This window comes from Silene latifolia, chromosome 5, assembly GCF_048544455.1.
Source record: "Silene latifolia isolate original U9 population chromosome 5, ASM4854445v1, whole genome shotgun sequence".
In the NCBI taxonomy this organism is placed as follows: domain Eukaryota; kingdom Viridiplantae; phylum Streptophyta; class Magnoliopsida; order Caryophyllales; family Caryophyllaceae; genus Silene; species Silene latifolia.
The window spans coordinates 17,532,028-17,604,116 of NC_133530.1; the positions used below are offsets into that span (position 1 = coordinate 17,532,028).

The 72,089-nt window shown below is 38.4% G+C and overlaps 1 protein-coding gene and 2 long non-coding RNA genes across 6 annotated transcripts; all 3 read left to right on the forward strand.

The window, feature by feature from the left end:
* The first annotated feature begins 2,105 nt into the window (after positions 1-2,105).
* Positions 2,106-38,970, forward strand: LOC141656919 (uncharacterized). Its single transcript, XR_012548618.1, has 8 exons — positions 2,106-2,520; positions 7,676-8,303; positions 20,108-20,454; positions 20,939-24,128; positions 24,244-24,323; positions 33,383-33,516; positions 35,579-35,661; positions 38,369-38,970. It is a non-coding gene; the product is annotated as an uncharacterized LOC141656919 (long non-coding RNA).
* Positions 38,971-44,349: 5,379 nt separating this feature from the next.
* Positions 44,350-46,469, forward strand: LOC141655949 (uncharacterized). Its single transcript, XM_074462932.1, has 2 exons — positions 44,350-45,177; positions 46,157-46,469. Exons 1-2 carry the CDS (start codon positions 44,356-44,358, stop codon positions 46,238-46,240), a joined length of 906 nt encoding a protein of 301 aa, XP_074319033.1. The 5' UTR covers positions 44,350-44,355; the 3' UTR covers positions 46,241-46,469.
* A 15,897-nt stretch (positions 46,470-62,366) lies between these two features.
* On the forward strand, positions 62,367-65,008 carry LOC141655950 (uncharacterized). 4 transcript variants are annotated; one of them, XR_012548264.1, is made up of 5 exons: positions 62,367-62,722; positions 62,966-63,150; positions 63,234-63,358; positions 64,448-64,500; positions 64,653-65,008. It is a non-coding gene; the product is annotated as an uncharacterized LOC141655950 (long non-coding RNA). The 4 variants fall into 4 exon arrangements; XR_012548263.1 differs by having other exon boundaries at positions 62,369-62,722; positions 62,972-63,150; XR_012548261.1 differs by having other exon boundaries at positions 62,376-62,722; positions 62,983-63,150.
* The last annotated feature ends 7,081 nt before the right edge of the window (positions 65,009-72,089 follow it).

Sequence of the window (72,089 nt, forward strand, 5' to 3'; positions counted from 1 at the left end):
ATTTAATCTATTCTAGTCATCTTTTCGATAACACGTCAATATTTTCCGGCGAGAAATTCACTCGGATATCTCTAATTGGGCTAAATTGCACATCGGGTATAACTAACAGGGTTAATTTGCACGTGTAAAATGTTATGGGGCTTATTTGCCACTTCCCCGCAGAGCTATCAGGAGGTGTTTGTGCGATGGATAGCCCCACCGGAAGGATGGATCGTTCTTAACATTGATGGTGCTTCAAAAGACAACCCGGGAATGTCTGGGGCAGGAGGAGTGTTTAGGGACTCGGCCGGAAATATGTTGCTTGCTTTTTCTGAACGATTGGGAATGGCGACTGTCACTAGAGCGGAATTAATGGCTTTGAAGCGAGGCTTAATGCTAGCCAAGGAGAGGATGCTCCCTAGAATGATTATTCAAACAGATTCCAAAGTGGTGGTTGCGTTGCTTGATGCGAGAGAGGAGTTATCGTCTGCTCATGCACACTTGGTTCAGATTTGCAAATGCTTCCTAAATGATCATCCTTGGAGGAGTGAAATCCATCATCCATCATATTTATAGAGAAGCAAATGGGTGTGCGGATTGGCTAGCTAATGTTGGTGTTACCCAATCTCAACACGTTGTGGTATGGGAGCCAAACGATAAACCCGAACATCTATTTAGACTTATGCAGCAAGACATTGGTGGAGTGTCGTGGCCTAGAATGGTCCCTTTTTATGCTTTCTAGTTTTGTTTTTCGTTTCTGTTTTTCTTTATTTGGGTAAATCCCGCTTCTTGTAACCAAAAAAAAAAAAAAATATTTAGCGAAATAGTCTATGTAAGCCGAAAAAAGCTCGGAAAACACAAGATATCATAGTGGTAATCTCGTTTTGTTGGCAACAAAAAAGTACTAATTCGGTATTCTTGTTCCTTTTATTAACTCAATCCACTGGATTGTTCCTTTTATTAACTCAATCCGCTGGATTTGGCAAATTTTTTGGGAGATTTTTAGTATTATCGAGGATGTGAAATTAGACATTTAATTTTTCGATGAACTGATAATTAAACATTGATTTCGTGAAACCAGCAAGGTTGCTGACTTTGTGATTTCTATTGGACATTCATGTCCCTTTCGAGGTGGTTTGAAAGTCTGTGGCTTCAACTTACGTCACTCATTCGAAAGGATGAGATAAGTTGGTCAAGACGGTAAGTCGAGCTTAGGCTAAGCCAAATGACATAAGAATGCGCCTCATTTTGACCTGACCTGAACATGCCATGGTCCAAGTTATATTTAAACTTAAATTTTTACTTATGATGGTCACAAGTTATGACGGTATTTATAACCGATTATCCATTTAATTAATGATATTAAACTAGGTTGTGACTTGTGAGACGTCTTAACTTGTGACAGTTACAAATAAGAATTGTTGATTCTATAAGGATCACGTTATTATCGGGAGGACTAGAGGAAGTCGTGTTACGTTCAGGAAAGTTCCATTTCCAAACCTATTGACAATGGACAGGGTCTATGTGAGATAACATTGTATGTGGGTTATTGGTTAACCTCAGAGGCGTTTCTGGTAGGGGTGCAGGGGTTCATCTACATCCCTTTTCCCGAAAAATAATTACAATAGAAGTACTTTAGTAAAGGAGCACATTATTTATGTCACAAATTCTCATTGAAGACATGACATATCCGTCACAAGCTGAAGACGGGTACCATTTTACCTCACAATGTACCCACTTTTTCTCTCTCTGCAACACTATTCATGTGGTCCCCTTTCTCCACTAACCCATTTTGTTACCATTTTATCTCACAAAATATTCGTCACAAATGGTAACTCGTCACAAGGGAGACCAATTGTATTTATGTGGGTCTAATGGTTATTAAGACTTTTATGTGGGTCTAATGGTTATTAAGACTATCTCTTAGTTAGAGGTTATGGGTTCTATCCTTGCATTGAACAATTTTTATTTAATGTTATATTACCGTACATTTTGTCCAATTAAACAATTTTTTTTTCCTCATATAACTCCAAATTTTCATAGTTAGAAATTTTTACGCACCCCCGTCCATCAAATCATAGAACCGCCTCTGACCTAACTTTAATATTCTAACCTTACCTGTGACTATTTTTTGCATTGTAAAATACGGAGTAGTTACTCAAAATTTTATTCACTGTAATATGATAATGATTTTACTGCAACACCATATCTTGGAGGCAAAACCGCGTAAATGCATGTAAAAGATAAAATGTGGAGATGAATTGACAAAATTTGACTCATTCAACAAACAATTTGTGATTATCACATTCATAAGATTTTGAGGCTGTGGTGCATTCATCCATAGACCAACATTTATTTGCTAGATTTAAAGATGACAAATAATTCCCTCATTCTCACGGTTCCTCCTTCAATCATTCATCATCTTATCATCTTCACAAGAGTTGAAACACCTCATCGTCCACAATCGACAACCGCCCGTTCGCTGCCAACCGTTGCTCTGCCTTTCTTCAGAAGGCCCAGACTCATTGTCTACTCTACAAGGTATACCTTAGTCTCATTTTCCTGATGTTGTTCAGGTTTTTTTTGTGTAAAGAGAGTCACAAGGGCGATTTTAATGCTAAAGGGATCTAAAAGCATGTCATAAGCACTACATTTCATGACTTATCAACTAAATTAGTTGACATCTGCTTTGATCTTGTACAACTAACAGTAGCTAGTTTGTTGACGAAAAATTCTTAGGTTACCCTAATTAGTGAGAAAACATTCATTTTTATTCTAACTTAACTTTTTGACTTTCTACGTGGTACCTCTATACTTTTTAAAACAAATACTAGTTTTGTAACCCGTGCAATGCACGGGTTTTATCAAGACGCTTCCTTAAAACTTTGTTATGATACGAAAATTTAATGAAGGGGAAGGAGAACGAAGACCAATTTTTTTTTCAATTATAAATAAAAGATTTTAAGATAAAATGTAAAATGGTTGACACATGTTGTAAAATAATCCATGTTGTGGTAAGATTTAAAATAGGGAAGAATTTAGTTTGAGAAGTGGGTTAGTTAATAGAGATTATAATCCTTCTTAAAACTTATTCATGCATATGTTTGTTCAAAATGGGTTGGAAAGTCGAAATGTACTTTTTTGTTTGTAAGTCGACGTGTACTTAATGTGATGACATTATAAACAAAGAAGGAACACATAGTTTTATTTACGTGGAAATTATTATGTTAATGACAAAGTATGCAAACTTAAATTCATTTTGGTGGATTATCTTGTGAATTTGAGTTGTATTGCAGTTATAATCTACGTAACATTCTAAACATGATCGATGATGTAACTTGTTGCCTCAAGTCATATACATAATCATTTTTCATTGTATTTAATTACTTTGTAGGGTAACAACCGAATATTCTACATCACGTTTCAAACCAAACAATTGTTGTGACTAATCACATACTTCAAATCTGTCGGAATCTTGAAATTGGACGAATTTGTCTTAGCAATGTAAATCAGACTACTTAATGAATGCACAACATCTTCCATATTGGCTAGGTCAATTACATAATTTATATGTACTACCTGCATGTCAAAAAAAAAAAAATACATGTAAGCAAGTTAATCACCTTATAAGCAAATTACAAATACTAATCACGTGATTTAGAGATTAGCAAGGAAGGAACCAGAGTTGGTTATTTGACTTCATAACAATGAAATTGAACTTTTTTATTTTACGCAAAATTTAAATATTAATTTTTTAAATTTGTAGCTTTATACTATGAAAACTATGAACAATCAGAAGAAATCAACATACAAACAAACTAAAAAGTTTAAACTTAAGTAGCAATGTAGCGCCTTTGAGATCCAAAATTTATATGAAATTGAACCATTGATTTTCAAAGCACAATAAAACGGGAGCGGATGGAATGTTTGTCTTCAATGTACATTTTACATGACCCATGGAGAATTAAGGATGAGTGATATAAAAATGTGTTTGACTTTAGAGAGTTACAATATTGTCTTATTTCTCTATGAGGAGGTATTTTTACAAACTCAGTGAGCAACTGAAAAGTGACCACTAATACACTTAATTATGCAAATTCATTGTATCATAACTTCACTAATAAACTTAATTATGATAATTCATTGTGTCATAATTTATACATATCTACTCATAGTCTCTTACTATTCCTGATAAAATGCAAAGAAAAATAACATAAAAAGTGGCACTTAAAATTGCTTAACATGACACACGTCAAATAATAAACTACTCATCTTGCCTTTTATTATATTGTATAGATACTGATAGTTAACTCATTTATCATACTAAATTTCAAAAAAACAATTAATTTGGAATAAATTTTAAAGAATAATTAAACAATAAAAGTGGAATGGAGAAGGTCTCATTTAAATTCACCATGAACACAAAATTATAAATATAATTATTTTAGTTTTACTTACTAAATATTGCTAAACAATACAATTTTTTTTTTACAAAACCTTATCCTTTACGTGAAATAATTTCATGAACTAAATACATGGTATTACTACCCTTTTAAAATTCTATTATCAGTGTTTAATTTCACTTAAGTATTTACAGAATTTGTTTGTAAATTACTTAAATTAAATAAATATTTTCTTTTTCATATATTTTATATTTTCCTAAGAAAATATTTTATATGATCTTTAATACTCATTTGTCGATTAATTAGTTTTATAAAACATCTTCTACATACAACAAAGTTATAGTATATTATTTTTTTTTATAGTAACAACAATAGTGAATTAGTGCCTTTCAAAAAAAAAAAATAGTGAATTAGTGACAATACAATTTTTTTGTTTTGTTTTTAACTTCATTTATTCTTCTTCGTTCTTAATTTCTTATGTATTCAGTTTTTTTTTTATTTTGAATACATATAATACTACTCCATATGAAATATCTTGAAATTATTAACTTATAGTTAATCCGTATTTTTTTATTATAGTTTTTTTGAGTTAATTAAGTTTAAAGCTAATGGAATATGGATGGCTTTTTAAAGGAAATAAGTGAATTAAATTAATGCAATATAATACTCCCTCCATTCAACTCCAAATGATAGTTATCTTTTTTGTACACTATTCACAAGTAAGAAGAATCTTCTCATTTCCTCCCAATATATAAGATAAAATATATCCATGCGTAACTAAAGAAGTACATTTAAAATATATAAGATAAAATAAGAAGAATCCTCTCATTTCCTCTCATTTATTCGTCTTTAGAAGTACATTTAAAATATCAAACTTTTATAATTTTTACAAATGTGTAACTAAAGATATTTCTGATAAAACTCGCGTTGCAAACGTGAAAAAGTGATAAGTACCATTTGGAGTTGAATGGAGGGAGTAATAACTTGGTAATCCATGTTATATTAGTTTGCCAAGTCACATTGTTATTCTGTACGTGACTTTTTTTTTTCATCCCATGTGCCATTGTCTACGTGATATTTTTAGGCTAACCTTTTAATAATATTTTATAGATAATGTGTTCAATTATGTTCTAAATTCTACTTTAAGATAATCTATTACTGAGAGCGTCATTATCACAATATTTTCTCAATTTTTAAGTTCACAAGTACTTAAACTATTTTTTTTAGTTGATCTCAACAAATTGTAAAATTATTTTGTAGGGTAACTTAATAAAACTTCTAAAATTGGTCTCATAAAAAACGGTATTATCATAGAGATAGTCTAAGTTTTTTCGTGTTCATGTAATCTTTATTTTTTTTTAAAGAAAATGATTAATAATTGACAAACGTCTCTCCAAATAGAATTTTACTCTTTTTTTTATGGGTCACTAATTACATTATCATCATAAAATGTATATTTTTTGTAGTAAGAATTATCCATCATTGTTGTATTGTCACTCATTAAATAATTTATAATGAAATACTAAATACAAATTATTTGAGAAAATGTGACATGGAATAAAATTTAATGCATTAGTGTCATGGAATAAAATTTAATGTATTAGCTAGCCTTTTAACTATATTGTATAGATGGTACCCCTAATTGTTGTCATTATCACTAGGTGCACCCCTAAACTTTATTTTCCGTCAATTAAACTCAGTTTTAGGCATTAACTGATGACTTGGACGCGTAACCAAGCTTGTCATTTATTATCCCATGACATATGGACTCTATTAGGCTCAATATTCATCTCGATCCTAATATTTATTGATATATATGGGCTAAAAAAATTTTGAAGGGAAATTTATTGATCTCGTGCCAAATTATCACGTCCAAAGATGGATATTGAGCCTAATAGAGTCCTTATGTCATGGATGATAAATGACAAGCTTGGTTACGCGTCCAAGTAATCACTTAACGCCTAAAACTGAGTTTAATTGACGAAAAATAAAATTTAGGGGTACACTTAGTGATAATGACAATTATGGGTACCATGTATGTTTTAAAAAGTGTAGGGGTACCATGTAGAAAGTCAAAAAATTGAGGGGTACCATGTAGAATATCCCTTATAGCTATTTAATGATATAATTAATAATCTTCCCTAATTGTTATTGGCACAAAATTTAAGGTTTTGATTAAAATAAGCATAAAGTTAGGGTGGGATAATTGGAGAGAGGGAAGGTATTAGACCATCCCCAAGCAAAGGTCGCGTTAATTAGGTCGTGACCCGGTTTACTCTTAATCTCACTTTATTTATTTTGACCTACTTTCACCCTCCCAAGTAGAAGGTCACGACCTAGGTCGTTAACCCAATCATTTTTCACTTTCCAACCAATTACATCTCTCCATATTACATCACCTTTTCATATATATATTTTTTTATTAATTATTAATATTGTCATCCAATCACATATCGCCACCTATAGGTCATGAGTTGGGTCAATTTACTCCACCAAAGGTCACAAATTGACCTCCTCTCTCCAAATGTCACCATAATTTTTTGGTTAATTGGTGATTAGTGTGACCAAGCAAGGTCATGACCTAGCAATTGACCTTGCTTGAGGATGATCTTATGAGTCACAAATTCTCACTTTAGACTGACACTATTCATCTAAAGTTGTAAACGGGTCAAATATACACCACTTTCATAATAAGACAAACAACAAGTGAGATGTCATAACTTTGTCTTATTATGTAAGTGGTGTGACATATTTGACCCATCTACACTTTAGACGGATATACCCGTGTCTAGAGTAAGACTAATTTATTGTGGATAGTGTTGTGGGTGAGGTGATTAAAATAAGTATAAAGTAGGAGTATTGTGGGGTATTGTTGTGGGGTGAGGTGATTAAAATAAGCATAAAATTTTACCAAAAAAGGAGATAGATAAGGTATTATGAATAGACGAAAAAAGAAATAGAGAAAGTTATTTAGAATAGGAGGGAGTATAAAGTTTAGCTGATTTGCTGAGTTAATTTATTGACGTGCATGTCTAACTGTCTTAGGGCTAGCTACTCCCTTTGTCCTCCGTCCTAATTATTTGTTTACCTTTTAATACTTCGTACAATGAATATAAAAGTTAAATAGATAACTGAGACGGAAAAAGTATTTTTTTTTTCTTTGTTTTTTTGGGAATTTGTTGGCTACTTAGTTTGCTACTTGTCGAGTTGTTATTGAATTATTAGAATGGACAGAAGACAATCTTATTTTCTTATGGTTTTGATGTTGCTACTGACTTCCTCTATGCTTGCAGGGAAAGGAATCCAGATCTGGATCTACGAGATTTGCACCTACCCATTCCGGTCCAGTGCGGTTAACGCGGAACTGGATTTGGGACCGGCAGGCCCCGGTTCAGAGTCGACCGGTTACCATCCCTAATCTAAACTTTGACGCAGAATTACTTGTTACTGGATTAAGAGGAATGAGTGATATACAAAGCGCTATTCAGCTTGTTCTTCAGCTGGTTAGCGCCGAAGTAGCCTTGTACTCTGATCTCAAAGACGATGCAAATTCCATAAAGAGGGAATTGCAGTACATCTCGAGTAGGCTAATGAATGCCGAAGAGAGAGCTGAGGGAGATGATGCAGCCAAAGCTTGGTTGATACAAGTACGAGACTTTGCTTTCGACATTGAGGATGCCATAGAACGGTATTAGCTGTTCCTGAAGAAAAGTACAGCTTCTAAGTTGAAACACTATATATTACAAGATATGCGCAATATGGCGTATAAAATGAAATCCTTACTCGAAGATGCAACTCGTATTACAGCAGGAGGAGACCGACTAATGTTTATTAGTGACAATGGTACTCAGCGTGGTGAATGCAGCAACAATCAAGCCAGACTAAGTAGATCCTTGAATCAGTGTACTACGATGACAGCTGGTGTTAGAGAATAATTGTAGTCAATTATTCTTCTATATCTTTGTTAATATTGTGTCAATATTTAGTCAAATATTGTTAGTTAGTTTCCTTATTCTTAGCATTGTTTTAGGTAACTAATCTTCTCTAATTAGGTTAACCTAGCTATTGTAATTGCTATATAAACATTGTACCCTTCTCATTGTAACTAATTCAATTTAATATAACGATTTCCAATCTCTACATGGTATCAGGAGAAAGGTCTCTCCGATCCTCAAAATTTTCCTAACTTTTTTTCCACGCCTAATGTCAGGCTCCACCATTCCCAATGAAGCCGAGCCAACCAAACCGCTCGTGCTTCTCAATGTGCATTCCGTCGCTAAATTCGATGGAACCAACTATCGTCAATGGAGTTTCCAACTTGAAACTCTCCTTCAAGGCTATGGTCTATCATCCTTCATTGATGGATCTGCCCCACCTCCCAAACTTCTCACAGAAAAAGACAAACCCTCGGTTCCTAACCCTGCGTACAGTACTTGGTATCGGCAAGATAGGCTCCTACTCGGTGCCGTGGCTAGCACCCTAACTGCCTCTGTCAGTCCCTTACTCAACCGTGAACACACCACCCAACAAGCCTGGGATGCTCTTGCCTCCACCTATGCACGAGCATCTCGCGGCCACATCAAACAACTCCGTCACAAACTCAAACATACCACCAAAGGTACCCTTTCCATTACCGATTACATGAACTCTGTCAAAACCATTGCTAATGACCTTGCTCAACTTGGTGAAATTCTTTCTCAGGAGGACATCACTGATCATATCATTGATGGACTTCCCTCTACCTATCAATCGGTCATTGATGCGGTCAATGCCCGAGACAACCCAATCTCCTTCACTGAGTTTCACGAAAAACTCATTCGTCAGGAACTCGTGCTTCAACAAACCGAGGCCACTCAATCTGCCTCCTTCACACCCATGGCTCACCCAACCTACACTCGACATTCCGCTGCTCGAACTCAAACCCCATCTACCCCACGCACCCCTGCCACCACCCAACCATCCACCACACCCAACCAAAATCCAACCAATCCCTTTCGTGGAAAGTGTCAATGGTGCCATGTTCAAGGTCACACCTTGTCTTACTGCCCAATTTTTAAGGCCCTCTACCCTGATATTCGAGTCCCGCCATATGTCCGCACTCCCACTACAACCACTCCACCACCAGCTCAACCCCAAGCTCACCCCACGGCCCTCAACCCGCAGCCTGTCCCCTCCCCGTGGCTCCTTGACAGCGGTGCATCTCATCATGTCACCGCTGATTTGGCTAATCTCGCTCTTCACTATCCTTATGATGGTACCGATGAGATAGTCATTGGTGACGGTTCCGGGTTGCCCATCTCCAATTCTGGTTCTACTTCTCTACCCTATTCCTCTAATTTATCTTTTAAATTAAGCAACGTACTTCATGTTCCAACTATGCACAAAAACATAATCTCCGTTTCCCAATTTTGCGCCGATAATAATGTCTGTATTAATTTCAATTCTTCATCTTTTGTTGTGAAGGACTCTAAATCAGGTGCTACTCTCTTCACTGGACCAGCCAAGGATGGTGTCTACTACTGGCCGTCTCCGTCATCTCCGCAAGCCCACTCCACATCCGTCCAACAAGCCGACCTTCATCACCGTTTTGGTCATCCACACTTGGCTGTATTTAATCAAATTGTTTCTAGCTTAAACATAAAATCATCTACTTTGAATAATACCGATAATTGTCCTGCTTGCTCAATTTATAAAAGCCACAAGCTTTCATTTACTGCTTCCTCGCTCAAAACGCATTTCCCACTTGAAGTTGTATTTAGCGATTTGTGGACTTCACCTCTATACTCGTTTGATAACTATAAATACTACGTAATTTTCGTTGATCATTACACGAAATTTACGTGGTTATTTCCACTAAAGAAAAAATCCGACACACATAAAATATTTCTTAATTTCAAAGCATTTGTCGAAAAACAATTTTCCCGTCCTCTTCTCACTCTTTACTCCGACAATGGCGGTGAATTCGAAAAATTAAAACCCGACCTTGCCACTGCCGGAGTCCAACACCTTACATCACCCCCACATACCCCAGAACATAACGGCTTCGCGGAACGACGGCATCGCCATGTAGTTGACACCGGTCTTGCGCTGCTCTCCCACTCCTCCATGCCCATCACGTTTTGGACCCTTGCCTTCCAAACCGCAGTCTACCTCATCAATCGCATGCCTACATCCACCCTTGGCCATCAATCCCCATATTCTCGCCTCTTTCAAACTCCACCCAAATATCACAACCTACATAATTTCGGCAGCCTATGCTATCCTTGGCTCCGACCCTACACTCATCATAAACTCGATCCACGTTCCATTGCTTGTGTCTTCGTAGGCTACTCACCCACTCAACATGCTTACATGTGCCTTGACCCAACCACCAATCGCATCTATGTGTCTCGCCATGTTCGCTTTGTTGAAAATTCCTACCCCTTTGCCTCACAACCGTCCACTACTCCTCTCCCTACCTCCTCATCCTGGTGTGAGGTCACGATACCCCTCATCCAGCCAAACACACCACAACCCGACCCTACCCCAACACAACCAAACCCCACCACACCTCCTGATTCCCCACGCACGGACATCCCCACTGATCCTACTACTCCTCGCACTCATAACAACATCACCCATGTCTACACTCGTCGACCCCCATCCACCTCTCAGCCTACCATCGAACCCACTGCCTCCGCTGCTACACCAACGCAACCACCCCCCACCCACACGCACGCTACTCGTGCTTCCCATAACATCTTCAAACCCATTGACAAACTCAACCTCACCGCTCAATTGCAGTCCACCGAGCCACGCACCACAAAACAGGCACTCTCTGATCCGAAATGGCGTTCAGCCATGGACGAACAATTCCACGCCCTTCAAACTAACCAAACCTGGGAACTAGTTGTAACACCCCCATACTCCAAGTGCCTTACCAGGACCACTTAAGGCATGGAAATGCTACCATCTCGGTTACCCGAGGCAATGATTATCATAAGACAACAAAGAAACATATTTAAATAATAATTAACGTTTAAAGTGATTACATGCCAAAAATCAAAACTAATAAAGAGATACAAGTTCTCCAAAACTATCTACTATCAAAAGACTATAAAAACTATCAAACACAGCGGAAGACTTCTAAACTGCATCGTGGTGACTCCTCCCAGTTACCCCATACGCATCACTCATACCGCTCAATAAGCGCTCACCACCCCGAATGGATCACCACAAGTTTTAAAACATTTAAACGGGTCGAAGACTAATCACACAATCAATATAGATAACAACAATAAGATAAACAGACAAATTAACCGAATCACACACACACACACACACACACACCACCAACTCCCAACATCTCAATATCGTGTCCACTTTGGACCCATTACGCGATGGGGACCGCGGCCGTTCCCACCTAAGCCCCGCTCATCATACCGAGCGATAACCCTGTCCCATTAATGTGCACATCCCCTTCCGTGGCGGGTTCCACGAAGGGCGAAACTAGGGCGTGAGATCACTCTCGCAAGTGACCCCACTCAGCCGAGAACGCATCTCGAGAGCCATAGAAACCAATCACAATCACAATCACAATCACAATCACAATCACAATCATCACATCAAACAACTAACTACAGACATCACCAATATCCCATTATGGGACTAATGCGAGTAGAAATACCCGGAAAGCACAACACGCAGACGGTATCTACGGTTGTATCAAAACGGCTCCTCTACGAATTCTCCTCCTACCATACAACACATAGATGCTACCATTCAAATACTACTCATAAAAACCCCCAATTCCTAAATTAGGGTTTCATCAATCTTAACAAAACATTATAGAAATTATATTAAAAGCTTACCCTCGACGCAAGGAATCCAACGACACGAACTACGATACGAACCGACCGTCGAACTCGGAATTGTCAAGAACGCGATTAGGAAGAAGAACTAGTTGCTTTCTCTCTTAAACATGTTTTAGGTTTTGTAAAAAGTGATTTAAAACAATTACGAATATGTTTAAATACCTTAATCGCGTAATTAACAAAACCCGAGAAAACTCCCCGTCAAAAATAGGACACTCGATCGAGTACCCAAGGTACTCGATCGAGTACCCCCTTACTCGATCGAGTACCCTGACTACTCGATCGAGTACCCAACAGGTCAGAAACTATTTTATTTCGCAACTTACCCTTACTCGACAGAGTAAGGCCTACTCGATAGAGTACCCCGAGACTTATAAATACGGAGTATTACAGTCTTCCCTCCTTAAAAAGAACTTCGTCCCCGAAGTTCAACCCATACATAAAAACAAACATGCTAACTCGATCAAGACACAACAACGTAACTAAGAACTCAAAACAAAACTCCAACCCAAACATGAACTCGTAACACCAACTCCACTAACTATTCCTACCTCCACAACATGGCTCACGATATCGTATCAACTCCACATATATATATATCTCACGACACCAACTCCATACATAACCAACTACCATCCTCTAACGCTGCTAGCTCCATAATATCATCCACTATCAAATCCAAAATCAAGACACTCATAGACATCAAACGGAATGTTACATTCTACCACCCTTAAAAGGAACTTCGTCCTCGAAGTTTACTCACACTCATACTCTCATCATCCAACTGTCAACACTATCAAAGTATTCTCGCATTCCTAACATCAAACTACTACAAGCACGGCATGGCCTTTTAACACCATCAACCACAACATATACAAATCCATATCTTATTGCTACACCAACACTCTACTTCCAAATATACTACCATGTGAACAACCATCAAAATCTCTTTTATCGCATCCTACTCCTCTTAAGATAAATGTTACGTCCTCGTAACTCACTAATACTAAATCCTAGATATATCTTTTCATTACCCTCTTTACCACCACATGTCAAAGATAACCGTCTATAAACCAAACACTCACCATGCATATATCCAAGGCTCGCTCTCTTACTTAAACATTTCTCATAACTCAACTCATTTGGCATACCACCTAACCTATACCATAAAACTCGTAGCAAAATCACCATACTAACTCTCCATTATTTCTGCAAAACAACATACCTCTCTATGTAAGGCACTTATCTCCCAGAAGCATAACTCATGATCCACACTCGTTACGTACACGCACACTAGATCCTCAAGTTCTTTCTTCCATTACCGCAAAACTCATACACAACTTAACATGACACTAATTCCCAATACCCTACACTCACTGTCTCAACAAAAGATTATGAACCATCTGCATCTTTCGGGTCATTACCACACATGTTCTACGACTCACTTGCCATTACCATGTCTACTGAAACCTTAACTAGAACAAGATCATAATTATTGTAACAACCTCTCACAACCGTGTCCCATTAACAGAATGTCACTATACTATGACAACAACGAAAACATATACAACTCTATGTATATCATACTCTACCCTCATTCCCAACTTAACCAGGTAAAGAAAACATCAATAAACAAGACAACTGTCTATCTACACAAACTGAAACTCGCAGGGAACAATATCAAACAAAACAACAATCTATGTATAACTGCTATGTACTTTCGAAACTCGAATCATAATCATCCTGCCTACTCCACCACAACCGGTGACGGCATCACAACACCGCCACCAACAGCCACACCGCAGTGCGAAAATACCCGCATCACAACACTAAATATCGTGCTCGGATCACCACCCGAGGCACCACAACCACATCGATAGTCATCACGACTGCATACAACTCCCATAAATACTGACTCAGAATAATTTCTCAGACAAGAAAAACTTACTCAAATCCACTTTACTAAATCATAACACCACATATTTTATGAATTAAACAGATAATAACCTCGTGAAGATCATCTCCTTACCATATCATGATTGATATGTACCATGAATACGACAGGCATAACTAGTCATGCCAAAACAGTCAAATTATTACCCTTTTTTTTTTTTTTTTTTTTAAACATCCTTCCATTACGTTCTCGTATCCAACATGTATTACTGAGAAAATTGGATAACAACTTATAATTATCACACCATACCATTTCTTGTGAGGTCACAACCTCACACAAACATTTATATATATGACATAGACCCATAATCACATCCAACCAGTCAATCCTGATCACGTAAGTTACCACTCAACATAGGTTACCTGCCGCCCGAGCTTAACTCATATGCCCCTCATAACCTTTTCCCCTATTCGCACAACCATCACTTCCTGCCAAGTATAACCAGACCATTACTATTCAACCATTAGCATCCGCCTCATCTAACCACATCTTATACCCTCTCACAACCATACATATCCATCTGGTCTCTACAAAATCAACCTCTTTAGAATTGCTACCTTTCTAATATACCATCACCCTTAACCATTAGTCACAAACGATAACACTACCACTGTCCGAACATCAAACCTCTTACACCCATCTCTAAACATCACGATTTCTTTCCTATCTTTGGTTGACATCCCAAATAACAAACATCGAATCCATCAACAAAATTACCTCAACATTCTTCCCAATACTATCCTTTATTGTATCTTCACCTAACTCTCCGCCAAAAACCTCGTATCGTGCAATTATTCTACCAACTTCTTACTTTCCTTAATTCCTCGAATCTCATTACTAATCATGTTGTCCCAAAACTCCTCTATGACCATTAACTAACATCCTCATGATTGGTAGCACACATCTCGACGACTCCTTACCTCTATATCACATAACTCCGGTCAACATTTTCTTAGATTTTATTCCCCTCATTCTTTTCCTTTACATCTACAAAATCAATTAACCATTCAACTCCTTATCACTTCTACCTAACTCTTTAGTATTTAGGCACGTTCTCACCGCTCCAAAACTCACATCTAATTATTTCATATCGATATCATCTCACTCTTTCTTACCACAAATATTCTCTTATTATGTCATCAATCACCCTTGCCACTAATCCATCCATTGAATCAACGTTCTTTGTTCAACAATTGCATCTCCTTATTACATCTCTAGAAATCAAAATTCCTTTCATACCGCTAATTGCCCAAGGAAAACCCACAATAGTTTCATCTCTTAAAAGCCAAATCTCGACCCCGCGACATGTCTCCACAAAATTCACTATATACCACTCTTCTCAACCCCTTTAAAACGAACTTTCATTATGTATATTCTTAACCCACACGGCTCTTAACTACCTCCCTCCATAATTCTTTACACATCTCAAGTTGTCACTATCCATATCCTTACTCTCAATCCTTTCATTCTCACGTTCCTTAGACTCACATCATCCATTGCCCACATTCACTTACTTTTACGTTACTCAACACACACTCATATCACTCATCCCATTTCATCTCAGAAAACATGCTCGATGTCTCAATTAAGCCATAACAATCTTCCTTTTCTTTTTCCACTATCTATTACAACCACGTATAACTCATGTCCTCCCACCGAACTCATACTCACCACAGGTGCCACTCACTACACCACAAGATTGGGTAACTTACGCGTCAAGACCAACATACATGTAAAACAATGCATAAAGAAGCAAAATAATAACTTTGAATTAAACATAATATGCAATGAATTCAAAAGATAAGCATATGACCCAAAACAGGTGTCACTAGATCGAGTACAGGACACTCGATCGAGTAAGGGACTTACTCGATCGAGTAGGTGAAGATCAGAAGCACGTAAAACAAATTGGGGGACACTCGATCGAGTAAGCGACGTACTCGATCGAGTACCCCTACTCGATCGAGTACCAAGGCTACTCGATCGAGTACCTACGCATTTCTCAAAGATTATCCGATTTTTAGAAAACAGTCATACCTCACTCATTTCTTGGTCAATTTGGGCGTGTGACCTATCGTTAGAATCGTAAAAGAGCAAGCTATCACCTCCAATTGGAATCACATTAAAATCATTTACGCATCTCAAGTTATAACAGTTTAAAGACAACTTTGTCAGAATCGACGACATAACTATTTGATTTTTACTTCCAAACAACTTAAACAACAACCAAGTTAAACGAAAACAACCCAATACTCATGAAACCAGTAGCCCCAATCACATATTATTATTTTCGAAAACAAAGCAACAACATTCATCATGCACTACCCACATGCTTTTATTCTATAGCCTTTCGTAAGACAAATCATACTCATACATTACAAATCCTATTCCATGTTACTAATACATCAATATTACAAATACACTTCGTCACCTAAACATATTCATAATCACAAAATTCGTATTCTTATGCAATTGCTACTCCATCTTTTCCAATCAATTCATCTATTTCCAACACATTACTCATCATTCTCATACACTTTTCTAACAATTCCAACCAACATTATAAATCAACTATCATGCAACATGCTTTCAATCAACAACATACGAAATCACATTATCACCATCTTTTCTACACATTCCCTATTCTCCACATACATACATCCACTGATTCATGCCACACATCACTCCATAGGTACACAAAGCACAAGGTAAACACATAGCGATCCCGACTCATATCCCATGTGACCGGTTCAAAATTATAGGGCGAGTTCGCGACTTTAGGACGTCTCCCAAGTCTTTGCATTAGCTCCTACAACCTTTACCCCGGATTCATTTTAATTGACTCCCTATATTCATTGGATTCATTGGTTACAGGTTTCAGGATCGTCGCTCTGATACCATTTGTAACACCCCCATACTCCAAGTGCCTTACCAGGACCACTTAAGGCATGGAAATGCTACCATCTCGGTTACCCGAGGCAATGATTATCATAAGACAACAAAGAAACATATTTAAATAATAATTAACGTTTAAAGTGATTACATGCCAAAAATCAAAACTAATAAAGAGATACAAGTTCTCCAAAACTATCTACTATCAAAAGACTATAAAAACTATCAAACACAGCGGAAGACTTCTAAACTGCATCGTGGTGACTCCTCCCAGTTACCCCATACGCATCACCATACCGCTCAATAACCGCTCACCACCCCGAATGGATCACCACGTTTTTAAAACATTTAAACGGGGTCAAGACTAATCACACAATCAATATAGATAACAATAATAAGATAAACAGACGGTGAATCACACACACACACACACACACACCACCAACTCCCAACATCTCAATCTCGATCGTCCACCGGACTACGCCAGCTGGGGGACCGTGCCGTTCCCACCTAAGCCCCGCTCATCATACCGAGCGATAACCCCGTCCCATTAATGTGCACATCCCCTTCCGTGGCGGGTTCCACGAAGGGCGAAACTAGGGCGTGAGATCACTCCCGCAAAGTGACCCCACTCACCGAGAACGCATCTCGAGAGCCATAGAAACCAATCACAATCACAATCACAATCACAATCACAATCACAATCATCACATCAAACAACTAACTACAGCACATCACCAATATCCCATTATGGGACTAATACTGAGTAGGAAATCCTACCTGGAAAGCACAACACGCAGACGGTATCTACGGCTGTATCAAAACGGCTCCTCTACGAATTCTCCTCCTACCATACAACACATAGATGCTACCATTCAAATACTACTCATAAAAACCCCCAATTCCTAAATTAGGGTTTCATCAATCTTAACAAAACATTATAGAAATTATATTAAAAGCTTACCCTCGACGCAAGGAATCCAACGACACGAACTACGATACGAACCGACCGTCTGAACTCCGGGAATTGTCAAGAACGCGATTAGGAAGAAGAACTAGTTGCTTTCTCTCTTAAACAGATTTTAGGTTTTGTAAAAAGTGATTTAAAACAATTACGAATATGTTTAAATACCTTAATCGCGTAATTAACAAAACCCGAGAAAACTCCCCGTAAAAAATAGGACACTCGATCGAGTACCCAAGGTACTCGATCGAGTACCCCCTTACTCGATCGAGTACCCCAGCTACTCGATCGAGTACCCAACAGGTCAGAAACTATTTTATTTCGCAACTTACCCTTACTCGACAGAGTAAGGCCTACTCGATAGAGTACCCCGAGACTTATAAATACGGAGTATTACACTAGTGCCCTCCTCTCCTGGTCAAAACGTCGTGGGTTGTAAATGGGTATTCCGTACCAAATACAATCCCGACGGGTCCATCCATAAACACAAAGCCCGCCTCGTCGCCAAAGGCTTCCATCAACGACCCGGTTTAGACTATAATGAAACCTTCAGCCCTGTCATCAAACCTACCACGGTCCGATTATTGCTTAGCCTTGCCGTTACCAAGAACTGGCCACTGCGCCAATTAGACATCAATGATGCATTTCTCCAAGGTACTCTTACCGATACTGTCTATATGGCACAACCTCCGGGGTTCATTGACTCTAAGAACCCGACACATGTTTGTCGACTTAAGAAAGCCATTTATGGTCTTAAACAAGCCCCTCGGGCTTGGTACACCGAACTACGGTCCTACCTTCTAGAGACGGGGTTTCACAACTCTATTGCTGACACCTCGCTCTTTATTCTAAATAACTCCCATGATTTGTTTGTTCTTGTCTATGTAGACGATATTATTGTTACAGGTGCCTGTCCAAATCGCGTGAACTCGTTCATTCAAGCTCTTGCTCAAAGATTCATGCTCAAGGATCTTGGTACCTTAGCTTATTTTCTTGGAGTTGAGGTTCAACCGTGTGCCAAAGGCCTATTTCTAACTCAACACAAGTACACGATGGATCTTCTTGCTCGTGCAAATATGGCTGATGCGAAACCGAGCAACACACCAATGGATCACTCGGCTAAATTGCGTCTTCAGGACAGTCCGCTCATTGATAATCCCACTGAATTTCGTGCTCTTGTGGGTAGCCTCCAATACTTATCCCTTACTCGTCCTGATATTAGCTTTGCGGTTGGCAAACTCTCGCAGTTTATGCATCAACCCACCACCTGTCACTGGGCTGCCTTGAAGAGGTTACTCCGTTATCTTGCTGGGACACCTGCTCACGGCATTCTCATACGACGTGACACTCCCCTGACCTTACATGCTTACTCTGACTCTGCCTGGGGAGACCATCCCAATGATCTTACTTCCACGGGTGCTTATATTGTCTATCTTGGTCAAACTCCTATTTCGTGGAGCTCCAAGAAGCATCGTACCGTGTCTCGCTCCTCCACTGAAGCTGAGTATCGCTCCGTCGCCAACGCTATGGCCGAACTTATATGGTTGGGTAATCTTCTCACGGAGCTTCATATAACTCTCCCTTCTACTCCTGCCATTTATTGCGATAATTTGGGTGCAATCAACCTTAGTGCCAATCCTGTGTTTCATTCACGAATGAAACATGTTGCCCTGGATTATCATTTTATTCGGGAGAGAGTTCAATCAGGCGTTATGCGTGTTGTGCCCGTTGCCAATGATGATCACTAGCCGACGACTCACCATGGCATTTGCCGGGCCTCGTTTTACTATGCTCATGTCCAAGATCGGCCTTTCGACCCGACCGTCCGTCTTGCGGGGGGATGTTAGAGAATAATTGTAGTCAATTATTCTTCTATATCTTTGTTAATATTGTGTCAATATTTAGTCAAATATTGTTAGTTAGTTTCCTTATTCTTAGCATTGTTTTAGGTAACTAATCTTCTCTAATTAGGTTAACCTAGCTATTGTAATTGCTATATAAACATTGTACCCTTCTCATTGTAACTAATTCAATTTAATATAACGATTTCCAATCTCTACAGCTGGTTATGAAGTTGTTGAGGACGAGATTGCTAAGAAAGAAATTATCGGTTTACTTGGCTTTCAGAATGTCGATGGGAGACCCTCGACAGTAGCAGTGGTTGGAATGAGAGGACTAGGAAAGACGACTGTCATCCAAAGTGTATTCTATGACAATACAACAAGGTCTCGCTACACACTTCGTGCTTGGATTCCTGTATCTGAGTGCAGACAAGAAGATGCAATCCTAAAGAGCATGATTGTGCGAGTTTTGACAAAGAACCAATAAGCTTCATAGTAAGACCACCGTTAACAACATGGATGAAGGGTCCTTACAACATCTACTTCAAAAATACATACAAGGGAAAAGGTAAACAATTACTCCCTCCATTTTCCTATTTTCACCTCATTTGCTTTATTGCGGTCTCCAAGACGCCACTTTGACCGTATTTTTTCGACGTCATATGTTGATTTTTTTCTTGAATTTTTATTCGTGAAAGATGTGTTCATATTTAATAGGAAATAAATATAATAGTTGGACTTCAACCATCACCTTAAGGTTTTGGTTGAGATGGTTCATCTATCAATTTAATTGTAAATGTTTTAGTTTTATAAATAAATAGTTTTTATTCTCCAACTTATTAACGGTCAAAGTTCGGAAACTTTGACCTAGAAAAGCAAATGGGGTGAAAATAGGAAAAGGGAGGAGTATCCGTTAGACTCGTTTTATGAAGAAGCTCAATAAACGGTCACCGATATTTTGACTCCGTTCTATATCTTCTAATATCATCAGTTAGATAATTTTGTCATTTTGAAGCTTATAAAGTTCTTTATTGTTGAAAAACTACTCACAGGTACATGGTTGTGTTCGACCATGTTCAAGAAGGAGACATAGAGCTGACGAAAAATATCAAGGCCTTGTTGGATACTAACAAAAAGAAAAAGAAAATATTAATAACGACACGTTATGAGAATGTAGCTCATGAATGGTTAAACGGATTAAGGAAAGGTTTGTACAAACTCAAACATTTACCTGAAAACAAGGCTTGGGAGCTTTTCTGCAAAACGGCATTTCATGGACCTGCCATAAATTGTCCTTCAAGATTGCGTGATTTGGCTCGTGGGATTGTAGAAAAATGTGGAGGATTACCACCTGTTATAACTTCAGTCGGTCACCTTTTGGGTTTTACTTAGACTCGAATCACCAACTATCGGGAATTTACAGAGCCTTTATGCAGAGTTATTATGATTTGCCTTTTAAGCTCAGACCATGTTTTTTGTACTTGGGGTTGTTTCCAGAAGGGTATCCCATTGCGCGAATGAGACTTCTTCGGCTATGGATAGCAGAGGGTTTCATACGAGAATGTAGAGGGAGTTTAACGCTGGAAGAAGTTGCAGGAGAATATTTGAACGATCTTATCAATATGAGCATGATTGAAGTTAAATCTAGAGATCCGTCAGGACGAGTTAAAACCTTGGGTGTCGTAACCAAATTCTTACATGAGATGATTTTATCCAAGTTGCATGAACTCAGCTTTTGCAAAATTCTTTCCGAGAAAGGTTCTTTTGGCAAACCAACATCTAGACGGTTGTCCATTTACAAGAAGCACGAGTGTCATGCACTTGAATTGGACAACATTGCCAAAAATCCTTCCAAAGATTCGAAGTCTTTTCTTACAAGATGTAGAAGAACCAATCATGGTAAAGGTCTTCGACAACACATTCTTGGAAAACATAAATTTCTTTGAAAGTTCTTGATCCGCTTAACGCTCCCGTAGATTCTATCCCAAAAGAAGTCGGTGACGCTACTCAATTTATGCTATTTAAGTTTGAGAGGCACCCGTGTTTCAAAAATTCCAAAAACCATTGGTAAGCTTGAGAAACTTCAGACATTAGATTTGAAACAAACTTCCATTTCCGAGCTTCCCAAAGAACTTAATCAACTTCATAATCTACGACATCTTCTTGGATACTATTTTAAGTACGATATCTCTTTTGACGCCCATTGCATGAAAACCAACGGAGTGAAGATACCTGAAGGGTTATTAGGAAGGTGCTTACAGCTACAAAAACTCGCTTTCTTGGATTTGAATGCATCACATAGAAATTGGGCGATGGAGTTAAGATACCTGACGCAGCTAAGAAAGTTGGGAATCACAGGGCTGAAGTCGAACGATGGTCAGGCTATGTGTTCTGTAATTGACGGTCTGAATAATCTTCAAGCGTTCAGCGTATTCACAAAAGATAAAACTGAGTGTATTGATCTGAGCAATGTCAGGTCTCCTCCGCAAATGCTTAAACGACTCTACTTAAGTGGACCTTTACCCTTATTTCCTACTTGGATAAGTCGGCTCCAAAACCTTGTCAAAATCCGTCTAAGGTGGTCAAAACTATCAGTCGATCCTCTCGAGTCCTTACAGTTATTACCTAATCTGGTGGAGCTTCAACTGTTGGAGGCATTTATTGGGGAGGACTTAATAATTCCAAATCATGGATTTCAGAAGCTTAAGGTACTACATCTCTTAGATTTGCATCCTCTCAAGTTCTTGTACATATATGAAGGCGGTTTACCTCTTCTGGATGAGTTGTCAATCGGGGAAAGCGAGAATTTGGAGGTTCCCTCTACCATCAAGTACCTTTCCACACTAACAACACTAAACTTTTATAATATGTCTTCACGTTTCACTGATCGCATTCTACCAGGTCAATTCCATCATATACCCACTGTCCTTTTCCATAATAAGGACTCGGAGGGCAGTTGGCAGACATACACTCTCCGATGATCGTGCCATTTACAGAAAAAAGAGAGGAAATCGCATCCAATTTGAAGACTGGTATCATAGATTGTGTTGTTCAGTTGGTCTTAGTTAAGACCGTCTTGATCTCACATCACTCCTTTTATTTTTGCTTTACTTAGATCGGTTGTAAGTACCTTCTTAACTTAAAGACGGTCTTAAACAAGAATTTGTGTTGTTATATTAGTGTGATAATCATGTACTTGTAGCGCTTGTGGCAGCCCGGAGTTCATCAACATTTCTTAATGTTAACTAATCTTCATCAAATCAGTAATCAATTATGAAGAATTACGTGATCAATTAATCATATAAATTAATGAGAAAAACAGGAAAACAGCAATAAAAACAAGAAAATGCAATAATTAATCAATCACTGGAGTAAATTAGGGTTTTGAGGAATTGGGAATTTAAGTAAAACAAACAACAAAATCAATCAATTAGCACTTATAAATCGACAAATTGACAAATAATCTAATAGCAATTAGTCTAAAAATTGAGAATTTGAGATTGGGGAAAAAATTAAAACCTTATGATTGAGATTGAGATTGAGATTGAGATTGAGCATTGATGATCGTCCGGCGTCGATGGCTGAGCATGAACATATCGTCATAGCTTTGTTTTCGAAAATAATCATTTGGCTAAGTATTTAGCAAAAGAGAGTCTACTTGAGCTCGTAAGAGCTCGGAAAAGACCGTCATATTATGAGTCGGGCTTGGGTGAAAGTTGATCCCATCCAAATAACTTGATTCGATAAGGCTGATCGAGACCTTGACCCAAAATGTGAATTGACCAATTTGAATCTTGAATGACCCAACACAGACTGATCATGCCCATAAATGATCATATCCAAAATGACCCACATTTATCTACCCACCTTACACTAAAAGTCCCTAAGGAAGCGCACTGTTCATTTGAACAGTTTTAAACGCACCTTCTTGCGTCGTTTTGACCTCCTTTTGTTATTCATTCAGAGCCACACATTTTGCTCCCTCCTTTCTCCTTTCTCCTTTCTCCTTTCTCCCTTCTTCTGCTCTTTCCTTTCTTTCTTCTTCTGCAGTTTCACCTTTCCTTCCTTTTGTTATTCATTTAAACGCATCTTATTCTTTCTTCTGCTCTCTCCTTTCTCCTTTCTCCTTTCTTCTTTCTTCTGCTATTATCTAACTATCTCAATCACCGTCATCGTTTATTCACTCAATTACTTGGCCCTTTTTTCTGATTCGATTCAAGTTTAATGTCAATCTAAAATTAGGTTTTCCTTTTAACCGATTTATTTCCTAAATTTTATTACTGTAGTTTGTTCTTTGTCTGAGTTTGATGGTGATGACCAGTTAATTTAGGGTTTATGTTTGATATCATCGTTTCAGGTTAGTGTTAAGAGCAGGGAAGTAATGAAACAACAACAAGAGGATTTTCACAAAGGTGGCATACACAACAACAAGATGAGGTGCTTTATCGTTTGATTTGTTTAATTCCATGAATTATAACGAAACCGAGTAATTTTGCTGGATTTGATTGCTTTAAATGTTCACAGTCATATAACTAAATGTTATTTGATTGATTGCTTTAGATATTCGTCGGTGCTTGCGACCGTCACAAGGTTATTATGTTTCAAAACCCCCGTTTCTTTTAGCATTACTTATATCGGTTATTGTTCCGGGTGTAATTCCAGAGCAGATATTCGTTACCACTCGTAGCTTGTAGAATGATGTCCTTGCTTCAATCCTCCTTTGATCTTTCCTGAAACGATGAACAAACTGAGGGCTCGGCTTTGGCCGAGCGTACTCACTCCGACGCTCAAGTCAGTAAACTTAGAGAGAAGTTGTTGTAACTTGGCTAAGAGTATATTGTAGAGAGATAAGGAAGATATTACCAGATGAATAGTGATTTTTAGGTTAATTTGTGGATCCTTTCCTCAATGAAGGTTGAGGAGTATTTATAGACTTCCACCTTTTGTCACGTAGTGGCCAAGTGGCCAAGTGGCTAGCAGGTGGAAAGACCGTTCTACCCTCCTCACCGATGGACCTATGGCGGGCGGCCGAGGGGTCTTGGATATGAGTACGCGGATATGTGCCCCGGCCAAGCTAGTTACCTGGCCGAGACCCAGGTGACAGCCGATGGGCTTCATCGGCTAAGTTTGTCTAAGTCGTTGACTTTCTTTGTGGATATCTTTGACCTTGCTCAAAATGTTGACTTAATCAGCGGTGCAGAATATGCCCCATCAATTTGCCCCCAGCGTAGTCTATGCCGTGGTATGGGCTCCGATGTATGTTGAGCGTATATTCTGCATAAGTAAAAGCTGAAAATTTTTCCTGCATCGGCTTCTTCTATTTCGGCCTGGTTCTTGTTAGGCCGTACCATATCCCCCCTCCACATGGATGTGTAAAGGGCATCCGATGTGGAAAAGAAAGTGACGCCGGCCGAGACCAGGGTTGAGAGTGCCGGTTGTTTTTGATTGCCCCCAGGCCGGTGCTTCGTAGCTTGGTTGATCATGTGGCCGGCGGAGAGCAGATATCTAGGAATTCGTTGAGGAAGATGAATGGGCAAAGAGATATGAAGGGGCGTGTTGAAGACGCTTGGTCACTGTTGCATTGATTGACGTTCAACTGTTGCAACGATTGACATTCCGTGGTTGCATGTCTGACACGTGTCTGTTCGTTGATTGGCCGACGCTTCATGGGTGTGCCCCGATTGGTCCTTCTTCATGGGCTTTTCCCTATAAATAGGCGATTATTAGTGATTTTGGCCACCAATTTCATTTTCTCAAATTTTCTCCAAAATCTTCATCTTTCTAAACTTTCAAGGGCTTCCTTTTCTTCTAATCTTCAGAGTCTTTGATCCGGCGAGTGTTTTTCTTCAAGGTAAACAAACAAATTTTCTTTTATTTTGTTAGTAATTGTTGCGAACATGTCTTCTGCTGACGCCGGGACTAGTACTTCTGCGCCGGGGGGTTCCCCGTCGCGTCTTGACGAGGAGGGGATACTAGATGCCATCCCGCTAAGGTTTGGGGGCCCTAGGTCTCCTTCTCCTGAAATTGATCCTCAAATTCTGGAGGAATGGGAGGATGAGGACAACGATTCTGGTGACGATTTTGGTGATGATGTTGGAGAGGTTCACCCTAATGAGGGGAGGTAGTACGTCATGGATCACGGTGACGCCTGTAAGGTTCGTCTTGACCGTGCCTGGACCCATAAGTTCGCCAGTTGTTCCGGCGAGTCATTTTTCGAGGGCCATTTCTTCTTTGGCAGGGGATACAAAATTATTATCCCGGAGGAAGGTCAGGCCGTTTGTTGCCCTCCACCGGGCTGCGTCGGCGTGTACATGCGGCACTTGGAGTACGGGCTCCGGTTTCCGCTGAATGAGTATGTTATGGCCATCATTAGGGCCATGAACGTCGCCGTGGCCCAACTGCACCCGTTGGCCGTTAGGACCATAGTCGGCTTTGTCTGGCTCTGTCAGTTCAAGGGAGAGGCTCCAACGGTAAATTTATTCCGTCGGCTTCACCACCTCAAGCCGTCGTTCTCTGGTCGCGTGGGATGGTATAGTGTGCAAATGGAGCCGGGTTACGTCTCCGTTGATAAACTTTCTTCCTGCAAAGGCTGGAAGGATCGGTGGGTGTATGTTGAGGTCTTAGGATGACTATCCATTGCCCGGTCTTTCCAAAGACAAGTTAATTTGCGGTGCGAGACTAAGACGGAGCATGACAGATGGGTTTCTCGGAAAAAGCTTAAGATGGACGCCGGCAAAGTCCCTCTTACGGCGGATGAGAGGTTGGCGATGAGGCTTTTTTAGGCGGACAAGGGGGTGCCTAGAAGATGGATTCCGCCAACGCAGATCATTCTTCAGGATGAGCCGCTCTGCCATGTCGGCCTCATACCGGCCCTAGCGCAGGGTGAGTGGGGTCGGTGTGAGGCCCATCTCTGCTCTCGACGTTTCTGTTGAACTTCTATTAATTTCTTCTACTTAACCCTTGCCTTGTTTCCTTTGCAGACCATTTCGGACCGGACCTGTCTGAGGATATCCTTCGGAGAATGGGGCTGAACAAGGATAAGACCGTTGCTAATTTGCACCCTAAGGCTTTAGCCCATGACCGCAGAACGCCGCCGAGTGATCTCATGGAGCAACAGCTAAAGGGCTTGAAAATGGAGGAGGCCCAGGCGAAGGTTGTTGGCAGCATGGCGCGTCGGACGCGGAAAACAAAGTCTTTGGCGGCGACAGCGTCGACACCGGTTGCACCTCCCATCCCCCCCCCCTAAGAAGGAGACGGTGGAGATCGTTGATATTACTGGTGGGGGGGACTCTGATGCAGAAGAATCTCCCCTTGTCCGTAAGAGGAAGGAGACAGCCTCTACCGCTGGCAAGGAAACGCGTCCTCCGGCCAAGAAGGCCAAGCATGGTACGAATCTATCATGTGGCTCAAATTTAGCCGGTTCATTAGGTGCTCCTGATGACAGGCTCTCTGGTATGTCAATGCGTGTTGGCACTGATGCTTTCATTACTTTTTGTAGATCAGCCGCTGTCGGCCGTCGCTCTTATTGGGCAGCAAGTGGAGGGGATCCCCATGCAGGCTGGTGATCAAGACGTCACCGCTGACTCTTCATCCCAGAAGGCTTCCCTCTCCCAGTTGCAGGCTGGTGATCAAAGCGTCACCATTTTCTCTTCATCCCAGAAGGCTTCCCTCTCCCAGCTGCAGGCTGGTGATCAAAATATCACCACTGTCTCTTCATCCCAGAAGGCTTCCGTCTCCCAGCTGCAGGCTGGTGATAAAAATGTCCCCACGGTCTCTTCATCCCAGAAGGCTTCCGTCTCCCAGCTTATAGTGGAGGGCATGAAGCTGATCCAGGAGCTGGCGAGGTGGAACGAGCTGACCGGTGCTCGCATCACAGAGCAGGAGAAAGCCGTGGCTCAATCTGTCCTTGAGCGTAATGCCATTAAGCAGGTAGCCGTGTCGGCGAAGCTGGATCTCCTCGATGAGCAGAGGCTTAGGGGAGATGCTGAGAAGGCGCTCTTGGCTGAGAGAAAACTTAGGGAGGACGCTGAAAAGGAGGTCCTTGCTGAGAGAGCCAAGGCCGAGGCTGCGGCGGCCGAAGCTGCTAAGCTGCTGGAGAAGTGTAAACTTGTTCAGAGGCACGCCGACCTTTATCTCCAGCAGAGGAACGAATCCAGGGACCTGTTTCAGGCCCAGGGGGAGGTGATTCGGAGCAAAGAGGCCATCATTAGACAAAAGGAGGAGGACATTGAGATGCTCCAAACCGTCATGCTCCCTAACATGTGCGCCCAATTCCGGATCTCGCCAAGAAGTCGCCGGGGAAGTGATTGGGGAGCTCTTCCCTCTTGATGGTTCCTTTCCGTGGGGCAAATTTGACGAGCAGCTTGACGATAAGCTCGAAGCTAAGGAGAAGGTCGTGGCGGAGAAGGCCAAGGAGGCGGTGAGGGCGAAGATAGAGAAGGAGGCAGCCGCGGAGAAAGCAGCTTTTGCTGAGAAGGCCAAGGCGGCCAAGGAGGAAGCCGAGAGAATGAGGGCAGCTGATGCTGTCGAGGCTAAGGCTGAGGCTGCTGAAGATGAGGCTGCTAGGAAAACTGCTGGGTTGCCCATCGAAGAGGATGCGGCTACCGCTGCTGATGGCAAGCAAAGCAACAGGCATAGGGAGACGGGCGGTTGTCACCGAGGCTCACCCGGCGTCTCGGATAAAATTGTTCGGGAGCCAATTATTAAGCCCTTCCTTCCTGCCATCTTTTTGGCGCTCCAAATGACATATTTGTAACTTTTTGCTTTTCTTTCCTTGTATTTTGTACAACTTTGGTAGGTTGTGTTTTGGCTTATCCCTATGGGGACGGCCGTCGTCTGTATTCTCTTCACCTGTAACCTGTTATCATTTTTAATAAGAGTTCGTGTCTTTTGCCTTCGGCATGGCCGAGGTCTTTACCTTGTTTCTTTTCCTTGCGCTAATAGTTGAGTGTCTCAACTGTACTTAGTGTTTTCACTTTGCCTCTGGCTTGGCCGAGGTCTTTTCTCGTTTTTGTCTGAATTGTCCTCTTACGTTATTAATTGAGCGTCTCTTTTTGTTTCCGCCTCGGCTTGGCCGAGGCAGTTTAGAGTGCGTATCTCAACTGTGTTTAACGCTTCTAAGGCATTTTGATTGTTTTTGCGAGTATCAACTGCGCTGGCCGCGATTGTCGCGGTGTCTGCTTTCTGAGGGTGATTGTCGCTCTTGTCGGTATGACAGTGTGAGCCGGCGTCTGTTTCTTGATAATGAATGCCGCTCTTGTCGGTATGACAGTGTGAGCCGACGTCTACCTCTTTATAGCGTCTAACGTGGCGTCTACCACTTGGAGTGACTGCGACGGCGTCACACCTCTGGGGGTGACTGCCGTTACGTCTACTACTTGGGGTGACTGCGACGGCGCTATATTTCTTGATGGAGACTGCCGCTCTTGTCGGTATGACAGTGTGAGCCGGCGTCTGTTTCTTGATAATGAATGCCGCTCTTTGTCGGTATGACAGTGTGAGCCGGCGTCTACCTCTTGATAGCGTCTAACGTGGCGTCTACCACTTGGAGTGACTGCGACGGCGTCACACCTCTGGGGGTGACTGCCGTTACGTCTACTACTTGGGGTGACTGCGACGGCGCTATATTTCTTGATGGAGACTGTCGCTCTTGTCGGTATGACAGTGTGAGCCGGCGTCTGCTTCTTCATAGAGACTGCCGCTCTTGTCGGTATGACAGTGTGAGCCGGCGTCTTCTTCTTCATAGAGCGCCGCTCTTGTCGGTATGACAGTGTGAGCCGGCGTCTTCTTCTTCATAGTGACTGCCGCTCTTGTCGGTATGACAGTGTGAGCCGGCGTCTTCTTCTTCATAGTGACTGCCGCTCTTGTCGGTATGACAGTGTGAGCCGACGTCTTCTTCTTCATAGTGACTGCCGCTCTTGTCGGTATGACAGTGTGAGCCGGCGTCTGCTTCTTCATAGAGACTGCCGCTCTTGTCGGTATGACAGTGTGAGCCGGCGTCTGCTTCTTCATAGAGACTGCCGCTCTTGTCGGTATGACAGTGTGAGCCGGCGTCTTCTTCCTGTTAGTGACTATGGGGAAAATGAACATAGTTGGTTGATTTTTCATTAGATATAAACATGCGTTGGGGTGCCCACAACTGTTTTGGACACCTCCGCCGCTATACAAGGCCCTACCGAGATTACCAGTGTCCTAATGCCTCATTTAAGGCGTACCTTCCCCGTCAGCCGTCAGTTGCATCCATGAGGTCGCTCTCCTGTTGTAAGGATGGGCTTTTCCCCTTCTCTGACTGCTTTGCCACTTTGAGGGATTGCATTTTGCATCCTCTGGCAGATATCTGGACGTTGACCACCTCGTCCCTCTCGTCCTTGGAGACGAGCTTATGTGCTTCCCCCCGGTCTGAGACATACATAAGTGTCAGGGCCCGGATGGACATCACCGCGTCGGCCTCGCTCAGAGTGACTCGGCCTATGAGAACGTTGTAGGCGGACGAGCCGTCGATGACCACGAACTCAGCTAGGACATTCTTAGCCGCATTTCCCTCGCCGAGCATCACCGGCAGTCTGATTGAACCCAGGGGTACCAGGCCAGCCCCGGAGAAGTTGTACAGTGGATTGGTGCAGGGGCTCAAGTCCTTGATTTTCAGGCCGAGGCTGAGGAAGCACTCCCTGAACATGATGTTCGTGTAGGCGCCTGTGTCAATCAGGCACCTCTTCACCAGGTGGTTGGATATGTCCAAGTTGACTACAAGTGGGTCATTTGTGAGGGGCGATGACTCCTCGTAGTCCTTCCTTCCAATAGTCATATCGGGAATGTTGGAAGCGGGGATCGTTGTGTTGGGCACAAAGTTGATGGCCCGACGATGGCTCGTTCGGGTGTCGTTTGTGCCCATGAGCTGACCCACCGTTCTCGTTACCCCCGATGACTACATGGATCACTCCTATCCGTTGAAAAACGGATTTCTTATCAGAACCGCTGGCGTCAGTTTTTTGGCCTTTGGCAACATACTAGCCGAGGCTCCCCTTCCGGATCAGCTCTTCAATGACATTCTTCAGATGCCGGCAGTTGTCAGTGAGGTGACCGTTGTGGCCGTGGTACTCACAGTACTGGCTCGTGTCACCGTCCCCCTTTGGCTTGGGGGGCCTTTCCCATGTCTCGCCCTCCTTTTTGCTCAGGGCGAAGACCTCGGCGGCAGATACGACCAGAGGGGTTTTATCATGGTAATGCCTTTGGTAAAATGTTCCCGAACTCCCCCCGGCGCCCGTCGAGTCCTGCTTCCTGGCAGATCTGTCAGACCGTGACCTATTATTGTCGCGGCGTCTCTCATCGGACCGTGACCCGTTATTGTCACGGTGTCTTTCATCCGGGTTGTTATCCCGGCGGTTCTTCTTTTCTGAGGGCTCGGCCTCGCTGGGGCCTACCCAGGTCTTGTGATAGTCTTCTACCTTGATGGCTTGGTCGGCCATCTTCCTAGCGGCATCTAGGCCCAAACCTCCGTATTTGATGAGCTCGTCTTTTAAGTCTCCATTTGGGAGGCCTTTCATCGATCTGAAGCCGCCGATTCGGGATTAATCTCCCGAATCTGCTGAACCTTGCCGTCGAACCTCTTCACATAGCTTCGTAGAGACTCGCCTTCTTCCTGTTTGATAGTTAGGAGGTCCGACGTCTCCACGGCCCTCCTCTTGTTGCAAGAGTACTGGGCTACGAAGGCGTCCTTTAGGTCGGCGAAACAGTATACCGAACCGTCGGGAAGCCCCTTGTACCAATTTTGAGCCATCCCATGCAAAGTTGTTGGGAAGACTCGGCACCAGACCTCATCGGGCTGCTCCCACACCGACATGTAAGACTCGAAAGCCTCGGCGTGGTCGGTTGGATCACTATCTCCTTTGTATGTGAACGCCGGCAACTTCAGCTTGGTTGGCACGGCGGCGGTTTCAAGGACATAGGCACCGAGGGGGGCTGTCGACCACGTGTCGAATGACACGCGGCGATCGGCTCCTCGCATTCCGGTCCGACTCCTCTCCTCGTAGCGGGAAGGACTCCTTCTCCGACTCGGGCTTCTTTCTCCGACTCTGCCGAGTCGGACTTCTCTGGCTTCTCCGAGGCAGGCCTCGTCGGTCTGCGGCGACGCTGTCCTCTCGTGAGTACGGGGAGGGCTCGGGTCTACCACTAGCACTCCGGGCTCCCGGCGTCTTGGCGGGGTCGGCTTCTCCTAGTGCTCCGTTCAAATTTCTCGGAGTCACGCTTTGGGCCTGGTCTCTGGATGGTTTCCGCCGCTCTTGTCGGCGTGACAGGTGGTGGCGTACTCCCACCAGGTCCGGGAGCATCTTCGGGTTTGCTACGTCGACCACATGTCCCATGATGGTGACTGGTTGGCGGCGTGGCGTGTCGGTATTATTGGCATCCCGAATTCCGGTTGGATTACTCCGCCGGTGGAGGGCTGTACAACTCCAGAATGGTGGAAGGTATCATCTTGGTAGAGTGCGGTTTCGTCGGTCACGACTACCTCTTGTTGTTTCGACATCTTCTTAGCTTTTGGGGTGGGTTTTTGTGTTGTTTTTTTTTTGTTTTTGGGAATGAATGTGACTAGCTTTTAGTGTCTTTTCCCCACAGACGGCGCCAATTGTTCCGGGTGTAATTCCAGAGCAGATATTCGTTACCACTCGTAGCTTGTAGAATGATGTCCTTGCTTCAATCCTTCTTTGATCTTTCCTGAAACGATGAACAAACTGAGGGCTCAGCTTTGGCCGAGCGTACTCACTCCGACGCTCAAGTCAGTAAACTTAGAGAGAAGTTGTTGTAACTTGGCTAAGAGTATATTGTAGAGAGATAAGGAAGATATTACCAGATGAATAGTGATTTTTAGGTTAATTTGTGGATCCTTTCCTCAATGAAGGTTGAGGAGTATTTATAGACTTCCACCTTTTGTCACGTAGTGGCCAAGTGGCCAAGTGGCTAGCAGGTGGAAAGACCGTTCTACCCTCAGCCGATGGACCTATGGCAGGCCGGCCGAGGGGTCTTGGATATGAGTACGCGGATATGTGCCCCGGCTGGCTAGTTACCTGGCCGAGACCCAGGTGACAGGCCGATGGGCTTCATCGGCTAGGCTGTCTAAGTCGTTGACTTTGCTGTGGATATCTTTGACCTTGCTCAAAATGTTGACTTGGTCAGCGGTGCAGAATATGCCCCATCAGTTATGAATGTCGTTTTCGAGCATGCTGGTGCGGAAAGGAAAAACCTATTGTTTAAATGGGTTCATCAAATAAATTGATTAAATGCATTCATATGTGAATGCTTAATGCACAGTTGATTAGGCAGGCAGCTTGGTTCATTAAGAACTTTGTGGTTTCATTAATTATGCACTCAATGTTGAATGACTGTTGCTAAACACTATTCGATTGTTTTTTGGGACCGCTTTTATTTTGTTCGTGGTTCCTTGCACAGTGAGATAGACTCAAATAAGATCTCAGTTGAATTTGGTGATTTGTTGTATGCAGGGGCCATACTATACTATTGTAGTGTAGGAGCTGGCAAAAAAATTGGGAATGAGATAGTGAATGCTCACTATAAGTCATGTTGTTTTGCTGGTATTGATTTCAGCGCCATCAATTGCAAAATTGTGCCTGGTCAGGTATCATCTTATTAACCCGCCCTTTCTTTACTACTTATACTCGGTATACTTTTATCTTGTGTCTCGACCTATGGTGTCCGACCTTTTGCTTACATAACAATCTCGGTCTCTAATGCTTTACGTTGATTGCACGTTGACATAACGGAATTAAAGTAAATAAATGCTGATAATTATAGTAATTGATTGCTTGGGAAGTTAGTAAATTGATTAATTGGTTTAGTTTGTTGACTTAAATCAGAATTATTACTTCTCAATCGGTTGGGATGTTAAAAGATTGCTTAATTGCTTTAATTAGTTGTTTATAGTGGGAATTTTAGTGCTTGATCACTTGGGAACTTAGGAAATTGATCTGTCGGTTTAATTAGTTGATTGACATGGCAAGTGTAGAGCTTGATCACTTGGGAAGTTAGAAGGTCAATTAGTGATTAGTTGTTTTCAGGGGTAATATTACAGAGGTTGATCACTTGGAAAGTTATAAGATGCTTTATGTATTCATGCAAGATAATTCGAAGGTAATTGAATCGTTGGAAGTTGTTAATACATGCAGTTTGATTCATTTCCAGGTCGATTTGTTGTTTGCTGGCGCTTGTGTGGTTTTGTTTATGTGATCTTCAGTTTTATGTGTTGCAGTTATCTACATCATGTTTAATTTGGTTTATTCAATTAAAGGTTAATGCTTGTGAAATCATTTTGAAGCCTGACCAGGTATAATGGAAGACATGTGAGAAATGGAATGAAATCGTTAGGGCCGGAAGACGGATTATTTCTTATTTTGAGGTGGATTTGTAGGGTCGCAAATGAAATGGCTTATCCGAAAAAGACCTTATTCTTTAAGATGAGAATCAATGATCACCAATTAAAGTGGATTATAGTGCTTAGTGGGTTTTATAGTGTTCCCAAATTTTAGATAGAACTATTTTCTGTTCAATTTCAATGGGAGTCACTGTGCTTTCGATCAAATGCTAACATGCTTAAACTCTAACTTTGCTGTCATATATACAATTGGACTATTCTTGCTAAAGTTTTCCATGGGTATGACATAATTTGCAACTTTGATGAACGTGATTTTGGTTTTAAAGGCGATTTTTTTTGGTTTTCTTCTTACACAAACAAAAATACCCCATCGACCCAGTTGGTCGAGTCAAGAAGGATGAATATATATGAGCCTCTACACCAGATCAGCTCATGAGTTGACAGTTTTAGAGACGATGGCTGTATGAATCTATCTCCTGGAAGTGGAAGATAAAATGGGCAGCCTGGTATTCTTTTTACTCTTTTTTTTTTTTTTGTGTGTGTGTGTGTGTGTGTGTGTCTCTCTCTCATAAATGATTCATATTTTGACATATAATGCTTTTTTTAGACTTTTGTTTAATGTTTCTGCTTTCTAAACTTGAAAACTGTAGTCAGAGGATACATCACATGGAGTTGTAGCACCATTTTCAAATAAATACGACCAAGAAGCATCTAAACCTTATGATAAGGTAAACCATACACATGAATGCTTTCCTTGCTTGGGTGCATTATTTTTCTTGTTTAGTGTTAAGGGAGCTACAAGGGTAGTTTTGATGCTGACGAGTTTCAAACACAAGTTATGAGTACCACCTCTCAATGACTTTACTTGGAACCGGTTAAACAGGTCATTTGGGTTGGATCAAATAATTTCAGTGATCCTTGCATTCAAGGTCGGGTTTGGTCATTCAAGGTTGAGTATGCTTCTTGTTATTATCGGTTAATTTTGGTATATGAGTGAGCTAGGGGTCAATAGAGCTCGGCTCGGGTTAGATCGAGTTAATTTTGAGTAAATTAAAGCGAGCACTCCCTCATCTTTCCTTTTCATAATCAGACCTCCACATTTTTAGGGTTCTTTGCTCCATGCCACTCTTTACTCTATAGTTTTCAATTTCTTCATAATAATTTTGACTATCATCATCTTGTTATTCTTGTTTGTTTGACATCTTCTTCAGAGTGTGTTCTTTTCTCGCTCTTATCTCAGTTGTGAAGAGAGAAGGTTGTGTGTTGTACCTTTACTAATTTGTGGACCTAATCCATATCCCTGCTACAGGTTGGCGGCGATTATTTTAAGCTGCCAAGTTTGCACTCTGAGTGGAACATAGGCATTGAGCAACAAGTTGTTGGTGCTTCAGGGTACTTATATTTTCCTTTTCTCTTTTCTTTTTCCTTTATTTTGACAACAATAACATAGTAATAAACTTCATCATGTGTTGACATGATGCTGGTACATTGCCCCAGAATACTACAATGGAGGAATCGTTACCGAAAAGCTTGATCTATATGCTTTCGATATAGTATTGATGTAGTTTATTCCGGAAAAGAGGATTAAGGAACTAGAACAGGACAAGCCCCTTCCCTTTCCTATTTTTAGATTCAATTCAATTGACTGGTAATTATTTACTATATAGTTAGCTTTATATAACTATATAAGTATGTAATGCAAATTAGTGAGAATATATGATAGTGTGAATTATTTACTATGGTTTTGATGCGCTGCTCTGATGAGTTTGTCTATGTATAACTCCGTAAAAGTAAGCCCAGTTAGGTCTACTGACTTTCTCCATTTTTCCCAATTATTATTAATTCGTGTTTTTCTTGCTTCTGATTAGTTCTATTGTTTAATTCTAATTTATGCTCACAAGGGGACAAGTTTTACTTTTTTTAGTCTTTGGGATTGTAGCCAACGGCGTGTAGTCACTTTCTCCATTTTTAGCTTTTTGCATTTGTTGATGATGGATGAATTTAAAGATATCCTTTTTTCTTCCTTACATTAGTAGGCATTATGCAATATGTTTCCAGTATAGTAGTAGTATTTGGTGTATAAGGTTTTTACTTTTTAATTAAACGGACTAATAGAAGCCTGTGCCTCTCTACTTTAATGAAGCACTTGATAGTTGGCATGTTCCGAAGAAGTTTCTTGCGCTCTACCCTTGGCCTCGTTATGAGCTCTAGCCTCTTAATTGACAAGTCAGATATGGTAATGATGAACAAATGTAGGCGCTAGAAGTTTGAAGTTGCTACTGAGGGCTGAATGTATAGCAACCAGTTTTTATGCGAAAAACAATAATATTAACCATCGATGAGCTTCACTATATCGCAGTTGCAGTTCATGGCTGTATATTTCTTTCTTACCTAACTTCTTGAGTGTGGTGTTGTTTTATCAGAAAATGAATGCTATGAGAGGTTGGCCTACTATGGAATGAGTGTGAATCTCGTGAACTATGTCATTGACCATCTGCTTTAAGGCAATGCTACCGTATCTAAGAACTTAAACAATTGGTCAGACTTGCTATATATCATGCCTTTAGTTGGAGCCTTTTTAGCTGATGCTTACTGAGGGTAGCTTTTGGGTTATAGACAATGTCGAGAGGAGGGTGATAGGGAGGAAATCAGGGAAGAGGTAATGAGGAAACATAATAGAGGAAGGGGAAGCAGAGAGGGGACAGGGAGGCATGACATGGAGAGAGTGATAGAAGAATAAAGTAAAGGAGACAACTGTAGTATCAAGAGAAAAAAAAACCAAACCCAACGTTTTAGAGAAACCAAGAGTGTTTTTTGCCTACTGTTCATTATGAATAGTGTCCTCTTTTAGCCACGAAGGCGAAGGGTGTTGTGCTTGTGCCCATGATTAATTAGTACATAGATAATTTTATAGAGTTCTAAGGTTATGCTGTATTAGAAATTAGAAATGGAATCGAGACATTGAATGTGAAAAAAGCTTATTGCTCTTTGTATATAGTCTTTTTGACAAACAATCTTGTAATTGCTCTCTTTTAAATTGGTTTTAGGACTATATATAAAGCATTGTTAGATCCAAATCTATTTAGGATTTAGATTTTCCATGGATTGATTTTCAAACAGAGGAATCTGAACAAATGCATCACCCTTTAGTTATTTTTTTACAGAAGCAAACATTTCATACATTTTATGTAGTAAGAAACTACTGTCATCACACAGATATGGTGTTTTCTTATACTCCCTCTTATTCATAATAACTCTCCCCATTGGAGGTTGGCACGGGAATTAAGGGTGTTTGAATTAAATAAGCTAAAGTATTGTGGTAAGGTGAGATAATTGGAGAGAGGGAATGTATTGACGTATTGTGGGGTATTATTGTGGGGTTAGGTGATTAAAATAAGTATTGTTGTGGAGTGAGTTGATTAAAATAAGATAAAGTATGGTATTGTGGGATATTGTTGTGGGGTGAGGTGATTAAAATAAGTATAACATTTTACTAAATAAGAAAAGGGGGAGAGTTATATGAATAGATGAAAAAAGAAATAGGGAGAGTTATTATGAATAGGAGGGAGTATATACTAATCCAGGATTACTCTATTAGTAACTGTGGTTAACTGCTTAGTTATTGCCTCATATTTTATTGTCATGTAAAATGATTTCCGTCGATGCAAATTTCACTCTCTGTGATGAAGGTGAATGCATAGGAGGTATATTCTAACTTCTTAATGCAGTACAATGTTCAGGCTAATATCCACAACATGTTTGTACATGTTTTTTTTTTTCTTTTTTTCCCCTTTGATTGTTATAGGCTTCTGTTTCTCAAGGAGAGTGTAATTGTGAGTTTGTGACTATCATGTGGTCATGTATCAACTCTATGTCATTGTCCTATATTTGCTTGATGTCAATGTTGACCGGGTGTAAACCTAGGCTATGAGTACCACATCTCAATGACTTTACCAACTAAATACTAGCTCTTGCTATATCGCAATACTCAGTACTACTATATCTTATATATTAAGAAATTAGTGCTTATATTGTTTGTTTATTATCTATCTATCTATAGTTATGTGCTGATTTTTTGTGTTCTCATATCTGGTAGCAGGATATTACTATGAAGATCTTAAATTTTTCTTGGCAAGAATCATGTACTATGTGTGTTCTTTCTGCAAGTGATTCAATAGCAAATGTGCCTCTTCGCCGGCCAAACTGCCTGGAGGGCACTCTTTGTCAAAAAAGCAGGATCCAGGAATCTCAAAGGTTGATATTTTTCATATCTATGGAAATATCTCTCTTCATTGTATTCTATCTCCCAACTATCCAAGAAAAAAACTGAAAGGAAAAGCTATCACTACCTAGGAACTCAATGCCTGCCAGGCATTGTAAAGTTTCATTTTTTCCACCAATCTTTGGTAACTTAAATGAGGTGGTTAAAATTTGATCTGGATTGTTATTTGATTTGATCATGATCTAATTTATGTTATTTTAACGTTGTTAGTGTGTGGCCAGAGTTTAATTTTTGATTTGTTTATTAGGTGGGTACTTTAGGGAATTGGTACAGTGCCTCTAATTTGCTTCTTGATCAAATATTAGGTCACATGTTTTACTTCATCTATCATTTTGTACAAGTTAATAACTTAGTTAACATTTCACTTGTAAGACAAATAAAATTGTTTGTTTACTAGCCTACCAATCATGCTTGTGTTTCCATGATTGTGCCATGTCACAACATTTTACGTATGCTAATGACCATTAACATAAGGCTAAAATATGTGGTCTCCGCTCACTTGTGAAACAGAAAATTAAAATGTTAAATGCATGCTATAATAACATCACCAACAAAATAATCTTTTATAATGTGGTTTAGCCCTATGCTGTGTCAATATATTGCCAATTCCTAACTACACACTCATGTTCATGATTGACCTTCAATTAGTTGCTAAGCCAACGATAAAATTTATCTTGAACAAATTAAACTACAATGAGCAAATAGCACTTTGTGAATAAAAGTAATATCTTGGGGTACTGCGTCCGAAGTGGCGGTACGACTATATGATAAAATGAAAGCAAAGTAACGATCGAATTTACGCATTCCACGTAACAATTGTATAATATATATGTTGGGTTCCTTATGTTGATGATAACATGCCCACTTGATTTGTGTATTCTTAGTTTACCTTTTCAGGATTAATGATGTAATCAAGCTTGGATTAAGAAGTGTTGAAGTTGTTAATCATCCATTGTAATAAGTCAAGTGTCATCTAATGTACAAGCAAGAAAGTAGAGTATATTAGAGTAATAGAAAAATTGATCCAGCATTCGTTGCTTTCACACGCAAACAATTTGTTTGGATTATGCCACAACTCGAGAAACTTGAAGTCCCTTTTATCTTTCAAAAGCTTTCACGTGATTATCATTTTTCAAAGATAAAAATCAGATTTTTATTAAGGAGGTAGTAGTCTTTAAAGAGTGGTTTGAATTATTTCAAAATGTTTCCTCTTTATGCAAATTCAATCCTTTGGTCTTTAAGAAAAGAAGAAATGCTTTTTGCCATATTTGTGTTTACTTGTCATCATGTGACTTGTCTCACATCCTTTGTTTTCTGATTTTGCATGAGCATTTAAGGTTATCCTTCAAACCTTCTTTCTCTTTTCTTACCTTTGCAAAAGACCCCTTTTTGGTGCAAGTGTTGGGTGGTTGCAAATGGTCTTCACATGTGAGGTCTTTGACCCTTCAAAACCCTAGCAACCCCTTCACTCACCTCCTCTATATAAACCGTGTGCCTCCTTCATAAATCCCTAAGACTTTCTGAATTAATTCTTTCATGTTTTGCAAAGTGTTTTTAAAGATTAAAAAATCGTGTCTTTTGCAAAATCCTTTTAAAAGTCTTCAAGTGTCTTTCAGTTTCTACAGTCGTGGCTACTGTTGCTTTTCTATACTAAACTCTCTTGCTTAAAAGTGTTGATCTTGTAAAAGTTGTCCACCTCTATTCTTTGTTAAGAATGTGTTAGTGGAAACTTGATCCTTTACATTTTAAGTGTGTTAGAAGAGTTTAGGACGGAGTAGTCTTTTACTCTTAACAACCGGAGTAGGTTGTGAGTTGGCAATCAGAGTAGATTGCGAGTTAGCTTGTCATAAGAACGGAGTAGTTCTTGCACTAGCTTTGCAACCGGAGTAGGTTGGCGTCTTTTATTACAAGGGTCTTTTAGTTGTCGGAGTAGATCACTAAAGGAAAGTAATAAAATGGTAGATTGGACGTAGGCACTTTAGTATTTGCCGAACCAATTCAAAAACTCGTGTTCATTGTTTATCTCTTTAATTCCGCTGCCTTTTTACTTTGCTTGTTTGTTTTGTTTCGCTCAAACTCAGAAGCAACAGTTCATCATACTGTCGTATTTGGTCTGCAGTAATACTCCACAAACTGAGACAAATAGATACAGTCAGAACGATTGTTGCTTTCATACTTCAGCAAACATTCATCGTGATACTTGTTCAATCTTTCAATATTATTCAAAGTATCATCTAATCTTTTTGTTTACTTAACTTACTTTAATCCAATAAAGTTGAAGTTAAAATTTTTAAAAGAGTACCTAATTCACCCCCTCCCCCTCTTAGGTACTTGAATCCATAAACTCAACAATTGGTATCAGAGCCTCGTGCTCTTGATAGAGGCTAATCCCCTTAGAGTTTGATTCGTGGGTAATGGATTCCGAGAAACACTCCAAGATCCCGGTCTTTACCGGTTCGAATTTTGGATGGTGGAAACTCAAAATGGAACATTACATCAAAAGTATCGATTATCAATGTTGGAACATCATCCAAAATGGACCTCTTGCCATTGAGGAAACCGATATTCTTAACGGTTTCACCAAGACAAAAGAGGAAAGAAATTACAATGAGAACGACTTCAAGCTTGCCGAAAAGAATTCCAAAGCAATGTCGATTCTTCAACGTTGTGTTGGTGAGGGGGAAGTTAGTCGAATCTCCGGGTGTCCTACGGCAAAATCTATTTGGGATTCCCTTGTACTTGCATATGAAGGGACGTCCCAAGTAAGAAAACACCGTATTGACCTTCTCATGCAACAATATGAAATGTTTAGAATGTCAAAAGACGAGTCTTTAAATAGTTTCTCTTCTCGGTTTTCTTGTATTATTAATGAGCTTCAAAGTCTAGGAAGGAATTTCGAGTCCGAGGACATCATTCGAAAAATCCTTCGTAGTCTAACTCCTAAATGGCAACCTAAAGTCACCGCCATAGAGGAAGCCAAAGACTTGTCAACCCTATCTCTTCATGAACTAATGAGATCACTAATGGCTCACGAGTTTAATCTCGATAAGCATTCTAGTGAGTCATCAAAGGGAAAGAGTCTCGCCCTCACATCTTCTCCAAGTGATGAAGAAGATGAGGAGGAAGACGAGTTTGCTATGTTCACAAGGAACTTAGCCGGGTTGGTCAATGGACAAGGTAACAAAAGGTTCACTAATAATTACTCGAAAAAACGCTTTCCTAAGAAACGACCTACCTCCACCGTGGGATGCTTTAAATGTGGTGATAAAACTCATCAAATTAAAGAATGTCCAAGTGGGAAGAAATCAAATCTAAGGAAAGAAGAGAAAAGGTTAAAAAGGACTATAAACATAGAGTCATGAGTGCTATTTGGGGAATGTCCGACTCCGAGGAAGATGAGGAACTCATCGAGGAGGAACTTGAGGCTAAAATGTGTCTTGCAAATCATGATAAAGAAAAAGTCTCAAAAACCTCAAAAATTGAACACTTAAGATGCCTCATGGCTAACCCCGACGATTCCGACTCCGATTCCGACAACGAGGTAAATCATCTAAAGGCCAAGGCTAGAACTTACTCCAAAGAAAAAGTATGTAAGCTTCTTGATCAACTTTTTGATAAGTGTCGGTCTCAAACTAACAAGCTTGATATAATGCAAAATGAGATTGAGGAAATTGCTCAAGAGAACTTTAATCTGAAAAACGAGCTAAAAGCAACAGACTGCGTCACTGTCACATCTGAAGCATATAATGAAGTTAAAAGAGTCAACAAGTTAAACAAACATTTGACTAAAGAACTAGAGCGTCTTAGGTCGACACCCACGGACGTCTCTGACCTTGAAAATGTCAACACTACCTTGGTGATGCAAGTTTCCTCACTAACCAAGGAACGTGATGATCTTTTGAAGGTCAAAGACGATCTTGAAAATGAGATCTATGACCTTGTAGTTGAAGTTGTAGACTTAAGAGAAACAGTCTCTAAGACTGTTGCTTCTGACCACGACTTAGACAAGTTTAAAAGAAAAGGTGAATGGTTGGAAAATGAAAATGAGTGTCTCAAAAGTGAGGTTGTTTGTCTCAAGAATGAAATAGAAGATCTCCATGATAGGCTTACTTTATTTCAAAAAGGTATGCCCGAATGTAGCACTTCTAGGTCTTCTCCTCACCTTAGATCCGATGAAGTCGTTGATCTAAACAATAGACTTGACAAGATGACATGTAAATATGAAGAGTCCAAAGAAAAAATCATATATCTCGTGTCTAAGCTCAACAACCACACCCATGACTTCATTGTTGAGAAAAGATTGTCCATAGAAAGTGACAACGATGATGAACTTAAAAGAGAAAAAGAAAAGAATTTGCATCTTCTTTCACGTGTCCATGACTTGACCAATGAACTTGTTAATGCTAAGAACATCACTGAAAAATGGGAAGGAAGTCAAACCGTGCTAAACTTCCTCACGAATCAAACCGAGAAATGTGAGAAATCCCATTTGGTTTGGGGTTCAAATGGAACAGTCAGACTGACTGTTGTATCCAGAAGCCCAAAAACGATTTTAGAGGAAGGAAGTATGTAGGTCTTCCCGAATATATCATTTGCAATTATTGTGGTGACAATGGTCATGTTTTTAATGGTTGTACAAAACGATTTGATGACATTGACAAGAACACCAAAGCATTAAATGAAATGAACATTAAGAAAGACACCACAAGTTATGTTGATCACAAAAAGGGACCCAAATTCATTTGGGTTCCTAAACTCAAAAACTAATCTTGTGTAGGGCTTGGTGAGAGGCGGCCGCAATTGGTACTTGGATAGTGGATGCTCTCGTCACATGACGGGTGATAGAAGCCAATTCCTCTCACTTAAAGCGTATGATGGTGGCACGGTAAGGTTTGGTGACAACAAGAAAGGTGAAGTAATTGGTATTGGAAAAGTTGGTAAGTCATCCTTACTTTGTGTCGACAATGTGCGGCTTGTCAAAGGTTTGAAACATAATCTCCTTAGTATTTCTCAACTTTGTGATAAGAGTAATGTGGTTGAATTTCATGCTAATATGTGTCGAATTTTTGATGCCACCACTAATGAACTAATACTCGAAGGAAGACGTGTCAAAGATGTTTACTTAACTAATTTGAACACTCTATCCGGTCACACCATGTCTTGCATGAGTGTAATGAACAATGATCCTTGGTTATGGCATAAAAGGTTTGGTCATGTTAGTACAAAAACTCTTAATACCCTTAAAAGACTTGATTTGGTTGAAGGCATTCCTAATATAAAATTTGAAATTGATAAAGTATGTGATGAATGTGCTAGAGGTAAACATGTTAAAAGTTCCTTCAAATCCAAAAGAATTATGAGTACATCTCAACCTTTGCAACTTTTACATATCGACTTGTGTGGACCAATGAGAACTAGAAGTAGAGGTGGTAGTCGTTATGTGTGTGTCATTGTTGATGATTACTCTAGGTTTGTTTGGGCACTCTTCCTAAGCTCTAAGGATGAGACATTTGATGAGTTTCTAATTTGGTTAAAGAAGATTCAAAATAAACTTGGTTTAAAACTTGTTTCAATGAGAACCGATCATGGAACCGAATTCGAAAACTCATCATTTGGTGCTTATTGTGATGACAATGGTGTAGACCATAACTTCTCGGCTCCTAGAACCCCACAACAAAATGGTGTGGTTGAAAGGATGAATAGAACCCTTGAAGGAATGGCTAGAACAATGTTATTAACTAGTAAGTTGCCTAAGAACTTTTTTAGAAGCGGTAAATACCGCTTGCTACATTTATAATCGTGTCATGATAAGGAGTATTTTAAATAAAACTCCCTATGAATCATTACGTGGAAGAAAACCCAATATTTCATATTTTAGATGTTTTGGAAGCAAATGTTTTGTTCACAACAATGGTAAAAACAATTTGGGTAAGTTCGATCCACGAAGTGATGAAGGAGTATTTATTGGGTACTCCGATCATAGCAAGGCCTATAAAGTTTACAATAAACGAACCTTGTTAATTGAAGAAAGCATCCATGTCATTTTTGATGAATCTAGTGTGCTTGGACAGGTACAAAACATGGATGATGATGATGAGGATGAGGATGATGAATTTGAGATTGGTCTTGTTCGAAAAGACTTCGTGTTCACGGATGAAGAAGCTCCCAGCACTGAATTGCAACAGACACAGAGACTGTCACCTTCAAAGGAGAGCAGCAACTCAGGGGGAACACGTAGTACTTCTGATTCCTCCCTGGAAGCAACAGACCCAACGACTGTTGCCTCCACCTCCAGAACTGAAGTAACCCAAAACAGTGAGGATGAAGAACCTTCCAGGCCAATAGCAACAGTCACTGTGACTGATGATGTTGAGGGGGAACAAGAAACCATTGTTCCAAAGAAGTGGAAACATCAAAGCTCTCATCCACTCTCCAATCTCACAAGTGATCTTAACTCGGGAATTCGAACAAGATCATCCGTCAACCATCTCGCTCACCTCAATGAGTATTGTGCCCATAATGCCTTCCTATCTCAAATTGAGCCTTCAAATGTAACAGTCGCCTTGACTGATGCAGATTGGGTGCTTGCCATGCAAGATGAGCTCAATCAATTCAAAAGAAATGAGGTATGGCACCTAGTCCCTAGACCGCCTAATCGTACCGTCATTGGTACTAGGTGGGTCTTTCGCAACAAGCTTGATGACTCGGGAGAAATCGTAAGGAACAAGGCTAGACTAGTGGTGCAAGGTTATAACCAACAAGAGGGTATTGATTACGATGAAACCTATGCACCGGTAGCTAGACTTGAGGCCATACGATTGCTTATAGCTTTTGCGGCTCACAAAGGCATTAAACTCTTCCAAATGGATGTCAAAACCGCTTTCTTAAATGGATATTTGGAAGAAGATGTCTTTGTAGAGCAACCACCGGTTTTGAGAACAATGACTTGCCTAACCATGTTTTCAAATTAGACAAAGCTCTTTATGGTTTAAAACAAGCACCAAGATGTTGGTATGATAGATTGTCTAAATTTCTTATTGAAAATGGTTTTAAAAGAGGCTCCGTTGACAAAACATTGTTCTTGAAGCAACGATCAGATTTAACTGTTGGTTGTACAAGTATATGTTGATGACATTATATTTGGTGCAACAAATGAACTCCTTTACTTATACTTTTCGGAACTAATGAAATCGGAGTTTGAAATGAGCATGATGGGTGAGCTAGGATTTTTCCTTGGGCTCCAAATTAAGCAATCAAAGGATGGAATCATGATCCATCAACAAAAGTACATCAAAGAAATGCTTAAGAAATTTGGGATGACTAATGGTAAGCCTCATGATACACCTATGGTAGCCGGGTCCAAATTGGACAAAGATGAACTCGGTAAGAATGTTAGTGATAAGGTGTATAGAGGTATGATAGGCTCACTTCTTTACTTGACCGCAAGTCGTCCCGACATTCTCTTTAGTGTTTGTTTATGCGCTAGGTTCCAAGCAAATCCGAAAGAATCACATTTCAAAGCCGTTAAACGAATTCTTCGGTATTTGATTGGAACACAAAATCTTTACCTTTGGTACCCCTTATATTGTCCTTTTGATCTTATAGGCTTTTCGGATGCGGACTATGCGGGGTGCACGGTGGATAGAAAGAGTACCTCCGGAATTGCAACGTTCTTGGGTCCTTGCTTGACTTCTTGGGCCTCAAAGAAACAAAACACGGTAGCTCTTTCTACGGCCGAAAGTGAGTACGTTAGTGCGGCACATTGTTGTTCTCAACTCCTTTGGGTAAAACAACAACTCTTGGATTTTGGTATTATTTTTGACTCCATTCCTTTAATGTGTGATAATACGAGTGCAATAAATATTTCCAAAAATCCTATTCAACACTCTAAAACTAAGCATATTGATATTCGTCACCATTTTATTCGTGATCATGTGGAAAAAGGACATATTAAACTTATCTTTTGCAAGACCGAAAATCAAATTGCCGATATTTTTACTAAGCCACTTGCAAGAGAACATTTTGAGAAATTTAGACTTGAAATTGGGTTAATTAATAGCTTGTGATTTTTAGTGTGAGTATTACAAAATTCCTTAATTGATTAAATTAAATTTGGATATATGTTATCAAGTGTTCTAAGTGCATTGACATCATGTTTGGACCAAAATTGACACCGTATTTGTGAGTCGGTAATCACTCAACCTCATATCTAAATTTACGTTTATTATATGCTACCTTGCGTTTTTATTTCGAGTAATTGAATTTGTTTAAGTCGGGCCAACTACCTCTCCTACTTCATTTAATGGGCCATTAAACTCAACAACCCATCACCTACAACTACCCGTCCAAACCACCCAAACCCAATTACTCTCTCATCTTCCAAATCCACTAACCCCCTCATATCACCTACCTTAACCCACAATGGTAAAAACCTCCTTTAACACACCAATACCCACCAAACCCACAAAAATTACCTCCCCTGTCACATCAAAACCGCCCACATCATCAACTCCAACCATGCCTCCTGTCAAAGCATCTTACGCCTTTCCTCCACAAACATCAAACACGACTTCGACAAACCCAGATCCACCTAGCCCTCAACCATCACCAAAACCCACTGACCCTCCATCATCCGACGACATACCCATCTCCACAATGGTAGGACGACGCACTCGTGGTGGTCGGAAGAAAAGCTCCACGGTTCCGAGCTCCTCCTCTGAACCGGTTACTGTTTTGGTTGAAGATGTTGAAGATGAAACTGAATTTGATTTGAACGAAAATCCATCGAAGTCCGGCGAGCCTGACTCGACTCCGGCGAAAAAGAACAACAAAAGAAAAGAAAAAGCCTCCTCCTCTCAATTACCCCCAATCTCCGAAAATGTTGAACAAAGTAACATTGACAATCCCATTGATGATATCCCAATTGAAAATCCGAATGAACCTACCCAGAAAAAATCGAAACCTTCAAAGAAAAAGCTTGTCTACCTTGCTCCTTCTGATCCGGTCTCTCTTACCTCGAAGTGGGATCTAGCCATTGTTTGGGCTCACCTTGAGAGTCTCGACCTTCCTACCTCTATTTACAAAAACTGTGAAAGGTTGATGAACATCAAAGCAATTCACTCTCCTCGGGTGTATAATCAAAACTGGTTCGAGCCGCCGGCTTTCCACTCTGTCCGTGACATGGTTTTAGCTCAAGGTTGGGAGAAGTTGTTGGAAATGCGTGAGCCGGTATTTGTGAGCGAAGTGATTCAGTTCTTTGCAACGGTACGGGTTGATAAATCTGGTGAATTTGTTACAGCTAAGGTGAACGGTAAGCCTCTAAAACTTACTCAATCTGATTTCGCTACTGCTCTTAATATTCCAGTCGGAGGATACGACAAACTTCCCTCTGAAACTTGGGTAGCCTTACCATATGCCTCCCCTCTTAGCATTGCTCAAACCGTTTGTCCCAAAACTGTCTCCCCCGGACCCGTGAGCAACACCCAAATCCCTCCTCCTCTTCGAATTGTTTTCAATATGCTTTGTAGGTCAATTTACCCTTCGGGTGATAGAGGAAAACTCACCATTGCCTTACAATATTTAATCTATCACATTGCTACCCATAAGAAGGTGAACCTAGTTGGGCTAATGTTTAAACGTTTTAATCTTATCTCGACCAAGCTTCGTCGACCTTCTTCTAGCTTGATTCATTTACCCTATGGAATGTGGTTATCGGTTGTGCTCAAGGCACACGGGGTTTTAGTGAATACTAGCTTGGGTTCGTTGGATATGTGTGATACCATGAGTGATGGGCAAATGGGGAAGATGTTGCTCAAAATTGAGAATGATGAGTTAATTGCTGTGAAAATTAAGAAGGACCCGGAAGTTGGGTCATCTAGTCAAGGGAACACGGGTAATATGCGGGATGTGCTTAATGCCGTGGCTGAGTTAGGTGCGTGGATTAGGGAAGATGCTCGCCAAAAGGACTTGGCTATTTCAGCTCTTGCTTCTTCTTTGGACCTCATCCGTGGTGAGGTGGATATTATTTCCACCCTTGTGTCAACAAAAGAGGTTGGTGAAGATGCTAATATGGATGATGATCCGTTGGGTAGTGGCTCGGATGGTGAACAAGCCTCCTCTCCTTAGCCTTTCCAATTCCTCTCGGCCTATTTATCCTTACCCGTACCCCCTTATTTTGTTCCACCTTGGTTGTGCCTTTCTAAGACTTATTTTATTGCTTGTTATTTTGAACAATTGGTGGTGTACTTTAAACTCTCTTTAGCTATGTTGAACCTTGATTAGCCTTTGCCTAATCTTTGTTTATGTTGACCTTGTTACCTTGTCACATCTACATGTGTCTTTTTGTGCTTTCTTATGAAAAATCTGCACTCTAATGCTTGTGACATCCCTATCCTTTTGATGATGTCAAGAGGGGGAAAAGGTAAACTCATGCTTTAAAATCTCCTTGCTTATTGATTAAACTAATGGCTTGTCTAACCTTCTTAGCTTGATTCTTGTTTGGGGCAATGTAAAATTGTCATGATAGTTTGATTCTAGATTTTGCCCTTGGTAAGGTAATATTGTCCCTTCTCTATCATTTGATCTTGCTTGCTAAAATCTTGAATTAAGGTGTTTACATTGCTTATACATTCGTTTGGGGCTTGTCATCATCAAAGGGGGAATTTGTTGGGTTCCTTATGTTGATGATAACATGCCCACTTGATTTGTGTATTCTTAGTTTACCTTTTCAGGATTAATGATGTAATCAAGCTTGGATTAAGAAGTGTTGAAGTTGTTAATCATCCATTGTAATAAGTCAAGTGTCATCTAATGTACAAGCAAGAAAGTAGAGTATATTAGAGTAATAGAAACAGTCCAGACGACTGTTGCTTTCACACGCAAACAGCTGTTTGGATTATGCCACAACTCGAGAAACTTGAAGTCCCTTTTATCTTTCAAAAGCTTTCACGTGATTATCATTTTTCAAAGATAAAAATCAGATTTTTATTAAGGAGGTAGTAGTCTTTAAAGAGTGGTTTGAATTATTTCAAAATGTTTCCTCTTTATGCAAATTCAATCCTTTGGTCTTTAAGAAAAGAAGAAATGCTTTTTGCCATATTTGTGTTTACTTGTCATCATGTGACTTGTCTCACATCCTTTGTTTTTACGATTTTGCATGAGCATTTAAGGTTATCCTTCAAACCTTCTTTCTCTTTTCTTACCTTTGCAAAAGACCCCTTTTTGGTGCAAGTGTTGGGTGGTTGCAAATGGTCTTCACATGTGAGGTCTTTGACCCTTCAAAACCCTAGCAACCCCTTCACTCACCTCCTCTATATAAACCGTGTGCCTCCTTCATAAATCCCTAAGACTTTCTGAATTAATTCTTTCATGTTTTGCAAAGTGTTTTTAAAGATTAAAAAATCGTGTCTTTTGCAAAATCCTTTTAAAAGTCTTCAAGTGTCTTTCAGTTTCTACAGTCGTGGCTACTGTTGCTTTTCTATACTAAACTCTCTTGCTTAAAAGTGTTGATCTTGTAAAAGTTGTCCACCTCTATTCTTTGTTAAGAATGTGTTAGTGGAAACTTGATCCTTTACATTTTAAGTGTGTTAGAAGAGTTTAGGACGGAGTAGTCTTTTACTCTTAACAACCGGAGTAGGTTGTGAGTTGGCAATCAGAGTAGATTGCGAGTTAGCTTGTCATAAGAACGGAGTAGTTCTTGCACTAGCTTTGCAACCGGAGTAGGTTGGCGTCTTTTATTACAAGGGTCTTTTAGTTGTCGGAGTAGATCACTAAAGGAAAGTAATAAAATGGTAGATTGGACGTAGGCACTTTAGTATTTGCCGAACCAATTCAAAAACTCGTGTTCATTGTTTATCTCTTTAATTCCATTTCGCCTTTTTACTTTGCTTGTTTGTTTTGTTTCGCTCAAACTCGAAAGCAACAGATTCATCATCTTGTCGTATTTGGATGCATAATACTCCACAAACCGAGACAAATAGATACAGTCAGAACGATTGTTGCTTTCATACTTCAGCAAACATTCATCGTGATACTTGTTCAATCTTTCAATATTATTCAAAGTATCATCTAATCTTTTTGTTTACTTAACTTACTTTAATCCAATAAAGTTGAAGTTAAAATTTTTAAAAGAGTACCTAATTCACCCCCTCCCCCTCTTAGGTACTTGAATCCATAAACTCAACAATATATCCACCCAAAAATGCCCTTCTATAGAAAAATTACCGTCCTTGCTAGCTTCAATGACCATTCACAACATCAGCAACTAAAGTAACAAAACTAATAATCAACTATAGCGGTCATGAGGAAATCGCACTCCATACATGAAGCGATACTAATCAAACTAAACGAGTCATAATATCTTGGGGTATCGCGCGCAAAGCGCGCGATACAACAACTAGTTAGTATTATAAGTCACTAGTTTAGATTTCACGCAATGAATGCGCGGTATTTATAGAGTTTATATAATATATAGACCACGTGCAATATATGTACGGTATTTATAAAGTCTTACTTTTTAGTGTATTATTTATAGAATTTAAATTGATAATTCACTTATTTTTCATGTTTCTCCTTAATGTATTTTGATTTAAGAAATAAATAAAAATTTAAATCGTAAGAAGTAATAAAATGATATTTTTTTTACCGAGAAATTAATGATGTTAACTTACAAATATTTACTAATACCATATTTTTCAGCCGCAACTTCTTATCATAAAAAATCGATAAATTTTTATCAATAAGTTCTTTAAAAAAAATAATTTCCTTATCTTAAAAAAGATCGGAGATAAATTTGTGCAAAATGTGAAATAATAAATGTTATAAATATTTAAATATAAAAGATTATATCCATTTATAATTTATCATGTCCACACCTATGGTAATAAGTACTCAGTATATGTTAAAAATATCAAGCATTATTCTAGGAAATATGTTTTAGGCGGGAAAAATTGGAGTTTCGCCTATTCATTTAGTAAATAGGGGATGTGCACCTCAAACTTTTATACTCACTCTATACTGATAGTACAACCATCAAGGAAAGAGAAAAAAGGTTAATTATTAGTTGACAAGTAGACTAAATTGAGTGTGGATGATAAAATTACTTATAAACGCATTTCCAAAATATTAAAGATAAACAATTGACTGAGACACTTGAAAATGGAATAGGTAAATAAATGATTGGGACGGAGGAACTATTTGTTGTTGAAATGGTACATTTTGAATCATAATGTGTTAACTCAAGGAAAAATTATTGGGTACTCCGAGGACAATAAATATTCCTCATTAGCCAATAAGAAGTTTTCATTCCTAATATTCTCATTGGCCCTTACATTTATCTTTACTTTATAGAAAATATTAAGAATGAAAGCTTCTTATTGGTAAGAAGTAAAAAGGACATACTTATTGTCCTTTAGAAGGATCCAAGACTAAGGCTCTGTTTGACAAAACTACCTGAAAAGGTATTTGAAACGAAAAGGTATTTAAACCGAAAAAATAATGAAGCACTGAAAAGGTAATTGATAAGGTAGCTGAAAAATAGGAGCTGATAAGATAACTGATTATATAAAAATATGTTTGGCAAACTAGCTGAAAAGTAGTTGATTTTGGTAAAATGTCGTAAAAGGATATGCAAATTATTTAATATTATAGAATCAAGGGGTACAAAATGGAAAATAAGTCATTTCAGGTAGCATTTCATTTCAGGTACCTTATTTGACCAAATAAGCTATTTGCCAAACACTTGCAAAAAAAATCGGGTAGCTGAAATTTTGGCCAAATAAGCTACCTGAAGTGTCGTGTCAAACGGAGCCTAATTTAAGTGACAGTAAGATAAGTACTTGGGTTGATACAATCCTTCAATTGACATTTTTTTTTATTGTCGCAACGTGTTTCCTTTCATTCCTTTAAGGACACCTCTGGAATATGAAATTTTATTTAATCCGCGCATTATTTTTTGCATTGTAAAATAGTTACTCAACATTTTATTTACTGTAATATGATTATGATTTTACGAGGAGTACAACACAATACTTTGGAGCAAAACCGCGTAAATGCATGTATGTAAAAGATGAATTGACAATATTTGACTCATTCAACAAACAATTTGTGATCATCACATTCATAAGATTTGAGGCTGTGGTGCATTCATCCATAGACCAACATTTATTTGCTAGATTTAAAGATAACAAGTAATTCCCTCATTCTCACAATTACTCCCTCAGTCACTCATCATCTTCACAATCGACAGCCGCCGGTTCGCTACCAACCGTCGTTCTGCTTTTCGTCAGAACTCAGAAGCCTCAAGAGTCAAGACTCATTCGTTGTCTACATTACAAGGTATACCTAAGTGTTGTATTTGTGCCTTGAATTTGTTAGTCACCACTTCGAACAACTATCACGGTTATTTACGTTTCATTCTCTCTTTTATTGCTTTCTATTATTATAACTTATAACACTCAGTCTCGTTTTCCAACTCCTTATTTGGTTGATAAAATGTTTAAAAGAAGCATATTTTTTACTGGAAAACTGATATAGTAAATGTACATCAATAGAAGTTGAGTGTTTTTATGTCACAAGGTATTTCCAAATTCTCGCTTTCTCCGATTGACAACTCCGAGAGAAGAGGTAAAGCTCCTTCAGCTATAGACAAGGACTTAAGATGATACAAGTCTAAGACATGTAATGTCTTGAGCTTCTGAAACCCGTGACTTGCGATTTCCATGTGCTCTCCAAGGTACGCTTCAACCAATTGATCAAGTTCGACTAGATTAGGAAATAGTTGTAGGATCTCGAGAGGGTTGACCTGCATATTCGACCACCTTAGACGAATATTAACTAGGCCATGGAGTTCGTATACCCAAGTTGGAAACGAGACCAATTGTCCATTTAAGGATAGACGTTTAAGCATACGAGGAGGAGATTTGACCTTGGTTAAATCAATTAGCTCGATTCTACTCTTCGAGGATACATTCAATGATAGAAGATACTTCATCCCATCAATTATCGAACATAAGTCGTCTCCATCATCCGACTTAAGCCCTATGATTCCCAATTTTCTTAATTGTATCAAGTTTCTTAATTGTGAGACATCATCATCCAAATCCAAATATCCGAGTTCTTGTAGTTCCAAACATTTCTCAAGCGATCCTTCGACAATCTTCATTCCGTTGATCTTCAAGAAGTGGCTACTAAAGCCAATGTCATACTCGTAATAGTATCCAAGAAGATGCCGGAGCCTGCTAAGACTGTTTATGTCTATAGGGAGTTCAGAAATGAAGGTTTGGAGATTCTCAAGTTTACCTATGGAACTTGGAAGTCTCGAAACTCATGTGCTTCTCAAACTTAACGTAAATTAACATACCTAATTCTTCGGGAATAAGTTCTATGGGGGCATTGGACAGATCAAGTAGACTAATAATCTAATAGCAATTAGTCTAATAGAGATTATTAACTCACCAATTAGATTTATTAACTCAAAATTGAGAATTTGAGATTCTAATGAGAGAATATCTCCTAATATGTTGATCTTAGGACTGTAAATATGCGCCAAGTGAGCACACGTCAGCGAAACCCATAAAATATTCACAAGGTTTTTAAAAAACATGCATGCATCATTACGCTTGTATCTTTGTCATTTAGACTCTGTATCTTTGAGCAAGTTGCTAACTGATTTATAAAATACATTAGTCAATGACAACATGCATGCATTACGCTTGTAATTTGAAGAGGTGCATAGAATTAGCAAGCACCATCTAAATACACAGACTATATCAACTGTATAAAAAGCATTTATCTATGGAGAGTTGGCATTTTACTAAGCATATCATTAATCCCTTTATAATGATGAACTAGCAAAGAGGAAAGAGCATCGGTTCATTGTTAAGACATACTGAATTCTTCTGCCAACATAACAGGTATGTATGTTAAACTCCTACATTTTTAAGTTATTGCATACTACTACTACTAGCTATCATGTATGTATACTAACAATCCAAATGTATGTATGATGATCTTAGTCTCTTAGATAATCTTGTGTGAATTTAACTGCTCTTCTTGATGATGCTTCCCGTTTCATTTATTGTTTTTTGTTTTTTTTTTCTTATTTAACATGACTATTTCAATTTGTTACTGCTCTTCCGTTTCCATCAATTGTTTACACTTTTCGCAAGGGAATTCTAACGAAAGGAAAACAAATAATGGGAACAGAGAAACTTCTTTTTTTAGGAGCCACGCTCACACAAAAAAGGTACGAGTTATGGATATGGGTCAAACCCATACCAAGTGTTTGTTTCACAAATTCAAGGGTTTCTTATCCATACCTCAAACCCATGAGGTATGGGACTATGGGTTTCACATACCCAAGGAGGGGGGTGGCCGGTGGGTATGAGATAGATACCCATGAGTATCAAACTAAAATGAACAAAAATAAGAAAAAATAAATTACAGCATATTGTAAATCCAATTTTTATATACTTATTTGATTAAATAATCATGATTTTATAATACTAAAAATTATTATTTACAATATTTTAATTTACGCATTTTAACCTTAATTGAGTTTAAAACCCATACCACTCAAAATTGAAACAAACACAAGGTATTGTTGGGAAAAACTCGTATTTCCCTCTTTGTGTAATTACGGGAAAAATAAATAAAGTGAGTAAATTAAATTGAGACAAAGACACAATAGAATTTTTGGTTACGCGGAAAAACCCAAATAGGTAAACAACCGCGGGACGAGTGTCCAATTCTTCCACTATAATATTTGTAGTAGGATTACAAGTCGTCACCTTAATAAGATGGATAACTCTCACTATTAATAGTGGTTTTCTTCTCCCACAAAACTCTCACAATAATAATACTAATTATTGTGGATTAATAATATATGTTTTTGTATTTGTGATTGATGAAATATGCTCTTCAATCTCACGTATTTATATGTGATGATGAAGGTTTAACTTACTCCAATATTAAACGCTAAAATGAATGTTTTTTCCCACATTCATTTAGCAAATGAGTTTTATCAATTTCTTTAGTAAATGCATCTACGTTATTCATTTACTAGATGAGTTTCAATGACTTAAATCATGTGAAACATCTCGTTCACTTATTGTGTTCATCCCTCTCAATTAAAGAGAGAATAACCCAACAAATCTCCCCCTTCTCGACTTAATTGGAGGGCATCACTACACCGGAACCATCACAACAATCATCGAACTTCTTTGTTGATATGGTCTTGGTCATCATGTCGGACCAATTGTCATCGGTGTGAACTTTATCAAGTTGAAGCTTCTTTTCTTCTAACACATCTCGAATCCAATGATATCGAACATCGATGTGTTTGGATCTTGAATGGTAATTTGGATTTTTAACTAAGTGAATAGCGCTTTGACTATCACAAAGTAGAACATATTTTTCTTGCTTTTGACCAAGTTCTAGCAAGAAATTCTTCAACCATAACATTTCCTTACAAGCTTCAATTTTGCAATATACTCGGCCTCGGTGGTTGACAACGCAACACATTTTTGCGGTTTAGACGCGCCAAGATACGACTCCCCCTGCAAAAGTAGTCAAATAACTCGATGTCGATTTTCCTGGAGTCGACATCGCACTTTGCCATGTACGCATCACAATAACCTTGTAGCAAAGGTTCACCTTTACCAAAACATAAGCATCTATTGCTCGTTCCCCGGAGATATCTAAATATCAATTTCACAGCGGACCAATGTTCCTTTAGGGATTAGATAAATGGCGACTAACTACTCCATTGCATAAGCAATGTCGGGTCTTGTACATATCATGGCATACATTAGGCGCCAACGAGCGGAAGAATAAGGGACATTACGCATCTCGAGCCTTTCATTTCTCCTTGACGAGGACTTTGCTTCTTCTTGAGTTTGATATGTCCGAAGTGGCATACTAACCGGCTTGGCATTGTTCATCTTGAATTTCTCGAGAACTTTCTCAATATATCTCTCTTGGGATAACCATAAAAGTTTCTTCTCTCGGTCACGAATAACTTTTATCCCAAGGATTTGTCTTTAGGTCCCAAATCTTTCATAGCAAATGATTTGCTTAGAGCTTTCTTGAGCGATGCAATTTTCTGCTTATCTTGCCCAACAATTAACATATCATCAACATATAACAATAGTATGATGAAATCACCACTTGCGTACCTCTTCATGAAAACACAATGATGATCGATCTGTGTTTTTTTAAAACCGTGCTCGGTCATGAAGGAATCAAATTTCTTATACCATTGTCGTGGTGCTTGCTTCAAACCATAAAGACTTTTGTTAAGGCACAGACAAGATTTTCTTTACCTGTTTTTTTCAAATCCTTGAGGTTGCTCCATATAAATCTCCTCGTCAAGATCTCCATGTAAGAATGCGGTTTTCACATCGAGTTGCTCAATCTCCAAATCTAGACTAGCAACTAGACCCATTCTGACTCGGATGGATGACATCTTCACAACGGGGAAAATATCTCATCAAAATCAATCCCCTTTTTACGATTGCATCCCTTAACAACAATTCGAGCTTTGTATCGAGGTTTAGGATTGTTCTCTTCATTCTTGAGCTTGAACACCCATTTACATCTCAACGCTCGTTTTCCTTTAGGCAACTCCACTAGATCATAAGTGTAATTCTCATGCAAGGATTGCATTTCTTCTTGCATAGCTTTCTCCCAGTCTTCTTTATTATCATTTGGTTAGCACTTCTCGATAATTACGAGGCTCCCCCGCATCGGCGATAAGTTCATACTCTTCTTCACTATATCTAGTGGATGGACGTCGTTCTCTACTTCCACGACGTGGTTCGGGTTGAACACGAGCATTTATATCATCTCGCTTCAAACTGTTCAACATTTTGATTATGATTTTGTTCTCTTTCTTCTCTCCCTACATCATTTGGTACCACAGGGGATGGTGAAGAATTATCACGAACAATAATATGAGGTTGAGACTTCTCAAACTCCTTGAGGTCTATTATTGTTTGATCCTCGAAAAATACAACATCTCGGCTTCTAACGACCTTTCTTTTGACTGGATCCCATAATCTATAGCCAAATTCATCTTTAGGTGAGCCAAGGTAAATACATTGCCTGGTTTTTGAATCAAGCTTGGCTCGCTCGTCCTTCGGAATGTGGACGAATGCGCGACAACCAAATACCTTCAGGTGATCATAAGATAACTTCTTTCCCGACCATACTTCATCTGGAATGCCTCTATTTAAAGAGTTTGATGGCGAGAGATTGATAATATCAACAGCAGTCTTCACAGCTTCTCCCCAATATGAGTTTGGGAGTTTTGTGTGAGATAACATACATCGAACTCTTTCACAAATAGTCCGGTGCATTCTTTCAGCTATGCCATTTAGCTGAGGTGTCTTCGGAGGAGTCTTTTCTAGTCGGATGCCAAAAGACTTGCAATAATCTTCAAATGGACCACGGTATTCACCACCATTATCAGCACGGACGCACTTTAACTTCTTACCCGTCTGACGTTCAACCAAGGCATGAAATTCCTTAAAGGATTGGAGTACCTGGTCTTTGGTTTTCAACAAATATAACCAAACTTTTCTCGAATGATCATCAATAAAGGTGACAAAATATGATGCACCTCCTTGAGATTTTTCAGTCATAGAGCAAACATCAGTATGAACCAAATCTAGGATATATTTTCTTCTAGATGGCGAACTGGATCTTTTAAATGAGACTCTATGCTGCTTTCCTGCTAAGCAGTGTGTGCAAGGATCAAGAGATTTACCTTTCACCTTTGGTAGTAGGTCTTTTTGTGAGAGAATTTGTAATCCTTTCTCACTCATAAGCCCTAACCTTTTATGCCATAACTCCAAGGAAGAATTATCATGAGCAATATTTGCCTCCCCCTTGAATAAGCGCCCATGGGTGAAATATAAGGTACCTTCTTTCTTTCCTCGAGCGACAATCATATTACCATTGGTGAGCTTCCACTTTCCATCACCAAAGTAATTCATATACCCAGCATCATCAAGTTTACCAGCTGACATCAGATTAAGCCGCATATCGGGTACATGTCTCACATCCTTCAACATAAGCTTACAACCGGTACTAGTTACTAGGTGAATATCTCCTAAGCCAACAATTTTGCTTGTGACTTGATTTCCCATTTTCACCGTACCGAAATCACCTTTCTTGTAGGATGAAAATAACCATTCATGTGGGGTGATGTGAAATGATGCACCTGAATCGACAATCCATAGGCTTTCATCAGAAGCTAAATTGAGATAATTGTCTTCTCCGATTATAAATATATCGGTTTCTTCCTCAATTGCGACAGCGCTGGTGCTTGGTTCTTCTTTCTTCTTTGGGTCAATTTGATCTGGCTTGACCGTACCATTTTTCTGGTCTCTCTTCAGATTTCGACATTCGGGTTTTCTATGACCCGGTTTACCAGAATAATAACAAGTGATGCTTGCTCTAGAACGAGATTTGGATCGTCCTCTTGACTTGTCACGCCCCTTGTTTCTAGAGTTGTCACGATTTTCACTTCTGCCTCTGTTTTCAACAACATTAACATCTGAATCTGTTGAAATACCACACTCCTTTCTCCTTGCTTCTTCATTTAGAAGAAGGCACGATGTGACATCCATGGTGAGATTTCCTTGAGGGATGAGTTGCGAGTGTAACAACTAAAGTGTCCCAACTCTCGGGAAGAGAGCTTAAAAGCAATAATGCTTGTAGCTCATCATCAATCTTCATATCCACCTTGGTTAACTGGTTTACAAGACCCTTGAAATTGTTCAAGTGTTCAATCATGCCTTGACCATCTTTATAATCTAACTTCACCAATCGTCTTACGAGAAGAGCTTTATTTCTAGGAGTTTTCTTTCGAATCATAGATTCAAGTTTTGACCATAATTCATGGGCATTAGTGAAAGTAGCCACATGCTCAAATAAACTTCGGTCGATATATTTACGTATCATAGCGACCGCTTTCCGATTAAGGAGATCCCAATCTTTGTCGATTTTCCTTAGGCTTGTCTTCACTAATGATAGGCTCATACAAATCTTTACAATATAAATGATCCTCCATCATCGGTTTCCAATAGGAATAATTATCAGCCGTGAGTTTAAACATATCACCATCATAATGAGCGATGGTAGTCTCCATAATAATACACAAGAAAATATAATGAGCCCACTAACATGGCTCTGATACCACTGTTGGGAAAAACTCGTATTTCCCTCTTTGTGTAATTACGGGAAAAATAAATAAAGTGAGTAAATTAAATTGAGACAAAGACACAATAGAATTTTTGGTTACGCGGAAAAACCCAAATAGGTAAACAACCATGATACAGTGTCCAATTCTTCCACTATAATATTTGTAGTAGGATTACAAGTCGTCACCTTAATAAGATGGATAACTCTCACTATTAATAGTGGTTTTCTTCTCTCACAAAACTCTCACAATAATAATACTAATTATTGTGGATTAATAATATATATGTTTTTGTATTTGTGATTGATGAAATATGCTCTTCAATCTCACGTATTTATATGTGATGATGAAGGTTTAACTTACTCAATATTAAGCTAAAATGAATGTTTTTCCCACATTCATTTAGCAAATGAGTTTTATCAATTTCTTTAGTAAATGCATCTACGTTATTCATTTACTAGATGAGTTTCAATGACTTAAATCATGTGAAACATCTTGTTCACTTATTGTGTTCATCCCTCTCAATTAAAGAGAGAATAACCCAACAGGTATGAGGAATCAAGTTCCGATTCGATTCCAAATCCATACCCGTGCATAAAACAAAGCGCCCTAAATGGCAACAAATTATTTGCAACGACTTAAGTTTTATTTAAACCTTAACGTAAATATATAACTAATTTTTATGCAAATTAAACAATTGATATTTTATGATCGCGTAAAAGCATTTATGATTTGGAAGTAATGATATTATTTATATTACGACAACAATAAAAATTGGTTTATATATTACTTTTTGGTGGAATGTAAAAACTTATATAAATGATCAATAAAGCACGCTATATTATACTTAATTAGGTCACTAAAATGTAAAAACGATATATCTTCTCAGGTCAGCAGCCCACATCTCAATTTGATAAGGGTTACCACAATTTAAGGGAACGAAGAGAGTATTAGTTTAGTTCTGTTTTATTGGTTAGCTTCCTACTTTGTTTATTGGTAGACACAAAACGAAATGGAGGAACTGATCTTAAATACCTGAATCATAAAATTCAGCACGCGCTGGAGAATAGTATACCGATCATAAATTGATAGTTCTAAATAAACTCTAATCATAACATTCTTAAAGTGACAATTAGACTTGAAAGTAAACCACAGCCTCAATGACTGAAATGTCCTTTAACCAAAATATTAAGATTTCTTAAACTTATGAAACCTCAAATATTATGCAGATAATCGAGAATATAATACATTTTTTTTCCAAATACTATATTAAAGTAATACCCATTTTGCTGACCGAACTTTTCTTCTATTTTACATGAATTAGTAAAACCGAAACAACCTACAAATCTACCAAATCAACCCGCAAATATACCGCATCAACCACCCCAAGCGAAATCAGATCCTTTATCTTACTCCCGTTTTTTTTTTTTTTTTCAAATGAGAGCACTATGTCGCGGGTAAGAACCGAACCTCCAACATCAAAATGGGTATTAACCTAAATTAAGTATAAGATAGATCAAATTACTAATATTTTTAAATGGAAGAAGTTTATGGGACGGTATAAGATACAACTTAAAAAGCTATGTAAATTAAAACTCCCTCCATTTTTTTGACATCGCATTGTATCATGTTGGATCATTCGGAAACAGCCTCTTTGTGTTGCTAACACAAGGGTAAGGCTGCGGGAGCCATTGAGGCACTGGAGTAATGTTGTTGTTGTTGTATTGTATCATGTACGTCAATAATCAATATGTATGTACGATAAGTTGATGATCTTAGACAATCTAGGATACGTATAACGACGGTTCTTGATGATTTTTTTACTTCATTTATTGTCTTTTTTTTTTTACTTTCACAAAACTAATCCCTCCGTCCCATCATTTATGTACCTTTTTTTTTATTCATTCTCAGGGGTATTTTAATGGGTAAATGATGGGACGGAGGGATTAGTTTTGTGAAAGTAAAAAAAAAAAAGACAATAAATGAAGGAGAAACATCATCAAGAACAGTCGTTATACGTACACTAGATTGTCTAATGGTGGTCATCATTGATGTTGTTCGTGACTGATAAAGTTTGAGTAAATATTTTTAAATGGAAGAAGTTTATGGGACGGTATAAGATACAACTTAAAAAGCTATGTATATTAAAACTCCCTCCATTTTTTTGACATCGCATTGTATCATGTTGGATCATTCGGAAACAGAACAGCCTCTTTGTGTTGCTAACACAAGGGTAAGGCTGCGGGAGCCATTGGGTGACCTTTGGAGTAATGTTGTTGTTGTTGTATTGTATCATGTACGTCAATAATCAATATGTATATACGATAAGTTGATGATCTTAGACAATCTAGGATACGTATAACGACGGTTCTTGATGATTTTTTTACTTCATTTATTGTCTTTTTTTTTTTTTTACTTTCACAAAATATAACACTACAAGAAATACACATTTTTGAGACTGTTTTTTTGAGACCGCTGCAAAAAATGGTTGCAAATTCGTCGGTCTCAAAGGTGAGACCGAAATCATATCATTCAAAACATGTCATTAGCAGTCTCAAAGTTGAGACCGTTTTGAAACTTTGAGACTAAGGACAATCTCAACTTGGAGGCGCCAATATATTCATTGAGACCGGGAACCTTTGTTTAATTATCTGTGACCCCTTTTATACGTTTGAGACTGATTTATTGGTTGCAGTTCAATATTTTAGCTTAAAAAACAAAGATACTTCCACTTTTCTTAATTCATTCACATCCCATCTTCATTTCACATAACCTCCCAACGCCGACGGCCTGCTACAGTGCTCTCCGAACGCTGACGAACGGCTCTCTCAACGCCAATGATCTGCTTCCGAATGGCAAGGAATCTTCGACCTGCACTCCCAACGTCTATGACCTTCTCTCTTCTTTCTCGCTCAACTCTTTTTTGTCCCGCATCTCAACTCGTTGTTATCCCGTGTCTCTATACGCAGGTATTTTGACTAATTAAACTACAAATCTTTCAATCAATTACAAAATGATTTATTATTTTGACTAATTAATTAATGTTTTGAAAGACGTTGATTGTTTAGGGTTAGGTTTGGAAAATTTTGATTAGATTAGGTTTCAAAATTTTTGATTAGATTAGGTTTGATTGTTGATTCCCCCATGGTGAAGTTGTTTCTTGGATTAATATTAACTTATGTGCATTGAATATTAATGTTTTGATTATTTAGGGTTAGATTTATTTCAGGTTCAAGTAAGATGTCTATTATACGGTTTTATGCAAATTCAGATGATTCCATTGATGTAGGAGGGATTTGTTCTGTCCAGATTACGATTTTAATGTACTTTATCCACCACACACTCATTACACGGTCTTGCCCTTGTGTTTTGGTAAATTTTGGTGAGTCATTAAGAGGTACATGTATATAATTAGTCCATACTCGTTAATATGTTATTTGAGTTTATTTACAATCGTTCCAATATGTCTTTTCATACCAGGTTTGGGAGATGATGTGTATCAAATTCGATTAGTGAGTCGATTAGGCACTATTACTACTCCACCATAAATGAACTGGACAGAGACTCTAGAACGTGTACAAGATAATTGGTTCGACAACTTCAGCGTATGTATTGCTTTTTATGCTGTTAATTTTTTGATTTACTGATATTATACATCAACTCAAACAAGTTATTTATGAAAGAATGTTGTACAAAATTTGGTCTTCCTTCTTTTCAAAAGTGACCGACGAGTTTATGCTTAAAATCATGTGCAGTCATTGGATGTTAACTACCTGTTTAGCCGTGATAGTCATTGAGCTAGATTCTGTTACTTGAACTCCCATGAGATTTACGGCCTGGTAGTATTATCTTGTTGCTTGAAAAGAAGTTATCCAGTTGCTTTGTATAGATAATTTTTGCTTCAAAGATTAATTCTATGAATCATTTGTTTGGGCATTTGTGGTGAATGGCCTATTTTCTAATGTATTTACTGAGGTTAATGGGTAACGAATAATGAGATATTGAACGGTCTTAGAGGGTGAAAATCACATAACAATGACATTGAGTTGAAGCAGAGTACAGTTATTTATTGTCTAGAATACACAGTTAGTCTTAAGTCTTAACAGCTGTTTGTAGGTTAGGGCCGTTAGGCTTCTTGATAAAGGGAAGTGGCTCTATACAATCCATTTTCAGCTGAAATAGGTCTTCTACCAAATGTAGTCTATGTAGATGATGTGGACTTTAAAACAGTATGTTAGAAGAGTCTGCCTAGATGTGGTGGTCAATTTATTTGGCAACTTTATTATTGTAATATTACTGAGAACAACTTTTGACGTCTGTTCTTGGCTTCTTGCTATCTCCGTTTTGACCAGAGGATAGAAGTGTCTTCCTTTTATGATAATAGGCTATTAGTGAATAATGAAGTGAGATGGCGAATTATGTTCGCCTTGTATTCTCAGTGATGATGAGAATCTATGGGCAGGCTTCTTGGTAATTGTTGGTTTCCGCCTTCTGTGGTGATATGATTGTGTACGAATGCTCCAAAGTTCATAATATGTCTGTTGATCCTTATTTCCTGTCACAAATTATGTTCGCCTTGTATTCTCTTCATTTCTGTATCCTTGAGGCTTTTAGACATCATATTTTCTTTCCTTTCCCTTATAATTTTATGGATGGTCAAATGATGTAAAGTCTATTTGATTCGCCTTTGACAGATGCTCTTCTCAAGATGTTGTTGGAATTAAGTTTGCCTTTAAATTCATTACTGGTAAGACTGTCTATTCTGAATTCATGTTAAACATTTCTTTTTGCTCGTAGTTTCCTTTTCTTAATTTGTAAGAATTGTAATTTGTGCAGTCGATACCACATAAGCTCTTATGCAATTTATTAAGTAACTTATACTCATATTCTTATTTGCAGAAGTTTTTCAAATGGGATAAAAATTTAATGGCGGTGTACAGGATGTTTATAATGAGCATGCCCAAAAGCGTCGCAAAGGAACTTTTAGTCATGCTGTAAAAGATTGAGAAGAATGCAAAAAGGCTGAAGTGAATAAATGAGCAATGTTTGGTGGTACAAAAGGAAGAAGTAATGAAGACAATGGAACAACGTTTTAAACTAATGCAACAAGAACCTAAGTGTTTGGTTGTGTTGAACCTTGGATTAATTAGTTTGTAAACTTTAAGTGTTGAATAGGTAATGTTGTTTGAATTTAATAGCTAAGTGTTGGAGTGTATGGATGATGGTATTTATTATAAATTGAGATTTGAAATTTATTTGGTCCTCTCGATTTTCTGTTTTTAGCTTATGTGGAGGATTTCATTTAATAGGTGAGTAAGAGAAATATTGAAACAATGGGGTATATATATTATAATTTTAATTTGAGACGGCTTTGCAAAATTTGCGTCTGCTTTGCAAAATTTGAGACCGACTGTCCAGTCTCAAACAGACTATAATATTAATTTTAATAGGTGGTCTTGAGACCGAACACAATCTCAAATTAGGGACTGCCTCTAGAGTTTGGGACCGCAACATAGTGGTCTCAAATTTGCGACCGTTACGAAGCGGATCCTAATTTTGGAATTTGTTACCAGTTTTTCAGACCGACAGTAGGCGGTCTCAAATTTGAAAAAGCGGTCTCAAAATCGGTTTTGAGACCGTTTTTCATACGTTTGAGACTGATATAGGCGGTCTCAAAAACGCGTGTTTCTTGTAGTAATCCCTCCGTCCCATCATTTATGTACCTTTTTTTTTATTCATTCTCAGGGGTATTTTAATGGGTAAATGATGGGACGGAGAGATTAGTTTTGTGAAAGTAAAAAAAAAAAGACAATAAATGAAGGAGAAACATCATCAAGAACAGTCGTTATACGTACACTAGATTGTCTAATCAATATCTATCTATATTATTAAAGGAAGCTTTTTTCGAGCGATTACAGAGAGTCCAATTATTGTGAGCTACCTAAAACAAATTAAAATTAAAACTAGAAGATATAGTTTGTAGTTAATGATAAACTGAAATTGAGAACGATATTAGGAGAATAGCTTTAAAAGAAGTCTTTTATGAGTCAAATACATATCTTATAAACAACCTAATCTCACATAGATGCATACTATATATAGATTTACACCATAACTTTTCAATGCTAGCTTACTCAATCAACAATTTTCTATTATTTCTATGTAGCTGTGCTTCTTTTATAATCTTAGTCATTATATTATATTGTCATATCCATGCCAACAACTAATTTCTTTGTTATGGAGTTTTTTGTAGATGATCGTGAATTCAATTGCGCAATACTATGATGTTGTCACCGAAAAAGTTAATAACTTGTGTTAATTTATTCTCTATTTTTAATATTTATTTACATTTGATTGTTATATATTTTCAGGATGGTTGGATGGATAGCCTTCTAAAAATCACAGCATAAGTGAGAATTATGACAAAAATATAGGTATCTTGGAAGTTTTAATTTGTATATCTCACAGTATTGATTTTGATCTGTTTATTTTTCTTTGCATACCGCAATTAATATAAAAGCTTATTTTGATCATATTCTTCTTTTGAATTTACAGGTGCATGATATAAATAACGTACAGTGTTGTCGTCTTTGAACGTACTAGCATTGTCGTCATCGTGATCCATGTTGATTGAACTTAGGAACGAAAGATAGTGAAGAGGAGTAAAACAAAAAGAAGATGAAGCTTTGGTAAAGATTAGAGGATCTGATTGTTCGTAAAGTTTAGAATTAGATAAGAAGATTGATAGAAATGGAGATTGATGCATGAAAATAAGATGATGATAATTGATAGAAGACGAATGATAAGGCTTGTTTTAAAGAGTTTTTTATAAACATTATTACATATAATTATAATTATTATTGTATTTTTGCAAGCACTTATTATGTTGTGTAAATATTTGCAATGTTCTGCGGTCTAAACAAAATTTGTTAACTTATCCTATCGGCAGGCTTATACTCTATACGTTGAAGATGAGCAAACCACGAGTCGACGACCTAATATGAATTAGGCAGAGTAAATATTAGTGGAAGCACATCACTTTCCATGAATAAGGCGAGGTAGTTATTCTAATGATAATTGTAGTAGCCTTGGTGTAAATTTGATAAAATACTTTACTCTACTAAATATTTAAATGATCGGGAGATCAATTTCATTTCATGTCGAACACTACAAAAAGCGCAATATTAGCTGTAGACCTATTCCGCCGTAAACACGGAAAAGTGTAAAACAAAAGGACACAATTTGTGATTTGCAGTGAGTCTCTTGAAAGACCGTCTCTCACTATATTAATGAGAGAAAACTAATAAATAAATAAAAAAGAACTAATTTAAAAAAAAAAAGATAAAAATTAAATAAAAACATTAACTACCTATTATAACCGTCTCTCTATAATTTGTGATTTGGGAATTAGATATATTTGCATTATTTACGATAATTAATACTCCGCATGATAATATTATGATCATATTATACTCCTATTAGAGCCCATGAAGAATAAAAGATCGTGAACGTAACTAATAATTAAAAGTTGAATCAAACGTACAAAAGCATAATCTTAAACGATATTCTCGTATAAAAGTCTGAATTTAACTACTTGAGACTCATGAATGATATTATTCATGGGTTAATCAGTTGGAATCTCTAATCCACATGAAATAAGATAAACAATAATTAATCCACATGCATTATTTTATTATACACATAGTTCTTCGTTGGTTTCCCAATTATAGTTCAAAACAATAACAAAGCTCAAGTATATCAATTTCCTCATGTATAGTACTCTACGATATAAGAATAAGGGAAGCGAGATTCGTAGAAACTGTAAACAACTTTGGTCAAGAATCATGTATAGTTCTCTACAATTATATTTCAAACTCTTGGTACTTTGGTAGGTATCATATCATATGCCAACTCTATAATTTAAATGTATAAAAGTTACGATGGATTTTATATAGTCTATACTTCTTATTTTATGCACAAATAGGATTATACATTCAGTTGTATATAAGCATTGTACAACTTAGTTATTAGAATCTGAGCTTATATGTATTTTTTCTGAGCTAATTCTGTAACACCCCGTATTTTATTAAGATGGATAAAATTCTTTTAATTGCTATTTTGAATTTAATTACATCATTTAACAATTTATATATATATATGCTTAGCTAATTAATTAATTTCATCATAATTCGATACGTTAATTTTAATAATCATTAATAAGTTTATTTAAAGTTAGTTCGAGTTTATTGAAATTAGTTCGAGTTTATTTATTTAATAATTTCCGTTTCTTTACGAGTCCTTATGAAAGTTGTTTTAAGTGAACCCGAGATGGATTTTGGGAACAAAACCGTCCAATTAGCTATTTTGAGCTTATTTCACTAAAATAGCAATTTTTATTAATATCCGTTAGTTTAAGTAAAAATCGCTTATAATTCCGATTCAAGCCGATATCGTATTATTTCCGTTAACTAGCTGAGTTTATTTTATTTTCACTCATTAAATTTATTTATTATTGATTCCGTTTTATTACTGAAACTTTTACTTAAATCGGTTAAATTTAACTCGAAACGATTTTAATAACGATCGAAGTTTCTTAACGACGAAGAAACGTACGTATAATAAATAGCAGGCTAGCGGTACATTTCATTGTCTCATTTATAAACAACGCACGCCTGTTTTCTTCTTCTTCCTTCTTTTTTTCCTTCCTTTTAAATTGTTCTTTGAAATTTGATCTGTTAATCGACGTCGGTGCTTCGTTCCTTATCCGTTTTCAACTATTTTTGTTCCATAGCGCTCCTTTCGTCGTTCTCGTCAATCCGTTGTAAGTAAAATTCATTTTCGTTATGTATTTTTACAAACCCAATTTATATTTTTAGCTTTGTTTATTATAAGACGGTTGTATGTACTAAAATAGACGGCCTGGTAGAATATTTGTTAGTCATAAATGATTAGTTCAATCGGAAAAAGGTAATAATGATAGGTTACTCAATATTACTTGTAAAATATGTGTATTTTGAAATTTGGTTAGTCTGTTTTATAGTTGAGACGGTGTATAATTATATATAGGGATCATTATGGATGTTAATTAGTCCGTTGTATAGTTGAGACGGTGTATCCTGATATGTGGAGATGATTGAGACGGTGTATACCGACCTCTAGGGATCATTTGGGATGCTAGCTAGTAAGTGGTATATTAGAGACGGTGTATCTTGACATGTAGAGATCGTTTTGGGATGCTATTTGGGATCTTGTTTAGTTGTGGTATTGTGCGAGTAAATTAGATTTGTTTTTGAGTCCGCTTTGCGAGTACTTTGGGACATTTTTGGGACTGTTTTGACTCGGTTTAGAACTGGTTTAGGATTGATTGAACTCTGTTTTGGTACCAGTTTTTGTGCAGCCTTCCGATTGTTTTGGGACGATCGAAATGGAGGCCGTGTGGGCTGTTTTGGCCTCGGTTTTGGGAGCCGTGACAGGCTGAGTTGGGCTCAGTTTTGGGACGGATAAAATGGTGCTTTATGGGACTATTTCTAGGGCGTAAAAGTTGTGACAATTTTAAGGTATGCCTGTCAAAAGGGAGGGTCATAATGGTTTATGAACATAAGACAGTAGCTTATGAATATGATTTACATGTTTTGATTTAAATTAATTTCCGTCTCATATTTTATATAACGATAATTCGTTAATATCGTCCCTTCACATAATTATTTTAGGTGGCTCATATGTGGTTGAAGAGGAAGAGTAATTTTGGGTTTTAGAAGCTTTCTCAAGTTATTGCTTGTCTCTTTGATAGCTTAAGGTAACTATTCCGAGTTACTCGACGAGTTAATGTCACATTAGTAGTTAATGTGTGCCTGTTGTTTGTTAAGTGTTTAGGTGATTGATAATGTGTTACTTTCGTTTTTCACATGATAGAAATTAGAAATAGCATGAGAATAATATTGCGATAAATTTTGTAATTTGGGCCAAAGTAGGCCAAGACTCTGAGCTGGGCCAGATTGACCGAACGAGTTTGGTCAAGCTAGGTTTAAACCAGTCAGCCTCGATTTGACCGATGACCCGTCGCGGGACTCGGGTCGAGGGTTTGTCTTTGAGGTGAGATTAGTTGTTATTGGAGGTTTTATGTTATACCTTGATATTTGTAATTATCATTTCACATGTTGGTTGTTGGATGAATTGGTTGCCTTATACTTCAGTCTTCTTGTCTTGTTGCCATTTTAGCTTGTTCTCATGAATTATGAGATTAACGGTTAACTGGAATTTGGATTATTGTTGATATTGAGGATATTGTTGGATTGTCTCTTTGAATAGACATTTATATAGCCTTTCACATGATAGAATATTAGAATTTATGTTGGTAAGTAGGACTTTTTGCCCTCTTATGGTTAAGTGGGTGTCTTAATTGACTTGTGTGGTGAGTCTTAGGTGGTGTGGGCTAAAATATTCAAGTGGGACTAGCGTGACTAGGTCCTAGGTGAGTATTTCGGCCTTCATCATAGATAGGTCTTTATAGTCTCTGACGAGTATATGTTCACTGCTTGATAGCCTTTGTGTTCCTGACTAGTGGATGTTTATCCAAGTTGGGGCATGACCTCAGGTACTAATTTTGATAGTATGGGGTCAGCTTAAGTACTAGCCGACCCTTCGGTGGTGTCCTTAGGGTACTCACTTCACTTTGTTTTAAAAAAGTTGTGAGTCTTGGGTGCGGTGGTGTGTATCCGCATGTCTAGGTCTCCTTGTGATTTTAGGCTAGGGTTGTGTTGTCTCTTGGCCATGTTTTCTTAATAGTAATGGCCGAGCCAAGATACCGGTTCGATTACCTTCCCTACCTCGTGGTATAGACTTGAGTTACAAAGTGACTATTGACGGGACTAAGAACTTATGCCTGTCTTTGATATATTGCCCTTTCTTGTATGGTGATTCTATGAATCATAGAAGGTGAGATGCAAGCCGGCTATGGTTGATAGAGTTTGGATTCTGGATGTTATGTGATTCACATGATAGTGTAGTATGAGTCGGTCTAGTATTCACATGCTAGGACTATGTGGCGTTATATTGTTGTTCACATGATAAGCACGATTGCCTTAGCATCTATATGCTAAGGCAGTGTGTGATTCGTATTCATATTCTTATGTTTACATGTTATATTAATTATGACATTTCGTGGCTGGGAGAACTCGGAGTTACTCCCCACTGACTGTGGCTTTCGTATTTGTATAAAATGCGAATGACAGGTAGGTGATGCATATATGGGGTACATGGACGAGCTAGCGAGCAAAGTAACCTTGGGACCTAGACTGGTTTTATTTCATTGTGACCCTTAAACCCTTTTTGTGTCACATACATTTTAGGGACATATGTCTCCCTCTTTTTCTTTGGTTTGTATCACTTTATTCTCGCAGCTTTAGCATAGTTATGTATATTAGTCCGTTAGCATTTGCGGTGTTGGCATCCCCTTCCGGAAATGTTTGTGAATGGTTTAGAAAAGTTTTAAAAATGACAGGTTTTAATTAGTTAAACCAATTACAAACATATCCTGTCAGTTTTTCTGTAGAATTACGTGTTTACTTTTCCGCAATAAAGGAGGGTGTCACAAATTCAAAGTTCATATTTTTAATGTGTAAATGCATTAGCTGAGATACTTTCTAATAAAGCTCATATTTTTTAAAATAAAACTCGGATACTTTATTACAAAGATTAGATTCTACACCGTACATTACCGGTGGTTCAAGAGACAGAATATTACAAGTGGCCCGTGCATCGCACGGGCATTAAATCTAGTATATATATAAAAGAGGCTTTTTTCAGGCAATTCTAGAGACTCCGGCTTTAATGAAACACGTTAAATAGATAAATAATAAAGAAATTTAAAAAAATATTAATGATAACATTTAAATAAGATAGAGATTAAAACAGAAAAAAATAAAGAAATTAAAAAAAATATTAATGATAACATTTAAATAAGATAGAGATTAAAAAAAAAAAAATTAGTAATGTTATGTTTAGTGTTTACCACCGTAGGAAAATCACCCAATTTTCTAAGCACATGCAACAATGGAGGTCACTTTGCTGAAAAGTTTCTACAAAAAGGTATGTACTCCCAACATAATTACATAATAAGTAAATAGATTAATGTAAAATAGATAAGATTCAAAAAGAAGGAATAAATAAATTAATGTAAAATAGATAAGATTAAAAAAATGTATTTCTATCAATATCTATCCATGGAAGTTGTTCCACGGTTAGTCGATTCTGAGATGGACTACCAAACAAAATACTATATTGATTAATAATATATTACGAAGAATTATGTATGATTTCAAACACAAGAATACTATA

Excerpts from the sequence above, each read along its gene's own strand:
- LOC141655949 (XM_074462932.1), top strand. The coding sequence starts at position 44,356 with ATGATAAGGAGTATTTTAAATAAAACTCCCTATGAATCATTACGTGGA. Across the intron at positions 45,178-46,156 it reads ATCAATTCAAAAGAAATGAG|GCTTTTCGGATGCGGACTAT; the intron begins GTATGGCACCTA and ends TTGATCTTATAG.